Source organism: Carya illinoinensis, chromosome 11 (genome assembly GCF_018687715.1).
Source record: "Carya illinoinensis cultivar Pawnee chromosome 11, C.illinoinensisPawnee_v1, whole genome shotgun sequence".
Taxonomy (NCBI): domain Eukaryota; kingdom Viridiplantae; phylum Streptophyta; class Magnoliopsida; order Fagales; family Juglandaceae; genus Carya; species Carya illinoinensis.
Window position 1 is genome coordinate 27,066,462 of NC_056762.1, and position 72,089 is coordinate 27,138,550.

The 72,089-nt window shown below is 35.3% G+C and overlaps 4 protein-coding genes across 4 annotated transcripts; 1 reads left to right on the forward strand and 3 right to left on the reverse strand.

The window, feature by feature from the left end:
- Positions 1 to 9,453: 9,453 nt before the first annotated feature.
- LOC122282339 (ethylene-responsive transcription factor 5-like) lies at positions 9,454 to 10,346 on the reverse strand. The gene has a single exon (XM_043094299.1). It carries the CDS (start codon positions 10,344 to 10,346, stop codon positions 9,576 to 9,578), a length of 771 nt encoding a protein of 256 aa, XP_042950233.1. The 3' UTR covers positions 9,454 to 9,575.
- Positions 10,347 to 33,343: 22,997 nt separating this feature from the next.
- On the reverse strand, positions 33,344 to 34,515 carry LOC122282697 (ethylene-responsive transcription factor 5-like). Its single transcript, XM_043094679.1, has one exon. It carries the CDS (start codon positions 34,371 to 34,373, stop codon positions 33,435 to 33,437), a length of 939 nt encoding a protein of 312 aa, XP_042950613.1. The 5' UTR covers positions 34,374 to 34,515; the 3' UTR covers positions 33,344 to 33,434.
- LOC122282698 lies at positions 34,510 to 39,463 on the forward strand. The gene is made up of 2 exons (XM_043094680.1): positions 34,510 to 34,643; positions 38,849 to 39,463. Exons 1-2 carry the CDS (start codon positions 34,527 to 34,529, stop codon positions 39,386 to 39,388), a joined length of 657 nt encoding a protein of 218 aa, XP_042950614.1. The 5' UTR covers positions 34,510 to 34,526; the 3' UTR covers positions 39,389 to 39,463.
- A 16,445-nt stretch (positions 39,464 to 55,908) lies between these two features.
- On the reverse strand, positions 55,909 to 56,316 carry LOC122282340 (pentatricopeptide repeat-containing protein At1g43980, mitochondrial-like). Its single transcript, XM_043094300.1, has one exon. The coding sequence runs from the start codon at positions 56,314 to 56,316 to the stop codon at positions 55,909 to 55,911; it is 408 nt and encodes a 135-aa protein (XP_042950234.1).
- Between the last annotated feature and the right edge of the window lie 15,773 nt (positions 56,317 to 72,089).

Below are 72,089 nucleotides of genomic sequence, written 5' to 3' on the forward strand. Positions count from 1 at the left end.
TAGGAAACCATTCAGGGTAGGAAATCACGCTAGGAAAGAAAGACGTGCATGTGCAAGCGCTACGTGGGTTGGTTATTGTACTTAGGCTTATAATTAATTTCTTGGGCCTAATTCTGATAAAAATAAGTCCATTTGGTCCATAAATATTAATTGGACTTTTAGCCCAAGTATTGAGTCCAATAAAAATTATCTAATCCACCATAATAAATTTTGGGCACATGATTATTTAAAAATTACAATTGGGCTTTTCTATATGGCCCATCAAAATAATTTAAGCCCAATAAAATTATCCTTAGAATATTGGGCCAAGTCATTACTGCAACAGATAAGGCTGAAGGAGTTATTGGCATTGGAATCGTTATGAGAAATAGTGCAGCTTCAATATTAGTAACATAAAGAATGACCAGAACTTTTAAGCATGATCCTTTTTGTTTGGAATTAGGTCTGCAGGATATATCATCTTGGAAGAAGACTCACTACAAGTCATAAAAGACATCTTAAAGGATAGTGATAACCTCTCCAGTTATGAAATGGTGCTTAGTGATATTAAGTCAAAGCTTTTGAGGTTCTCTAGTTTGTCTACAAATCATGTGAAGAGGAAAGCTCATTGTTTAGCTCAATCTCTAGCTAGATTAGCTTTATTTGTTACTAATCTAACAGTGAATAAGAAGGTCTGTCCTCTATGTATTGTTTCCCTACTTTTAAGGATTTTGATTATGGGTGTAACATGTCCAGTTTGGTTTGATTTTGTACAAATTTTTTAAACCAAACCGGTTACACAGGTTTTACATTTTCAAGAACCGATTATGCACTGATTACCCTTATAAACCGGTACTTTTGGTTTCATCGATTCCGGTTCGGGTTTTCAATTTTAGTATAATATTATTATTATTAGTTATAGTGATTTAATATAATATTAGTATTACTATGTAAAAGTGATTTAATATAGTACTAATATTAATATTAAATCACTAAGTACTAGTATAGTATTAATATTAATAATTTATAGTGATTTAATATAATATTTGTAAAACTTAGACCCAGGGCCCAGACTTGAGGAAACCTAGCCCATAAAGAGTCAGGCCAGTGACACCTAGAAACAATGTCGTTTCAGGTAAGGCCTAAAGCCTTCTATTTTTTCTCTCTTCCTCCCCCGACGGTTTTTTCCCTTTCCCTCTTTGATTTTCAATTTTTGGCTTGTTCCACACTTCACTCTCCTATCTCCACATCTTCTCAATTGCATCTCTTATCCCTGACTCTCAAAAATTTTCACTCTCATCAGACTCTCTCCCTATCTTGCACCCTTCGTTTCTCTTGTGTTTCTTGCTCCGATTTTGGAGGTGTCCAAATCTGGTAGCCGAAGTCGACATTGATTGTAGTCGAGCACTATAGAACGTAGACACATTTGCCTATCCCTTTATCACATCGTTCTCTTTGCCTGGTATTTTTGGGTGGTTGTGGGTGGTGGCAGATTTTCAGTTTTGGGGTTGCCGAGACCCTCACATCAGTAAGCCCTCACCCACTTTTTCCTTTGCTCATTCAACACTCACTTCAGTTTCTCACTCATAAATTTACTCATCACAGACCGTAACTGCTCTCTATATTACTCATCACGCCATATATTTCCATATTCAAGACATCGTAGACTCAGTTCACACGGGTAGTGATGACTTGCAAAAATTTCATATTGCAGATTTTACAAGTTCGCTCGAGTGGAGGCTTTTGGCCGCTCAAGCGAATTCAGGCAGATTCAAACGCTCGACTGCCGCTCGACAGGGAGCTCGAGCGGGTTGCTGAAAAACAAAGATCGCTCGAGCGGAGACATTGGCCGCTCGAGCGAAATCAGGCAAAGTCGAATGCTTGACGTGCGCTCGATAGGATGCTTGAGCGAAATCAGACAGAGTCGGACGCTCGACGCGCGCTCGACACCCCGCTCGAGCGAACATCGTATTTTGACAGATTTTAGGTTTTCCGCCGTAAGACCATATAAAAGCAATTTTTCACTCTAGGGCCGCGAGTCTTGACTGGAGAACACTTCTTGGGAGAGAAAAACACAGTTAGAGGGATTGAATTCATCTGTTTTTGGAGACGGAATTCCAATTATTGCACGTACATTGGAATCATACATGAGCACGGATGAGAGAAAAGTGTTGAATCGTTCCCTTGAGCTTTTGACGACGAGTTGAGGCTGCAAGGAGGATTTTTCAGTGTTTATTTTCTTCTTCCCATCTTCTCAGAACAATTATGGTGAATTCATTTATGTTGAATTCCATTTCTAGCATGAGCTAAATTTTCTTCATTCTAGGAAAACGATGTAACCTATTTCCGAACTATGCTTGATTGTCTATGCTAATTTAATGCAATTCTCTTTGTGTTTATCTGATTTATTCTGAATTTATTGCTTCTAATTAACTGGCCATTGATGAAATGATAAGTAATCTTGTGATTTGCTATCGAAAGAGGGAATCATAGGGTAGATCTTGGATATTTCAGCATAGGTAAGTATAGAGATCGAAAGACTTGTATGAACCTATGTAGTCATTAAATTATTGATCTTATTGTGTTCTTGATTATTGAATTTGCATATTCTTGTGTAAATTGATAACCAAGAGTCAATCCCAATTGACTATCGAAAGAGGATTTTGGGTGAATTAGAGATTTGCTAATAGACAAAAGAGGTTTAAGTTAAATTAGCTGGATGAGAAAAGCATAGTGAAGAATTAGGTGAAATCGATTTCCTAGAAGTTTTCTTCCCCATTGAATTTGATCTTTGAACGTCAGTTTTATTTTCTTTGCTTATTTCTCTTTGAGTTGATCTAGTTTTATTTGCAACTACAAAAACCTTAGCGATTCCTCTAGATAAAATTGAGATTAGTATAATTTTGGTATTTGGCAAGAGTAAGGTACCAATCCCTGAAGACGATACTCTTCTTATTACTTTACTATAAAACTACGATACTGTGCAGGTAGGACCCTCACTCAGTTCACATTTTTCTTATTAATTACTTATTGTGAATTGTACGATATTTTTTTTATTAATTGAAAATACTACAGATTGTGTTGGGTTTTGAGAGTGGAAATTATGGTAATTTCTTGGTTGGATGGAAACATGGTTAGAGTGTGGTTGATGTGGTGGTTGCATGGAATTTTTGTAAGCAAACACCTTGTGTTGGACTGTTCTTGAGTTTTGGACTAATTCGGTTTGACGAGCAGTGAACCAAATGGATACTCGGGGTTTGAATAGTGGCTATTTTTGTACTGTTTGGGGTTACATCTGACCGTTGGATTGGAGGTTAAATTATTTGAGGGTATATAATTGTTGTTTTGGGTTGATATTGGTTAGGGAATATGTAGGTAGCATTGTGGTTGTCCAACTTTGCTCGTTCGTTGTTATTGGGTTTTTGTTGTTGGTCATTAACGCTTAGTATATATTTTATGAAGAGGTGGCAAGACTAATATAGGTCGGACTCAAGAATTTGACAATACACTACGAGAGTCGGGTAAGTGGGATTCCTATACTAGATTTTACACGGATTATTAAGACTGAGGTTGACTTTCTGAAAAGTTTGCATGTTTTGTTATGAAATGAGAACTTGGGAAAAACAACCTCGGTCGTTCATTTGCATTACTCATGAAATATGTATGAAAAAGGAAGAATGTTTTTTGACATGCATTGTCTAGACATGAGCTTCATTTTGTCTTACTGTCTCTGAGTTGTGAATAGAGCGATATTGAAAATTTAAAAATTTGTGCATTGCTTAGTATAATGCTCTGACTTTTGTTTTCAGTATTTGAGAATGATCTGAACATATTTCGATACTGTGTTTTGTTTTGGTATGGCATCTGAAAATCTTGGCATGGTGTACTGATTTTGTATTTGACTCTGTCTCTACCTCTACTCTGTTTGGGTTGGTACCAACTTTTTTATCTCTGAGTGCACACACTTTGGAACCAGTGTGTTTATTATGTATGTGAGACTTCAGATTCTAGATAGAATTTAAGAACTCATTCTCATATTTGTTGTGATAGTGGAGCAGACTATAAGGAATAATATTGTTCGTATTGGAGGTTTTGGAATTTGCAGACTTTAAGAATGATTTTGATGTGTAGGATTATACAAGTTTATGAGCTGAATTGATGTTGATTGAGGTTTGTTTTGATTCTGGAGACTTTATATAAAAATTTGATAGGGTAAAAGGTTAAGACTTTGGAGATAGATCAATACTACTATTGCGTGATCTTTTTCTCTTTATTATAGGTACCTTTATAACTCTAAAGTATTACATATATATGTTTGCTTTACGAGTACCGCTATTTTATCTATATTTATATGAACTCTATATCTTTGAAACAATTATTAAAGGTCCAAGTTTTTCAGGATGCCACCTCATTGTCGGGAATGAAGTATCTTGGATTTGAACGCGACCAGTAATGAAAAGGGAGCAAATCCGAGTGCTTCTGAAGTACTTAGAGCAGTGGCACATCAATTAATAGATAATCTCGTGCAGAATCCCCTGGGTAACCAACACAACAATAATGAAGGAAGCTATATAGTGGAACAATTCAATCGGTTGCACCCCCCCTTCATTTGATGGGAGGGGTGAGCCAACTCTGGTGGAAGATTGGATTCAGGATATTGCGGAGATACTGTAGGTCCTAACCTGCACAGGTGAATAGAAAGTGGCCTACACCACCTTCAAGCTGACCAGGGAGGCGAAAAGATAGTGGATTTCTGAAAGAACTTTCAGAAAAGCTAAAGGGAAATAAATAATCAGTTGGCTACATTTCAAGCAGATTTTTCAGGAGCGCTTCTTCCCAAGCTCGATCAGAGATGAAAAGGCTTTGGAAGTTGCCACTTTGGTGTACGGAGCTATGACGGTACACCAATATGCAGTCGGATTTACCGAGTTGTCATGTTTTACTATGTACCTAATCCCTGATGAAGAGAAGAAGGCGCATAAGTTTGAACAAGGGCTAAACGAAAAACTTTATGAACGAGTGGTAGGCTTTTAGATTTAAAACTTTTTAGAGTTGCTAAATAAAGCCATAGTATTTGAACAAAGCCTTCAGAGAAACGCTGCTCTGCATGATCAGGGGAAGAGGACTACTCCATCTGGGTACCATTCTGGCATGGACCAGGGACTTGGGAAAAAGAGGAATGAAGGTAGTAGATCGGGTAAGAGGCTGGTTCAGGGTAACCAACAGCCTTATCAGTGTAGAACATGCAACCAAGTGCATTCTGGGAAGTGCAGAAAAGGGGTAGGATTATATTTCCGTTAAGGCAAACCAGGACACTACATCAAGGATTGCCCTTTGCAATCGGACAGCAACCAGGCGATCATACCGCCACTTCAGAGAAACGAAGTTATAGCACGAGGCAACAACCAATGCCCTACTAAGCCTGCATGGGTTTTTGCATTAATGCTTGGAGAGGCTAAGGATAGAGGAATGATGTGATCACTAGTAAGACTTCTTTGATTTGCTTTAAGTTATTAATTTGTTGGTTGTTGTTAAGACTTTGGACATTTTAGTTCATGGATAATGTTGACCATGATCACAGGTACCCTTTGTTTGTTTTCTAATAACGCTACTGTGTTATTTGACTTGGGAACAACACATTCTTTTGTTTCCATGGCTTACTCTTTGATTTTACACTTTAGAAACCGAAAATTTGAAGCACAAGTTAGTGGTCTCAACCCCAATAGGGAATTCGGTAGTTTGTGATGAGATCCTTGTGTTGTGTTCTTTATCTATCGAGGGAAGACTAATGCTAGTTGATTTAATAGTGTTTCACATGATTGGTTTTCTTGTGATCTTGGGTATGGACTAGTTGGCTTCCTACCACGCCAGTATTGATTATTTTAAAAAAGTAGTGTTTAGACCCCCCAAAGAAAGTGAATTTCGGTTTGTAGGGTCAAGTTTGAATGGACAACAAAGTGTGAGGAAAGTTACCAAGATTTGAAATAGAGATTAATGATAGCTCCAGTGTTAATAGTCCCCACTGCTAGAGGAGGATTTGTAGTTTATAGCGATGCATCAAGGCTTGGATTGTGGTGTGTATTGATGCTATATGGGAAGATTATAGCATACGCCTCATGCCAACTAAAGTTATATGAGCAAAATTATCCCACGCGTGATTTGAAACCTGTTGCTGTCATTTTTTCACTTAAGATTTGGAGGCAGTATCTGTATGCGGAAAAGTGAAAAATTTATATGGATCACAAAGTTTTTAATATTTCTTCACCCAGAAGAAATTAAATATAAGGCAAAGGAGATGGCTTGAGTTGATCAAGGATTATGATTGCACCCTCAATTATCACCCAGGCAAAGCCAATGTTGTAGCCAACGCCTTAAGCAGGAAGACAATGGAACCAGCAGTTGCTGCCCTTACCACTCAACAACAGTTGTTAATAGACCTAGAAAGAGTTGATATTGAGGTCATCACTAGTGAAGCAAGTACTTTCATGGCTAGTTTGATAGTTCAACCATCCTTGGTAGATAGAATCAAAGCTGCTCAGAAGGTGGATTCAGGGTAGGTGAAACTAGTAGAAGAAGTTGGGAACGGGGACAAATATGACTTTATTGTTTCCAAGGATGGAGTCTTGAGGTTTAGAGGTAGATTGTGCATGCCAACTAATGACAAATTGAAAAGGATAATTCTCGAGGAAGCACGCCATTTTTTTGTACATAGTTCACCCGGGAAGTACCAAGATGTATCTAGACTTGAGAGAGTCTTTTTGGTGGAGTATCATGAAAAGGAAAATTGCCAAATTTGTGGAACAGTACCTAACTTGCCAATAGGTAAAGGCGGAGCATCAAAGACCAACAAGATTGTTACAGCCACTTCAGATTCCAGAGTGGAAGTGGGAGCATATCTCCATAGACTTTGTGATAGGCCTACCAAGGACATTGTGTGGACAAGATGTTATACGGGTGATCATAGATTGCTTAACAAAGACTACTCGCTTTGTGCCCATTAAAGTTTCTTATAAGCTAGAGAAACTAGCTGAGCTGTATGTGTAAGAGATAGTGAGGTTGTATGGGGTACCGATATCCATTGTATTGGATAGAGACCTTCATTTCACTTCCAAGTTCTAGTGAAGCTTACAAGAGGCAATGGGTAATAAGTTAAGATTCGATACTACTTTTCACCTTTAGACAGATGGGTAGTCAGAAAGGGCTATTCAAATCTTAGAAGATATGTTGAGGGCATGTGTGATGGATTTTAAGGGAACTTGGATGCGACATTTACCATTGGTCGAGTTTGCTTATAATAACAATCATATTAATTAGTTATTGTGAGTTGTATGGTATTTTTTTCATTTAATTTAAAATATTGTAGATTGTGTTGGGTTTTGAGAGTGGAAATTATGGTAATTTCTTGGTGGATGGATGGTTAGCATGTGGTTGATATGGTGGTTGCATGGAATTTTTGTAAGCAAACACCTTTTGTTGGACTAATCTTGAGTTTTGGAATAATTGGATTTGACGGGCAGTTTTTGTACTTGGATACTCGGGGTTTGAATAGTGGCTTTTTTATACTATTTGGGGTTATATATCGACCGTTGGATTGGAGGTTAAATTATTTGGGGGTATATAATTACTATTTTGGGTTGATATTGGTTAGGGAATATGTAGCATTGTGGCTCTCCAGCTTTGCTCTTTAGTTGTTATTGGGTTTTTATTGTTGGTAATTAACGCTTAGTATATATTTTATGAATAGGTGGCAAGACTAATATAGGTTAGACTCAAGAATTCGACAATACACTACAAGAGTCAAGTAAGCGGTATTCCTAGGCTGGGTTTTACACAGATTATTGAGATTGAGGTTGATTTTTTGAAAACTTTGCATGTTTTGTTATGAAATGAGAACTTAAAAAAACAACATTAGTTGTTCATTTGCATTACTCATTAAATATGTATGAGAAAGGAAAAAATTTTTCTGACATGCATTATATAGACATGAGCTTCATTTTGTCATGTTGTCTCTAAATTATAAAAAGGAGCGATATTGAAAATCTGAAAAAAATTTCATTGATTAGAAAGATGCTCTGATTTTTGTTTTCAGTATATGAGAATGATCTGAATATATTTCAATACTCTGTTTTGTTTTGATATGGCATCTGAAAGCTTTTAGCATGGTGTACTCATTTTGTATATGACTCTGTCTCTGTTGTTTGGGTTGGAACCAACTTCTCTATCTCTGAGTGCACCCAATTTGGAAAGAAAGTGGCTATTATGTTGTCTTTCCTATGTGCACACTCAGGGCACTGAGAATAATAAAGGAAAAATTTCACCTCTGTCTCTGCTTGGTTTGGTTGCCGGGGTTAGCAACTTAGCATAACCCTACCACGGGAGTTAAAAATGGTCTACTTTGTGAGATTCTCTGTTTTGATGTGATGATGATGCTCATGTTATATTATGCCAAAGTACCTTGGGTTTTATATGTCTTAAAAACATCGCTCTGTTATGTTTGAAAACATGTTTGTTTTGCATGATAACTCTAGAAAATATTTAGTTTTGCATACTATACTCTGTAAATGCTCATGTTTACACGTTAGTATATGTCTTCTGCTTACTGAGTTGTTGATAACTCACCACTTATCTTCATAATAATTTTCAGATGATATTAATGACCTAGCTAAGGTTCAGGAATAGAAATTGAAATTTGGTTAGCTATGGAATAGGTGGTCGAGTACCTAATATTACCAATGTTATAAGAAGAGTTTGAATTGAGTATTTGGAGTCCTTTTTTATTTTTTATTTGAGACTTATTAAATTATTAGTCTATTGTTTTAAGGTTACTGGAAGATTGTGGAGATAAGGATTTATTTATACTAATTGATTCTTTTTGCTTTGATGTCTTTATGGTATGAAGTTGATAAAGATGAATATATGATTGTTTGAAATCATTGGAAATTTATTTGTATTGGGAGACCTGAATATAGGTAACAATTATTAATTATCTGACCATCTCAGTACAGGGCGTTATGGTATTATTATCACTAATACTATAGTGATTTAATATAGTATTAGCATTAATATACATTAATATACTAATGTATACCAATTAAATAAAGTAAAATGTAATTACTATACTAATATATATTAGTATTAATAATGTATTATATATTTATCAAAATGATTCAAAGGATTATGTTGAGAATTTATTAAGCTTAAAAATATAATTAATTTATATATTTTATATTAATAACATTTGATCAAAACTATATATAATATTTTATATAATATTAAAAATTAATTATGCATATATATATATATATATGAACCAATCCAATCTTAAAATCGAAATCGAGAAATCATAAAATCGGTTTTAAATCGAATCAGACCAACCGATTCAATCCAGACCGATTTTCTAATTTCTTTCCAATTAAACTTTCGTCAATGGTTCTGATGAATAAAAATTTTCCTTCAAAAAAAAAAAATGTCTTATCCTTCTTTGTTTTCTTTTGAAACAATCCTTCTCGGTAAACTTCGTCATATGTACATCGCATTAATAAATAAATAATAAGATAATCAATACGGCGACGTGTGGGAGTTCAAAGTCCAAACATTCATATGACCGTAAGCTGCGGATAACCTAAGGATGGGTGAGGAGATAACGGTGACAATGGCGGAATACTGAAAATCCCTTGAAGATCACCGTCCCATACCGCCTTCCAACTAGACGGCGTTAATGGGACATCCGTGGAAGAAGTACCGGTAGTATTCTTCGATTCCGTCGACCTCTCTTTCTTGACGACCACTACCTTCACTTCCTCCTCCTCACGATGTCGTTTTCTCTCGCCAGACTCCGGGGTTGTATCTGAGTTCCCGACCTCGAGTGGGAAGTTGAGGATCGCTTTCGAACCACGGAGCTTGAATGCGGCTCGGTCGTAGGCCTTGGCGGCTTCTATTGCCGTGTCGAAGGTCCCTAGCCATAGACGCGAGCCGCGCCGGTTAGGGTCTCGGATCTCCGCCACGTACTTTCCCCAAGGCCTTTGTCTGACCCCTCTGTAGTGCTTTTTGGCTTCGAGACTCGCATTTTGCTCTACGGAGGAGAGCGATGATGCATCCGGCTGGTGATTGGGATTGCCCAATTGGATCCACTTGGCGTTGCTTTTGCTCGGAAGCGAGATCTCCAGCGAGGGTTTCGTCCGATTTGTTTGCGGTTTCGATTCTAATGCATAGTAATCACGGGTTGATTGGGAACAGAGAGATTGAGAGGACGAAACCTCAGTGTCTGAATTAGATAAGCAGGGCAGAGCAACAGGGGATACCTCACCAAGTAGGTGAAGCTTGATTAGATAGAGAGCAGAAGAAACATCTTCGTTAGAGGTCTCCATGGATAGAACTATAAATCTTTTGAAGGCACAGCCGCACAAGAATTGCTTAAAACAGAGGAGGAGCTTTGAGAGAGAACGAGAAGGGAGAGAAGAGTTTAAATTTCGGAAAGCCAGAGAATTGAGACTTGAGAGTGGAATGGGCAGTGGAAAGGATAAGTATATATAGTGGAAGGATATCCCGAAAAGGAAAGAGGACCTTGCTTTCACACAGCTTCCTCGCTCCATGTAGGAACCATCGTCTAGATGGATCCTTCCTGTTACCCGACATAGGGGTGACGTGCTCCTCACTTTTACAACCGTTGGATCACCTTTCAGAGTCAAACAACACCCAAGTATGACCTCTCGATGCAGGTACTGTTTGTTTTTATCGCCAGACTGCTTTTCTCTTTTCCAAGAAGGTTCTGAAAAATGCACCTACGAATAAAATAATTGCAATAATAATAACTATAATAAATCATAATAATAATAATAATAAATTATACGGGAGGGAAAATCGTGGGGTTTGTGAATATACGGAATTAAATAGTGTCTGACATCAAATAAAATATCGTAAATTGTTAATGTAACTCATTTATATCACTCACTATAATCACGTGATAAAAAGAATATAAAATGATAAAAAAAGTTTAAGATTCTGGTCTTTATTTTTTTATATTTTCAGGACGTATTTTGTTTTGAATATATATTTTTAAATTTTTTTCAATAAGCTAAATACCACGTCAAGAGATAAAGTAAATGGTATAAATTAGGAGATATAGTAGTATTACCCTAAAAAAATTAAGAGCCAATAAATGAAATAGATTAAAAACAAAAGGTAGAGGTATTATATTAAGTCATCATTTTACTAACATAGTACATCACTCGTAATATCTAGTCTTTGCTTTAGATTATTTGATCTCACAAGGTTAAAGGTCCTAAATCCCTTATGAGTTTGTAACTTGAAGGGAATTCATGACCTCATGTCCTAAAATATATTCATATTTATATCGAGTCAAAACAAAATAATCGCTCGGACTATGAATCATAAAATAACAAATAAGAATACAAACAATCTACTTTAGACACTCGAGTCAACTCAAGTAGACTTGTTTGCTTTCCTAGACATGTTCTGGGAGATCAAATTATTCGTGACCCTAAAAAAACATGCTAAAATATATCAAGTTTTCATCTCATGACATTATTTTATATTCAAATGCATATTAATATATCATTTATTGATCCATTAGGACTCAAATAGTGATAGAGTAGGGACCCATCCAATCCCCTCTCATATGGTCGTTTATAACACATACAATATGAATATATGTTACGGCGGAACTTCCATTTAATTGGGCTTGTTACATTCAAATGTCATAGGAATCTTAGTCTAGTTGCTAGGTGCCCTAACTTGACTTTCTTAGCAGTCACTCATCTAGCGCCTACATAAAATCTCACATTCTACTTTAATCAAGCTTTATGAAGTTGTGCAAATATTTTATATACAACTCTTATAAGTCTTATTTTAGCTAAGTGAAGGCGATATTATTTAAATTTATCTTAAATGTTTCTAAAGCATCAAGATGTTTACTTGCTCGCTTTCCAAACACCAAAGTAATTAATTTATCACATCTTGTTCGCTATTCAAGCGCCAAGGTGATCATCCATGTGAGTAGACTGATTTTTGCTTGTGACATCTTTATAATATATATTTTTCACTTGGTGTCAATTAACTTATAATATAAGATAAACATAATAATCTCACCAATGCAATAGATATTAACAGTGTCAAATGTACAATAAATTTTAAGATATCCTTAATACAATAGATATACAATCTGATAAAACCTCAAACTCCTAATGTGAGTTTGGAAAACACTTCTACTAATAGCCTTAGTAAGAGGATCAATTACAATCTTGTTAGTAGAGATATGTTGTAGGATCATCCCATTTCACGCAACAATATCTTGAATGTAGTGAAAATGAATATCTATGTATATGGTTCTATCATAGTTGGAATCTTTGGCATATATCTTAATGCCTTCATCTACAGAGCTGTAAGTTCTAGACTCTAAAAAAATTCTTCAACCAAACAGCCTCTTATACAACTGGTAAACAAGCAGCGTACTCTGACTCCATCATGGATAAAAAGCAATGCATGATTGTTTTTGCTATACTTAGAAACAACTCTCCCACTAAGCATAAAGTTGTAACCTCTCCCCCCCCCCCCTAACCTAGCATAAGATCGTAACCTGTCATGGATTTACTCTAATATTTATCACTAACCCAATTAGTATCACTAGAACCCTCCAGTCTCATATCTCCACCCTAATAGGAAAGAACAAGGTCTACTGTCCCACAAATGTATCGAAAAATCTTATTAATTGCTTGCCAATAAACAAATCCTAGGTTACTTTGATAATGATTAACCAATTTAACTGAAAAGCAAATGTTAGATCGTGTAGACAATATAGCATACATCAAACTTCCAATTTTGCTTGCATAAAGAAATCTAGTCATCTTTTTATTTTCCTCATCATTCTAAGGGCAATGATCTGGGTTTAATGTGTATCCCTTCTCAATTGGAGTGTTTATGGGTTTGGGGTTATGTATACGAGATCATTTTAGAATTTCTTAATCTCTTTAGATAACCAAAAAGCTTTCTAGGTCAGTTCTTTAGATTTTAATTCATGGCACATAATTTGCTTCAACCATGTCATTTATCTCACAAGTAGAGGACAACTACTCTTTTGTGGTGACTATTATCTTCATATTATTTCTAGATAATAATATGCTGCCATCCACGCACAAAGATAAAATTAGAAAACTCTTCCTTGTACCTTTGACATACATATAATGGTGTTTTTCTAGAATCTCAAAGCTAATTGAAGTAACAACATCATAAAATCTAAAGTAACATTGTTTAGATGATTGTTTAAGGCCACAAATAGAACGTTTCAGCTGGCATACTTTGTTTTCTTGTCATTCGATGTCAAAACCAACAGGTTGATTTATATAGATCTCATCGTCTAATTCTCTATTGAAAAATTCAGTTTTTACATCTATTTCAAAAATTTCTAAATCTAAATGTGCAACTATAACTATAATGAGGCGAATGGAAGCAAATATCACCATAGGGGAGAATATTTATTCATAATTTGTACCCTCTCTTTGGGTAAGAAAGGTTATAGCCATTCTCTATGAATCATACCTTATACTTGTTAATTGATCCATTTGTCTTGTGTTTAATTTTTAAAACACATTTGTTTCCAACAAATTTGTGCCCAAGTGGAAGATCAACTAACTCCCAAACTTGATTATTTGTCATAGAACTCAGCTAATCTCTAATAGCAGCCTACCATTTATTTGAAACAGTTGAATTTAGTACTTCATCATAAGAGCATACATGAAAGATTCCCCTTCAATTTCAAAATGACGATGAGGAATAGTTCCATGTTCGCTTTTATATAATTGCGACTCTTGTGAGTCACTTTTTCTAGTACACTCCTACTGTCTTTTGTGATTCAAGGATGTAATAATTCTCCACCATCACCAAAAGATGGTTCTTGCTACTCAAAAAGCTTATTCCTTCATTAGGATTTTCACCATGCATTATATAGCCCTTTGAGCTCTTTAGATATCTTATGAAAATATATTTCTTTGCTCTAGGTGCAAGTGTCTCATATATTGAGGAAGTGGTGTGAACCTAACTTGTATAACTTCAAGGCCACAACTGTTTCAAATTTGATTTTGCATCATTCCATAATTCATATTGGATTGAAGGAATAGACTTAGAATGCACATGGTTCAAAATATAGGCATCAACTAGAAGAACATCTTCCAAGATGATAGCTTAGCTTGCACCATAATTTATCAAACCATTTCCAATAAGGTATGATTCCTCCTTTTCACAACACCATTATATTGTGGTGTACGAGGAATTGTTAATTATTTGTGTATCCCTTTTTACTCACATAGTCCTTCAAACTCTTTAGATAAGTACTCACAACTCTGATCAGTTTGTAAAATTTTTTAATTCCTTATTATTCTCAAACTCAGCTACAAAACGCTTGAAGCTATCCAATACTTCAAAATGATAGAAGATCACATGATATAACTTAAACGTGAGTAGTCGTCTATAAAGGTGAGAAAAATAAGAGGTACCTTAGCATGCCTTCACATTTATAGGTTCACAAATATCATAATGGTCTAGTTCTAAAGAATAAGATGCCCTATGAGCCTTTCCATAATACATCAGATAGACATTTCCAGCTAAAAAAAGCTCACATATACGTAGACTTACATTAGCAAGAGACCTCAATAGGCTTTCTCTAGCTAGTCTAACTACTCTATCTTTTCCTATGTGGCATAATCTAGCATGTCATTTTATTGGATCAGAAACAACATAATCATCATTTGAAGTCATAAAAGAAAATAAGAAATTATCTAAATCCAATATAAAGAAATCATTCAAAAGAAAACCACGTTCAAACAAAACCCTATCCAAATAAAAGTCCTGCTAAGGGCCATCAAAGTGAAAAGTAAAACCACATTTCAACATATAAATAAATGAAAATAAATCACATTGAACACCTGATGCATAAAGCAAATTATGAAAAAGTAACAAGCGTCATCTTGGGTTGGGAGGTGCCAACTCCAAGCACTTCCTCCTGAGTTCCGTTAACTAATATAACGTACTATTTACCAGCGAGTATTCTTCTATAATCTATGAACCCAACTTGACCTCGAGCTACATGTTTGGTAACTCTTGTGTTTAGAATATATTTAGGGATTTAATGAGTAACAAAAATATGTGAATAAACATATGTAAGAGTTGTGTTTAATGGATACATTTTTTGCCTTAGTGCACTCACGAGCAAAATGTCTCACTTTTTCATACTAATAGCATTTCAATTTGGACTTGTCCTTACCAACACGCTTGCCTCTGCAGCACTTTGCTACCTTTCCATCCTTTAGCCCAAGATTATTTGCAGCTCTAGTAGATCTCCTATGTTGCTTGCGCTTAAGCCTAAATGTCTTGTGCTTCACAACTTGGGCAATAAAAAGAGTACTATGATGTGCATCTATGCATTCTGTCTCTAACTCCAAATAATGAGATATATTAGCCAAAATCATAATATTCTCATTGTGTGTCAAAGAGCTTTATTTGCCCCCATGTTGACTCGAGCAAAGATCATATTATAATGATAACTTTCTGTTTATCAGTTAGATAATTTTTAGCAGTCTTTAGATAACAAATTAAGTCGAACATGACCTCAAATGCTCAATCATGATATATTTATGGTCTATAACATATTGCTCAAACTTTAAAGTGAGAGCATGTAGCCTAGTAGCAAATGTCTCTCATAGGTAATTTTCATTTACTTCTACATATATTAGGCAATTGGGCAGTTCTTAACATCTCCAATAAGATCATTGTGCATGCTGCTAAGTATGGCAAATTGTGTGCACAAATATTTCTTTATCCAAGTCTAGGGCTGAGCACAGACTAAGTTGGAGTCAAAGGACCCAACCTCTGACTCCAACTTTGTCAAAGGTCGAATTCGACCTTCTACTTGCTCATCCTCCACTCTGACTCAAACTTCGAATTGTTAGAGCAGAGTCAATTTTTGGACTTTTTTTTTGTTGTTTTTAACTTTATATTTGGCCCACTCTTTTAAAAAAAAAAAAAATGCATGGGCTTTCAAATTTCAATTTTAAAAAAAATTACAATCTAAACTAAATAATTTACTTTTGATTATGACAAAAAATACTACTAACTAAAAACAAGTAACACGCTAACATGCTTTAAAAAGTTAAAAAATAAAAATAAAAAGAAAGTTATATTGTTACAAGTACTCCCATCATCTATTATCCACATCCAACTAATCACTACAATAAACATCCACACCCATCATAATAATATTTATTTACCACTACTACAACAATTATTTTCTAAGTTCCTATTCTGACAACAAAAGAAATCCAACATTTTCTAAATGCTAAACAAATTAAATGTTCCTAACAACAACAAACTACAAACTTTTAAATGTACCAAAATATATTAAATTACAAACTTCTAAATGACCAACAAATGAACCAAAATAAATTAAATGTTACAAACTTCCAAATGTTTCAACTTTCATGTTGTGCCTTAAAAAATTATAATAACTTAAGTTTAACTAACTATATAACTTTATAAGATATAGTTATATAAAATTTATATCATCAATACTTTAGTTATTTACATTAAAATTACATGTAATTATGAATTTATATATTAGTTAGTGTTACATGTTATTATACATTAGTATTACAATGTTATATGTTGTTATGCATTTTAGTATTTATAAATTAGTATTACATGTTACACATATTTATACATTAGTAATTAGTGTTACATGATAGTAATATTGAAATAGGATGATGTTTACATATATTAAACTATTATTAGTCAATTTAGTCTATATATATATATTATAGTATAAATATATTATTTTATAATAATTATAACTCATGCTAGTATATTATTGAGTTTAACTAATTATATAAGATATATTTATATAAAATCTATATCATCAATACTTTAGTTATTATACATTAGTATTACAATGTTATATGTTATTATGTATTTTAGTGTTTATACATTAGTATTACATATTATTATAAATTTATATATTAGTATTTATCCATTAGTATTATATGTCATTATACATTAATATTACAATATTACCTGTTATTATGCATTTTAGTATTTATACATTATTATTATATGTTATTATATTTATATGATTAATATATAGAAAAATACATACATTTTTATAAAATATTTAGAATATCTTAGTAGAGTCGGAGTTGGAGTTGAAGTCGGAATTTGATGGCCGAGTCGAAGTTAGAGTCTTTGAGTCAGAGCAGAGCGAAGTTGGAGTCGGTTGACCTCCGCCTCCAACTCTAACTCCGACTTCCTAGGGAAACAAAACTCTGACTCCTTGTCGGAGTTGGCGTGGAGTCGAGGTCGGAGTCGGATTTTTGAATTTCTACTCGGCCCTACCCAAGTCTGATAAGCTTCCATATCACAATAATGTTGGAAAATATTCTCTTCTTCATGTTATCTCTTAAGGTGAGACAACTTTTCTAAGATCTCATCTTCATTAAGCAGATATTGGATTTTCTTATACAATATTTTATAGTTGGTCACATCCAGTTTCTCTCCTTTAGTAAGGTCACCAACTATATTCTTTGTAGTTATTATCACTACATTCATTGCATGAGATTGATATTAGTTTATATTTAATTTTTTTTCAAAATCTAACTAGACCATGAAATTCCTTCCTATGTAGTGAGATAAAAAATTTTGCAAAAAATTAGTAATCATCTCCCACTATATAAGTTAAAATACCACATCTAATTAATTTTGAATAAAATTTATAGAGGAGTTTAAAAAAACTCAAAACTCATGCACATATAATTCATTCTTCAAGTATGAAAAATTCACAAGTATTGCACTTTACACATTGTGCATAGGTTCTACCCAAAGCCTCATTGATAATTTAGTGCATCATGTTAAAGTGACTTTAAAGTATATTAATAGACGTTTTTTGTTGAACAAATCCTTTTACATGACTTTAATAATAAAATTAAATTCCTAATATTACATTTCCAAAGAAAATTCAACTACAAATCTTTTAGAAAAACAATAAATAAATAGTGATGTCACGTCACCAATATATTTATAAGCTACACCTTATTCATTTATATGAAAATAAATATATCCATTACTTATGAGCACAACAAATTACCCATGTGAACTCTATTCATTTTAATAAAAAAATAATGAACTCAAACATCCAATCATAATGGTATGTATGATAATTCAATGGATAAAGAACCCATATTCTCAACTAATGAGTAGAGTTTAATAGGTCATCAAATTTAGATATACATATTCAATATGGACATGTATTTAACAATAACAATTCAATACATGCATCCACAAATAATCTATACAGATGTTCATATAACATAGAAAAATTGGATTGGAGGAAGTATGACAAGTGTCACAAAAATAGTTTTTATTATCATCCATTTTTTTAAAGCATTTTACTAAGAATGATTTAAAAAAAAAAAAATCTTTTTCAGCTCTCAATTTTAATTAGGGGGAGTTTAGTCTGATCCTAAAAGGTTTCATGGACCGGATTAGACTAATTCTGTCCAGGGTTTTCCCACCTTGGACCAGACCGAACTTACTAAGGATGAGGCCGGTCTAATCCGGTCAGTCCACCTTGGACCTTTTTTTAATTAATAATAGTTATTAACTTATTTACTATAACTAATAATATACTAGTGCTAATACTATAACTAATAACTATATGTAATAATAATAATAATATTATTATTATATGCAATATACTAGTATTACTATATTTCTTCAAATTCCACACATTTATTAATACTTTATTTAATTCTATATTTAATAATAGTAATACTCTTATCACTAATGCTCTATGTAGTTATATCAAATTGTTGCCCAGATGACTAACACAAGAGGGGTGAATTGAGTTATATTTAAAAAAATAACAATTATAAATCAAATATACAATATAAAATATAAACAAAATGCGAAACAATAATAAATATAAAGAGTAAGGGTAAGAGAGAAGCAAACTCAGTATGTTAACGAGGTTCGGCCCCACTGCCTACGTCCTTGCCTTAAGCTACCCCTTGAGGATCTCCAAATTCACTATTCAACCTCCTTCAGGAGGAGATAGAAACCTATTACACCTTTGAACAACACCGCTACAAAGGATCCGTGTAAAACACCCTCTACACTTGTAATCACCTTACAAGTGGTGATTCAACTATTCCTCGTATAGAATACTTTCTACACGCACAAGGGTTATACATACCCTTTTTCTGATACAAAAGCTGATAGTGGATAGGTTATCAGAAAACACTACTCAATGAGTAAAATAAGAACAATACAGCGCAAACTATATCTCTCAAAATGAACAAGGATTAAGGCTCAATGCTTAGAGAAGAGAGAATGAAAGTTTTGAATGAATGTTGTATGCTCTGGATGTTGTAAATGTGAAGCTCTCAAATGATCTATTTATAAGCATATGAGACTTCATATTCAAATTTAAAAAGATTCACATGTCAAAGACAATCTCATTCACTTTTTCAAAAAATTCAAATAAAAGGTTCTTCTTTTTCAATTTGTCAAAGACAACATCATTCACTTTTTTTAAAAAAATCAAACCTAATATTTTATTTTTAGCATATGAAAAAATGAGCACACTTTCCTTTTCAAAAAATTCAAACCTAATCTTTTACTTTTTGCATATGACAAAAGGAGCACACTTTCCTTTTCAAAAAATTCAAACCTAATCTTTTACTTTTTGTATATGACAAAATGAGCACATTTTACTTTTCAAATTTTTCAAAAAAAATCATCTACCTTTTGTATAAGTCTAAAAAAGCATCAATCACTTTTGAAAATATTCAAAGAAAACATGCACATGTGAAAGATGACAATTAATCATCTTTAATATTTTCAAAGTTCAACCCTTTAATCAAGGCATGCACATGTAAAAGATGACAATCAATCATCTTTAATATTTTCAAAATTCAACCCTTTAATCAAGGCATGCACATGTAAAAGATGACAATCAATCATCTTTCAAAATTTTCAAATTTAATTTTCAAAAATATTCATGCATATGTGGAAAATATATTTTAATGCTTTATGATAAAATATTAATTTTAAACATTAATCCTAATTTCGAATTTTAAGAGATTTACAACATTACTCTATGACTTTAATGTGAACTTATTTCCTTCTTGCTCATGCTTGGTTCTTTGATGTGCTTGACTCCATTGTGTGGACAACTTGAGCTTGAAACTCCTTTATTCTTTGAATTCATTTGTTATCATCAAAATCCATGTGTAGATTTATAATCACATGAAACTTGAAACCTTAGATTCAACAATCTCCTCCTTTTTGATGATGACAAATACTTGATAGAACTTGAAACCTGTATTAATACTTAAGCTCCCCCTGAAAATATGCGTTAGTTTTTCAAGCAAAAGTATAAATATAATTCCAAGCATATATAACAAGTTTAGCAATTTAAACAATGTTAATGTTCTAGTCTAAAACTTCTACCCCTTTTGGCATCATTAAAAAGGATCGGCAGCAAGTAAATGGATTGAAGAAAACGATGCGTTTAATAGTCACTGTAGATAGATGAAAAAGGAGTCGTCCGTGACCCGACAAATGCTGCAAAGTCTCGAGGCCTAACTCTGTGAATTTAGTGCGGCTGGAGATTTAAACAATCGCCTGATGTTGTTGACAAACGTGATTGAAGGTTCTGAATTGCTATAAAAAAATGATCATTTTCATCTATCGGATGCCAAAAAAATAATCGCTTCTTGACTTGAGTTCTGTTTTTCCACAATGATAGAATGGCTGAGCAATTCTCTTCCACTAATGTTCCAGACTTGAATCAGGAACCCTTGACGCATCAATCATCAATCTTCTCTCCTGAGGTCGTCAATACCATGATAAGAGCAAACAACCGTTTTTCTAGTAAGGCTGATTCTGAGATTATTGCAGAATCAAGAATGCTCAGTAGTCAATATGCTGCCTCTGTTACGATCATGTCTCGGAGGTTAATGGCGAGGGTGAGTGAGATTGATTATCTTAACATGCAAATATCTGAGTTACGACAGAAGCTTGCTAATAAGGATAGTGAGAATAAAAGACTAAAGCAAGAAAACCAAGAGTTGAAAAAATTTACAAATTGGTATGCTCATGATCTGCAACCACGAATAGAGGAGCTGGAACGAGAAAGGGTTTAGATACAAGGTCAACATCGGTAGATAACAACAGAGGTTCATCATTTACAAGAAAAATAGGGACAATCTACTGTTAATCTTGCTGGTTTAGTAAGAAAACTTTTGACAATTTGTGTCCAGCATATCTTGTATTTCTTTTGAGTAAATAAGATTTGAAGAGACAATAGTTTGTCTTATTCTTTATGCTATCTCTATAAAATCAGTCCTGAAGTTCATCCAATCCGCATCAAGTTTTCTTCTCATCTCTATAACTCATCTGCATTCCTTCAACATTCTTGTTTTAAGCCTTCTATTCTTTTCTCAATGGCTCATTCTTCTAACATTTCTCTAGATCCATCCATGAGGCATTCTACATCTCAATCTCATGTCCTTTCTACAGCTGCCATTGGTGCCATGTTGCAGCAGGAAAATAATAATCTGACTAATAAGTCAGATTCTGATGCTATTTATGACTTGGTGAGTTTTGAGACTCGCTACTCTTCCTCTATTGTTACTTTTTCTCAGCGGCTACAATCCAAAAATCATGAAGTTGAAAAGCTCAAAGAACAAATTGTTGTACTTCAACGAATTGTTCAAGAATCTCACACAAGGGAAGGAATCATTCGACAGAAGAATAAACAGTTGAAATCTTTATTAGATTCTTCATTCCGCTTGCCGATTCCCATGGATAAGAATGACATGATATTGTATGAAGAGAATGAGCGTCTCAAACATGAGGCTAAGAATCTCAAGTTTATGTAAAAGTATTTAAAAAATCTATCTCTATTTTTATTGACTCTAGTCTATCTTTTAAGAGATATTCATAGCATGCATCATACCTATTTCTCTTCTGATCATACATAATCTATCTTCTGATAAAGGCTTTGTGAACATATCTGCTAACTGATCGTGTGTGTTTGTGAATTCTAGTACTATATCGCCTTTCTGCACATGATCTCGAAGAAAATGATATCTTATTTCAATATGCTTAGTTCTAGAATGTTGTATTGGGTTCTTTGAAAGGTTTATAGCACTTGTATTATCACATTTGATTGGAATGTGATTATACTTGAGTTTAAAATTTTCAAGTTGTTGCTTCATGTAAAGAACTTGAGCACAACAACTACCCGCAGCAACATATTCTGCCTCAGTAGTAGATAGTGCAACAGAATTTTGTTTTTTACTAAACCAGGAAACTAATGCATGACCTAAGAAATGGCATGTTCCACTAGTGGTTTTTCGATCTATTTTACAGCCAGCATAATCTGCATCTGTATGGCTGATTAGATCGAAAGATGTATGCTTAGGATACCATAACTCTAGGTTAATTGTATCACTAAAATATCTAAGAATGCGCTTAACTGCAATTAAATGTAATTCTTTTGGAGATGATTGAAAGCGTGCACATAAGCACACACTAAACATAATATCTAGTCTACTAGCTGTTAAATATAATAAGCTACCAATCATACCTCGATATATTTTCGAGTCAACTGGCTTACCGGATTTATCTTTATCAAGTTTAGTTGATGGGTTCATTGGTGTTCCAATTTCCTTAGGATTTTCCATCCCAAACTTCTTCAGTAATTCCTTAATATATTTTGATTGATTGATGAATGTCCCACTTTTTACTTGCTTAATTTGCAATCCGAAAAAGAATGTAAGTTCTCCCATCATGCTCATCTCAAATTCTTCTTGCATAGTCTTAGCAAAAACTTGACACATATTTTCATTAGTAGCACCGAATATTATATCATCAACATAAATCTGAATAAAAAAAATATCATCATTTTCATATTTAATGAAAAGAGTTGTGTCAATTTTTCTTCTTGAAAAACCTTTTTCAATCAAGAAACCATTGAGTCTCTCGTACCAAATTCTAGGAGCTTGTTTAAATCCATATAGTGCTTTTGTGAGTTTGAAAATATGATTTGGGGAAATATAATTTTCAAAACCTGGAGGTTGCTCAACATATACCTCTTCATTTATAAAACCATTTAAGAAAGCACTTTTAATATCCATTTGAAAAAGTTTACAATCTTTATAACAAGCATATGCAAGTAGCATTAGAATAGTTTCTAATCTTGCGATTGGTGCATATGTCCCATCATAATCGATTCCTTCTTCTTGATTAAAACCTTGGGCTACAAGTCGAGCCTTATTTCTAGTAATGACTCCGGACTCATATTTCTTATTTCTAAAAACCCATTTTGTTCCAATAATAGTATGATTTTTGGGTCTAGGAACAAGTGTCCAAACATAATTTCTTTCAAATTGATTCAACTCCTCTTGCATAGTTAGAATCCAAGATTCATTAAGAAGTGCGTCATCAATATTTTTGGGTTCAATTTGAGATAGAAAAGCAGTATGATTGCAAATATTTCTAAGAGCTGATCGAGTACTTACACCTTGTGAAGGTTCTCCCAAAATTTGTTCCACTGGATGATCTTTCACAAATTTCCACTGTTGCATCTTGTATTAAATTTTGATGATCTTTCCTGATGGCTCCATGTTGAACTTCCTCTATTGTTTTCTCTTTGTTGAGATTGAGACTTTCCGTGTTATTTATACCTCCTGTTTCTTCATTAATAGATTTCTTGGAGAGTGGAGAATTAGATTCATCAAATACTATATGCATAGATTCTTGTACAGTCAAAGTCTTTTTATTGAATACTCTATAAGCTTTACTATTAGTAGAATACCTGAGAAAGATACATTCATCAGATTTTGTATCAAACTTGCCTAAATTATCCCTGTCATTCAAAATAAAACATTTGCATCCAAATACATGAAAGTAACCAATGTTGGGCTTTTTCTCATTCCAAAGCTCATAGGGGGTTTTATCTAACTTAGACCTTAGCATAACTCTATTTATAACATAACATGCAGTACTTACCGCTTCGGCCCAAAAATAACTAGGCAAGTTGTTCTCATTGAGCATTGTTCTTGCCATCTCTTGAAAAGATCTATTTTTCCTCTCTACTACTCCATTTTGTTGAGGAGTTCGAGGAGCAGAAAAATTATGCACAAAACTATTTTCATCACAAAATGTTTCAATATTTTTATTAACAAACTCTTTTCCCCTATCACTTCGGATACTTGAAATAGTATAGCCCTTTTCATTTTGAATTATCTTGCATAACTTAGTAAAGGCATTATATGCCTCATCTTTATGAACAAGAAAGATGACCCAAGTATATATAGAGAAATCATCAACAATAACAAATGCATAATATTTTCTTCCTAGACTTGCAATTGTATTTGGTCCAAAAAGATCCATGTGTATCAGTTGCAATGGTCTAGTAGTGGAAATATATTTCTTAGTTTTAAAAGAAGTTTTTGTTTGTTTACCAAATTGACATGCATCACAAATTTTGTCTTTAAGAAAATATGTTTTTGGTAAACCTCTCACAAGATCATTTTTTGAAAGTTTGGAAATAAGTTCCATGTTGGCATGAACTAGTCTTCTATGCCATAACCAACTAGTTTCATTTTGAGCTGAAAAACAAATTGCATCTTGTGGGGTAATTTCTTCAAAATCGATTGTATAAACATTGTTACTTCTAAAAGCAATAAAACAAATATTACAATCATGATCATTCAAAATAATGCATTTATCCATTTTGAAAGTAACTGTAAATCTTTTATCACATAATTGACTTATACTTAAAAGATTATGTTTTAGACTTTTAACAAGTAGAACATCTTCAATTATGAGAGAAGATTCATTACCAATTTTACATATTCTCACGATCTTCCCTTTCGAGTTGTCTCCAAATGTCACGTGTCCTTCTTCTTTAGATCTAAGATCAAAGAACTTAGTCTTGTCTCCCGTCATGTGTCTTGAACATCCACTATCTAAAAACCATTTGTTTTTACTTGTGGAAGACTTCATGCATACCTATAAAAATAATTAAAATGATTTTTCTTGGTACCCAAGTTCTTTGGGTCCTTTATTTATTAGTATTAGAAAAAACAAGATTTTTAGGTACCCATATGGCTCTAATAGTCATTGTATGATTTCTTGTAATAGGACAAGTATGATAATTATGACCATTTCTATTACAAAAATTGCAAATAGCATGTGACATATATGAAAAACTTGAATGATTATAATAATATCTTTTTTTGACAAAATTATTTTTATGAAAAGAATTTTGAATATTAGTCTTTGATGTAGAATGATTATCAAAGAAATTTTTATAAGGTTTGTATTTTTGTTTTGGCATATATCCCAAACCTGCCTTGTCAAAAACACATCTTTGACTACCAAGAAGTTTTTCAAAATTTCTTTTTCCATTCGTAAAGTTTTCAACAATATTTTCTAAATCGGTTTTCTTCTTATTCAATTCAAGATTTTCATCTTTCAAAATGATACTTTCTTTTCTTAAAATTTCAATTTCGTTTGTTAAAGAAGAATTTTTCTTTCTCGAAGCAGTATACTTGATACCAAATTTTTCAAATTCCTCATATACCTCTTCTAAAATATTTTGCAATTCTTCATATGAAAGATCTTCAATATTATCAAGATTTGTTACCTCAATGTCATCTTTAGGCATAAGACAAATATTTGCTGATTCTCCATTGCTTGCTTCACTATCTGAACTACTTGAATCATCATCCCATGTAGCTTTCATTGCTTTCTTGCCCTTGTTTCGATCTTTCTTTAGCAGAAGACAATCTGATTTGATATGACCAGGTTTATTGCATTTATAACAAATTAAAGTGTTATTTTTACCTGAATCTTTCTTGGAAAACTTTTTGAAAGATTTCCTTGGAGGAGTTCTATTTTTCTTCAAGAACCTCTGAATTCTTCTTATTATCATCGCAACTTCTTCATCTTTATCTTCATTTTCCTCATCTTCATCACTTTCACTTTCATGAGGAACAGCTTTAAGTGCTAAGCTCTTCTTTGGCTTTCCTTCTTCTTCTCCTCTTTTCAATGTGTACTCATGGGTGATAAGTGACCCGATGAGTTCATTGACTTCGAGCTTCTTGAGGTCTCTAGCTTCAAGAATCGCTGTAACTTTTGATTCTCAACGTTTTGGTAAAGAGTTGAGAATTTTTCTTACTATCTCCACCTTAAAATAAACTTTTCCAAGAGCTGTTAAGCTGTTTATGATATTAGTAAAACGAGTGTGCATACTAGAAATAGATTCATCATCATTCATCTTAAACATTTCATATTTATGAGTAAGAATATAAATTTTTGATTCCTTGACTTGCGAAGTTCCTTCATAAGTTACTTCCAAGTTATCCCAAATTTTCATTGCTGTAGCGCAATTCATTATTCTATTAAACTCATTTCCATTAAGAGCATTATATAATAAATTCATAGCAGTTAAATTTAAAGTATAAAGTTTATCATCTTCACGATCAAACTCTTCTTCTTCCTTTTTGACCTTTACTCCATCAACCACTTTTGTTGGAATATAAGGTCCATTTACAATACATTTCCAAATTTCTCTACCTTGAGCCTGAAGAAATATTCTCATTCTAACTTTCCAAAATGAGTAATTATCTCCACAAAAGAGTGGAGGCCGACTGCTAGATTGACTTTCACCAAATGAACCTGCAATGTTAGCCATACGATTTTAACTCAAAAGATAGTTAATCTTATAATAGAACTCTTAGCTCTGATACCAATTGTTACTGATCATAGGCCGCACCTATGTCACCTAACAATTATACCTACCAGACTAACCGATCACCGTCTCTACCGGTGCACCGTCACTCATGGTCGGAGAGTCTTGCTTCGGTGACACAGTCACAACTGAGAGTTCCCATGAGTGATTTGCCTGTATGAACAGTACATGTCAACTAGCTCTGATACCAATTGTTGCCTAGATGACTAACACAAGAGGGGAGTGAATTGAGTTATATTTAAAAAAATAACAATTATAAATCAAATATACAATATAAAATATAAAAAAAATGCAAAACAGTAATAAATATAAAGAGTAAGGGTAAGAGAGAAGCAAACTCAGTATATTAACGAGGTTCGGCCCCATTGCCTACATCTTCGCCTCAAGCTACCCCTTGAGGATCCCCAAATTCACTATTCAACCTTCTTTAGGTGGAGATAGAAACCTATTACACCTTTGAACAACACCGCTACAAAGGATCCGTGTAAAATACCCTCTACACTTGTAATCACCTTACAAGTGGTGATTCAACTATTCCCCGTATAGAATACTTTCTACACGCACAAGGGTTATACACACTCTTTTTCTGATACAAAAGCTGATAGTGGACAGGTTATCAGAAAATACTCCTCAATGAGTAAAATAAGAACAATACAGCGCAAACTATATCTCTCAAAATGAACAAGGATTAAGGCTCAATACTTAGAGAAGAGAGAATGAAAGCTTTGAATGAATGTTGAATGCTCTGGATGTTGTAAATGTGAAGCTCTCAAATGATCTATTTATAAGCATATGAGACTTCATATTCAAATTTAAAAAGATTCACATGTCAAAGACAACATCATTCACTTTTTTTTTTTAAAAAATCAAACCTAATCTTTTACTTTTGGCATATGACAAAATAAGCACACTTTCCTTTTCAAAAAATTCAAACCTAATCTTTTACTTTTTGCATGTGACAAAAGGAGCACACTTTCATTTTCAAAAAATTCAAACCTAATCTTTTACTTTTTGTATATGACAAAATGAGCACACTTTACTTTTCAAATTTTTCAAACAAAATCATCTACCTTTTGTATAAATCTAAAAAAACATCAAGCACTTTTGAACATATTCAAATAAAACATGCACATGTGAAAGATGACAATCAATCATCTTTAATATTTTCAAAGTTCAACCCTTTAATCAAGGCATGCACATGTAAAAGATGACAATTAATCATCTTTCAAAATTTTCAAATTTAATTTTCAAAAATATTCATGCACATGTGGAAAATGTATTTTAATGTTTTATGATAAAATATTAATTTTGAGCATTAATCCTAATTTCGAATTTTAAGAGATTTACAACATTACTCTATGACTTTAATGTGAACTTGTTTCCTTCTTGCTCATGCTTGGTTCTTTGATGTGCTTGACTCCATTGTGTGGACAACTTAAGCTTGAAACTCCTTTATTCTTTGAATTCATTTGTTATCATCAAAATCCATGTGTAGATTTATAATCACATGAAACTTGAAACCTTGGATTCAACACAAATACTATATTACTAATACTATATGTAGTTATAATAATTTAATACTAACATATTACATATTAAGTTAACTATACTAATACTATTATAAATTTATACATATATGATATATGATAATTTATACTATAACTCTTATAATATGTTAATATATTAATATATACTAGTATTATATATTATAATTAATAGTTATACATTAAAGAATATAATAATATATTGATACTAAATATATATAGTTATATATTTATAATGATTTAGTTATTTTGAATTTATGATTAGTGCAACTATATAATAGTATTAGTATTAGACTATTAGTACTTTAGTATAGCTATATTATATTATTAATATTAGTTATGTTGAATCAGTCAGTTAGTATCACTATATTTTACATTATTAGCATTAATATAAATATTAGTATTAGTTATAGCTATATAACCTATATTAGAATTGAGAGTCTTAGACTATATAATAGATTAATAGTATTAGTACAACTGTATGAGTATATCTATAGCTATATATTAGTATTAATTATAGTGATTGGTATAACTATATAATATTAGACTAATAGTATGGCTATATATTAGTATTAGTTATACTGTTATAATGATTCAGTATTTTATAATGTCTATATTATAATTTATACAATAACTCTTATAATATGTTAATTTATTAATATATACTAGTACTATATATTATAGTTATACATTAAAAAATATAATAATACATTCATATTAAATGTATATATTTATACTTATATTGATTTAGTTATTAACTTTTTATGATTAGTATAATTATATAAATTATAATTATAATAGTATTAGACTATTAATATAGCTCTATATTAGTAATATTAGTTATGGTGAATCAGTGATTTAATATTAATTATAATGATTAGTATAACTATATAAATTAGAGTATAGTAATAATTAAATTATATTAATTATAGTGATAAGTATACTATATAGCTATAAATAGTATTAATTATAGCGATTTAGTATAACTATATTAATATAAGTATAACAAAAGTCTATATTAGACTATTAGTATTTTTTAAACATATATAATTATATAATTAATTATATACAACTGTTATATAAATAATATATATATATAATATATTTTTTTTAAATTTCCTTTTGGTCTAGTTTGGTCTAAAAATGACTGGTCCGATCAGTTTCTCCTGTCTGGACTGACTGATTCTCAATCCTAATTGTAATAAAAAAAAATATATATATATCTATGAATTAACTTTATAGACCAACACAAGAGTACACGTGTCACACGTGATCCAAAATGAACACCAAAAGCCACCACAAGCACCCCCACGCCTCCTATATGTGTGGGTCTAGTTTTGGCTCAAGAGGATATCTTTCCTCTGCTTCACTCACCGTGGCGGAGAGTGCCTATCACCTTTGCGGTTTCCAATGTTTTTGGATGTCAAAACCCATACTTTATTCATCTTAATGTTTATGTGTGTCTATAATTTGAGCAAAAATAAACCTGAAATACCAGAGTGGATCACACTCTTCATGGTTGAGAGTGGGACAAGTAAAACTTTTATTGAACATCTTCGTTGACCCATTTTTTTGGTTTTTTATTTTTAAATTTCGACCACCCATTTTCAATTGGTCATAACTTACTCATATTAAGTCCGAATCCAATGTATCATATGTCAAATTAAAACCCTGAATTTCTAGCAATATAAGATTTGTTTGGAAAATAACATTTGGTTGGTTAAAAGTTAGCTCAAAATCACAATCCAAGCACCAGCTTTAAAATTAAGGTTTTCAATTTCTCCTTTTATATGTAACGAAATTTCATCAAATTTAAAGAACATATTTATGACATTATAAGGAATGTTTTGATATAGATAATTTGACCTTAAGCATGTCATGGCGTTGCCTTTAATGAAAAATTTGAACTTAAACAATCATCACATATCATCAATTAGATGCTTTTAAACTCATTTTATAGTATCAAACATGTAATCATATTTATATAGGCAAAAACAAGCAAATAGGCTCTGATATTGACGTTAAATAATGTTAATTCAAATTACCTTAAGCGAAGCAAGTTCCCATTAGTTTGGATCTTTGCTCATCTTAGAGTTCAAGTAAAATTATTGTGATTGCACATTTACGTAGTTTAAGATGTTATTAAAGTCTCTTAAAATAATTTCACGTTTTAAAATCAAGAGGTCAAGATGATTGTTTTAGGAAATTTGAGAGAGAGAGAGATAGAGAGGAGATCCCTTTTTTGTACGTTCACTTCTTCCACACTCTTATAATTAGCATAAGTAAAATTCTATTTTACAGAGTTTTCTAGTGGGGTGGTTAATTAACTCTCATGAAATTAACTGCTAATAATGAAGAGTTAATTAAATCCTAGGCTAGTTGAATTTTCAATAGGCTAGTTGATTCTCTTCAATAGGCTAGTTGAATTTTCAAACTTACGTAGGCCCCAAGTCCTTGTGAAGTTGACTCCTTGGTGCTTTGAATGAAAACATTGTTGACCTTAATTTATGTGGAAATTAAAGTCTCTCAACTGGTTGTCTGCCTGTGGCACCCCACCTTAAAACCTTCTGTGCATGCACATCCGCTCTACATACACTGCCACCAGGGAAGAGATCCAACCAATATTAATGCATCAAGACCACGCTATTAGCATTACATTATTGCGATAATTCTTTGTTTAATTTAGTGAAATTATGTACACTTGAGTCATTTTCATTATTAAATAGTCAAGTTGCCGCAAAGTTGACCACATCAAAGCATAAAATCAAAGAAAGAGAATTTCAACATTACTGTACCTGCCATGGCATTTATGAGTTTTGGACGATGCATGATAGTTATGCACACAAGTGGCTTCACGTGACCTGTTCTATCGTTGAAACTTGGACATTTTTCATTTAATGAAATCAGTACATCATCTAATTGGTTCCTTCATTTTCTTCTCTACTTTTACTTGAATGATCTCGTCAACAAGGGATGTTTAGTGAGATCAACAGAGACTGCTGGATTCTGATTAGAGGCATTCTCCCTCTCATTTATAATTTCCGGATATCATTTCCAACGTATGTTTCTTGAAATCATTATAATCACTATATACCTTCTCATAATTATAAACTTAGAACATTATAGGCACACTCAAATGTTCTAGATCGAGTTTCAATGCACTCAACCTCGATCAACCACCCATATTCAATACTCTACGCATACACGATACTATTCTTGGCGTCTCTTAAAACTATTCTTGCACGTAATGTTGAAGGTAAGAAAAAGTCAAGCTTCAAAACTGTACTTGGTGGTTTATGGCTTCGAACTTTTCTGAAATTATATATGCATGCAATAACTTGACCCCGTTGAACGTCCATCCAACGTCCACCGATTCCAACAACAGTTAAAAACATGCACACAGACATCAATTTCTCCTTGGTTTTGTTTTTTTAATGCAACCACTGAACTTCATACTAGCATAGTGAAACTCGAATGAGAATCGATATCATTAGGTTATTAACTGAGGCCCCGACGTCGTTCTTGGCCGTGGCATGGTATGGGCAAAGCTAACCATTCGGGGATGCTTTTAATAAGAGTTGTTCTGTCTTTTTTAGCTGAGTTTTGCTCTGTTGAAAGACTATCACAAGGCCTGGGTTCGTGTCCTTATCCATATCATTTCACCCAGCTGGGCGGAGAGTCATTCTCTGTGGGAAATGGAGTTTTCGGATATGTATGGCCGGCGTCCCTGACCGTGTGGTGTTGGTCTTCTGAGGGGATGGCAGAGAGGGTTCATGGTGTGGCTCGGTTTGTTTGCTGTTCTGGAGATGGATTTTTGCTTACTGTTTTTGGGTGCTTCTCCTTGGGGTTGTATACTCTGTTTTAACCATGGAAAACAAGGGTTTTTTGGGAGATGCATGCCGAGCGATATGGAAGGGATAAAGCATCTTTGGGGTGGAATCTGGCCGGAGTTCACGGTGGATGTTTTTGGGGATGATGGTCAGAGCTTTTTTGAATCAAAGTCAGTCGATTTTGTTGATTTCTTCTTTTTTATTTTTTGTGTTAAATCTGGTTAGTCTAGTTTGTTTTGTGTGTATGGAATAAAGCTCTCGGTGGCTCTATGCATGGGGTCTGAACGAAGAGGAGGAGGTTGTTTTGCCTCTGGGCTTCGGTGCTTAAACGAAGTTGAAGATGTGCATGTGCATGTGAGAGGAGACAGCGACGGGGCTGGTTTTTTCCTGGGCATGGGCAGCAACGGGCATGGGCACGGAGACAAGCACATGCAACAAATGACTATTCTGTTAGTGGAGAGCACGCCGCAGTTAGTGGGTTAGAGTAGCACAGGGTATATGGTGCAGTTAGTGGGGTTGGATAGTGATGTACTAGGCTACTTTGTTTTACTTTTCAGTTACGGTTGTTAGTGAGTTTTATTAGGGTAATGAAAATAAATTGAAATAGATTATTCCCTTTCCTCTTTTGGAGGAGTAGGGTAGTGAGTCCCTTTCCTCTTTTAGAGGAGTATGGTAGTGAGTCCATTTTCTCTTTTGGAGGAGTAGAGTAGTGAGTCATTTCCCTCTTTTAGAGGGTGGGAGTGGTATGGATTGGTGTCTCATAGACAAATCGAGATGGACATCTTTGTTTATACAGAGTCTTACATCTCAAAAGGGCTGTGTCTTCAGAGAGTTTCTAAAGTGTTTTTAGACAGTGTCCGATGCTTATTGTGTGCGGGGGAACTTAAAACAGATGAGTAGTTGGCTTGTAATCAGGGTTGGTACCCGAACTTATTGGTCACAGCTATAACTTTCTTCATTTAGAAATTGAATTGAAATCTATTTTAAAAAAAAAAAATATTAACTGAGGCCCGAGGGAGAAATAGGCATGATAGCCTTGGATCTTCTAATTGCAACTTTTTCTGAATTAGTGAAATGCAGGTAACTTAATTTGACATCTTATCATCAATTAATTATATATATTGCTGGAGGAGTAACTTAATTTGAAGATCAATCAGCAAATTATGTTGTCCATCAAATAATTATCAATCTTCTCCTTTTCAAAAACCTTAGCATATATACATTATACACAGAATTCTGTAATCAAATAAGTACTGATCATATGACCATAAGCTGTGAATAACCGAATGGTGGGTGAGGGGATAACGGCGACAGCGGCGGAACGTTAAAAATCCCTTCAAGATCACCGTCCAATACCGCCGTCCAATTTGACGGCGTCAATGGGATATGCCTCGAGCAAGAAGTACTGGCAGTGTCCTCCGTTTCCATCGACCTCTCCTTCTTAAGGACAACTACCTCCTCCTCCTCCTCCTCCACCTCGCGATATCGTTTTCTCCCGTCGACCTTTTTAATTGTCTCCGACTTCCCAGCTTCGAGTGGGAAGTTGAGTATGGCTTTCGAGCCGCGGAGTTTGAACGCAGCTTGGTCGTAGGCCTTTGCGGCTTCTATACCCGTGTCGAAGGTCCCGAGCCATACACGAGAGCCGCGCCGGTTAGGGTCTCGGATCTCGGCTGCGTACTTGCCCCAAGGCCTTTGTCGGACTCCTCTGTAGTGCTTTTTCCCTTCGAAACTCGCGTTTTGCTCTACAGACGGGACTGATGATGGATCCGGCTGGTGATTGTGATCGCCGAATTGGAGCAACTTGGTGGTGCTTTTGCTCGGGAGCGAGATCGTCAGAGCAGGTTTCGTCCTGTTCATTTGCGGTCTCGGTTCGAATGCGAAGCAATTGCCGATTGATTGGGAGTAGGAGGTCGAAGTTTGGGAATTGGGCTTGGATTCGAATTCGAAGAAATCATTGTTCGAATCGAGGGATATAGGCGCAGTGAGGTCCATAATTTTCGGAAACTCGAAGAGGTCGTTGTAGCTGGAAAAGTCGGAGACTGGAATGGAACCCGAAGTTTGAGAACAAGATTCAAGGGACGAAATCTCAATGTCTGAATTAGATAGGCAGGGCAGAGGCACAGGGGATACCTCACCAAGCAAGTGAAGCTTGATGAACTGAAGAGCAGAAGAAACATCTTCGTAAGAGATCGCCATGGATAGAGCTACAGATCTTCTGGAAGAACAAGAATCGCTTAAAACAGAGAAAGCTAGGGAAGAGCTTTGAGGAAAGTGTTTTAATTTTGGAAAGATTTGAGAGTTGAGAGTGGAAGAGGCAGTGTAAGGGATATATATAGAAAGAGGAGAGGAATGGGGGAATGTACAAACGAAGGAACTAGGAAGAGTGACTTCGGTTTCACACAGCTTCCTGGTGGCAACCTGGAACCATCCTCTACATGGAATCCTTTTCTTTCTAAGAACTCACGAGTATGTGCTCCTCACTTTTATGCTTTTACACCGTCGGATGACATTTGTTCAGAGCCATCAATGCCCAATCGATCACATTTTAAAAGGCGTCGCCCACACATGTTAAAAAAAAAAAAAAGTGATTTATATAAAAAATTAATTTTTTAATAATATACTTTACAGATTTTTAAAAGAAGTGAATGTACAATGATTACACAATTCATGATTATATTTAATATTATTTATTTATAAACTGATGTGATTTTATATGATCTCTTAGACTTATATAATCCCAAGTTATACTTTCAGCATTAAATTGTTATTTTTTTTTTAATGGAATGCAAACTACATATATATGGGAAATGCTTAGGCCACCACTGGGAGCTACCGTTGGCCTTTTTTTTGGTTGGCGGGTGGGGGCTTTTGATTAATAATTAAGTAGGTGTTTTTTTGAATACTATTGTGATTTTTTTAAAAAATATTTAAAAACATTAAAAAAATACATGTAAAAAAAAAAAGGCCAAAAATAAAAACATATACTATACTAGCCATAGCTACCAGCGGTAGCCGTAGTGCTATCCATATACATATATATATATATATATATATATATATATATGTGTGTGTACACTTTGCACCTACTTTATCATCATCACTTTTAATTGTACTCTGCATCATCAATTAATCATTATCCTTTCGGTTTAAGGCTGGTTTGGTTATACAAAATTAAATTGTCTTATCTCATCTTATATAATTATTATAATTTTTTTAAATTTTTACATAAAATATAATAAATAATTCGGTTTTTTCAAATCTCAAAACAAAACTAATATTAAAAAATTATATTATAACAATATTTTATTCAATTTTTAACAAAATATCTCATCTTATCTTATCTGAATTGTATAACCAAACGAGGATATTTCAACAACTAATAAGTTTTACTTTGCATCATAGATAAAGATATTATCATTAATCTTTTTAATTAAAGATGCATTAAATTAAAACTAGAGATACAAGAGGAATGGATGGGATGTCCAATTACAAAAACTTGATTACGATAATGTAGTACTCATAGAGAGAGGGGATGAAATAAATAGAATCAGAAAATCAACCATAGACCCATGTTCCTTGGTGAGTAATATGTAACGGATTGTAGTAGAAAGATGGAATGGAAGTAGTAGATAGAACAGTGATAATTGTATTTTCTCTGATAAAAGTAACCACACTTTCTTCGAGAGAAAGCACCTCCACAAGAAAAATAACAGAATAATATTCCAAATGATTAAGGCATTACTCCCATATAGGCTAATATACTAGAAAGTAGTAAATTACTAGAAAGTCCTTACTCTAAATGGACCCATGGTCCTTACAATTATGACTATAATAAAAAAAGTAAATAACATAGTTGGGCTGGTACTAATTAGCCCATGATTGGCTTCTCAAAGCACTCTTCATCCCTCTTCTTCTGTAGCCCATCACCAAGCCCATGAACATCAGCCCACGATCACCACTTAACCCTAACTCTCCTTCACGACATCTTAGCAGTTCAGTTCCCTTCGGTTTCTCTTCTCCTAGGTGCCATATCACAACTCTCTCCCCTTTCAGAAAACCTTGCCTATAGAGTGTAGAAAATCTTCACATAGAAGGTGGTGTAGCTCCCATGAAGCCTTCTCTGCCTTCTGTTCCTGCCACCTAATCAACATCTCAACTATAGGTCTGTTCTTGACTTTTGTTAATCTTCTCTGCAATACTTATTCGGGTTCAACCTTAATGACCCATTTACTGTCAATAGGGGGCAGCGTTGTTAGTGGTAAAACACCTTGGCTGAGCTTAGGCTTGAGCTGCGAAACATGGAACCCATTGTGGATCTGTGCTGCAGCTGGAAGTTTCAGGAGATACGCCACCTCACCGATCCTTTGCTCCACTTGGTAAGGCTCGTGGTACCAGGGTGAAAGCTTGAGACTTTGGCACCTGCTGATTGATGATTGTCGGTAGGGTTGCAACTTGAGAAATACCCAATCCTCGATCTAGTAACTTCGTTCTTTTCTCTTGTTGTTGGCATACTTTCTCATCCTTTCTTGGGCCTTAACTATGCTCTTCTTCAACAGACTCCACAATTGCTCACGGCTTCTCAAGGTAATCTCTACTTCTTCCAACCTTGCTATGCCTGAGATATAATTGCTTAGTTTAGGTAGGTTGTACCCGTATAATGCCTCAAATAGGGTTATCTTTACGGATGCATGCATACTTGAATTATGACACTACTCTGCCAATTCTATCCACTGAGCCCAATCCTTTGGCCTTTCACCCACATAACACTGATTGAGCTGAAATATTGCATATTTTAGCTATTTAAAACCAATGTATTTTAAATTCATCAAGACATTATTATTGGTTTTAAATGGAAAAATGGTTAAAATGAATAAATCAAAGTTGTGATTTTAATTGATTAAAAGCATGAATTTCTGCTTGAATTCTACCAACTATTGATTACTGTGCATTCTAGTCCATAATTTTTCTTGCTTTCTATTATCATTTGTGTTTGTACCATTGTTCTCCTTGTTCTTCATGTTCATAAGGTTTTTTGAGTTATCTTTTCATCTTCAAAAGATAGAAGCACTTCTTGCCAACCCATAACCATAGGGCATCCTCGACATTAAATTCTTGGCTACAAATTGTGTCTTATTTCTTTTTATTTTTCTCCCCAAAACAGATCAGATTCATCCAGCACCGTTCCAACTTCCACCAACAAGAACAGTTCAACATGCTCTTGTTTGCCGGTTTCCTCGTATTCAATCTCATTCCAACCTCTTCTATTCGATTTGTTTCCATTAGTTTACTGCATTAAAGAATCTAAGAGCCAGTTAATATTTGAAGCTGTCAACGAGTTCATACCAGTTGGTGCCTGCAAGATTTGTGTGCAATATTTGTCTGTTAATCTCATTTGCATTCGGACAGCACACAGCAACCAACTCACACGGACACCATGCATGGGACCAACTTACACATGCAGACAGCAGATCATTCGGACATAGCACGTTGCAGACGTTGTACAGCAGCAAAACAAACTCATTCGGACCACATGGACAGCAACCTAAACGTGCAGCAGCAGAGTTATTTTTTTCTTTCTTTTTCGTTCGGTTAGCTGGAGCAGCTGGACGTGCAGCAACCTGGACGGGAAGCACATAACCTGGACGTTGCAAACAAACACAGCAGCAAAGACACTCACACACGTTGGACAAACTCACACATACAGCAAAAGAAAGAAGACCCTTCGGACATCACTCACACATGCATGCACACATGTACACAACAGAAAGCATACAGCACGTTACAGCAGACCAGCCTCATTCGGACATCACACAGCTGGACCCACAGCAGCTCACACATGCAGACCTTTGGACAGCTGAAGCAGAAAACTCACATGTGCAGCAGCTACTACAGCAAGAGAAGAAGACTCACACATGCAGAAAAGTGCAAAACCAGCAAAGCACTCGGACAGCACTCATGCAGAACACAATGCACATGCAGACCAACATGCACACATGCACATATGCAGCACCGAGGGCAGAAACAGCAGAGTTATTTTTTTTCCTTTCTTTCTTTTTCATTCGGTTAGCTGGAGCAGCTGGAGATCAGCTATTTATTAGCTAGTAGCAGCAGCAGCAGAAGGAAGTTGTGTTTGGAATTATTTTCTTTTCATTTAGAAGACTAGCGGCAGTAGCAGAACCTAGCTAAGCTTGGAACCATTAGTTTGTTCTTTCATTTTTGCTTTTTTTTTTTTTTTTTTTGTTTAAGCTGGAAAACAGCAGAGTGGTGTTCGGCAGTTTGCTTTAATTTTAAACATAGTGGTGTTCGGCAGTTTTTGTTTTTGCCTATAATGCTTTGTTGTCTTAAGAATTTTTATTAAGTATTAAGAATTGTTTTAGAATTTTATCTCATTAATTGTAATACCTTAATTTCTTTCAAGTGTGCTAGTTGGTTTCATGCAACAAGAGAATTGTTTTAGAAGTTTTTAATCAAGTATGCTAGTTTAATTTATTGCAAGAAGGGTTTGGTAGAGAACTTTTGTTTTAGTTTTAGTTGGGTAATTTATTTGTTGTTTACTTATTTCATGTTATTTATTTTTATTGTTTCATTAAGTTTTCATTTTAATAGTGATTACAATTGCTATGGTTTAATTTGAGTTTTCATTGATGGAGCATGCTTTTACTTTATACCAGGAACATAAAGCAACAATAGAGGCCACGAAGATCAAGCAAAGGTATAGGTGTCAATGGCAGCCTCCTCCAGAAGGTGTCTTGAAGTTAAACATTGATGGTGCTCTTTTTAGTGATCAATGTAAAGCTGGTATAGGGGCTGTGTTGCGTGACAAGGAAGGGAAGGTTATATTTGCAGCAAGCAAATCTGAACCTGCTATAGCTGATCCTATGGAAATTGAACTTCTTGCTATGCTAAGGGGTTTGCAATTATGTGTGTCCCTTGGCATTACATCTCTTCAAGTGGAATCAGACTCTTTGTTAACAGTTCAAGAGCTGGAGAAGGAAGGGTATTCTACTACCTTATGGGGTGGATTGATTCAGGAGGTTAAATCTTTGCTTCAAAGGTATCCAAATTGGTCTATTCAACATAAGGGAAGAGAAGCTAATGGAGTGGCTCATTGTTTGGCTCGGTTTGCATGGAATTTAGATGACATTTGTATTTGGTGGAATTCAGTTCCAGACTGTATTTCCCAAGCCATTTGGGTTGATTCATCGTTGTAATGATTGAGTTTGATGAATAGAAGTTATACTTTCCTATCAAAAAAAATTTGAGAATTTGTGATGAACCCTAGATTATTGATTTTGAGGCTTTTCAATTTTCAATACATGTTTTGTCAATTACTTTCTAATTTTGTTTAATTTTTGATTTAGTTTAATTAAATTTCTGAGTTTAATCTATTAGTACTTTACATTTTAATCCGACAATCAAAATCTAAAAACATGAATCTAGTCCATGACTGGTAACCTCTTTCATCCATTGCACATATCATCCTCTTATTTTCTCTTTGTGAAGTTTTTCACATTCTTCAACGAGTTTAATTTTAAGTAACTTTCCCTGAGGAGACGATCTAGGAATTTATTCCTAATTATTACACGACATCCTCTTGCACTTGGGATAGCATTAGTGCTACTCATTTTTGAGTGAGTCAAGTTTTTGGCGCCGTTGCCGGGGAAAGTAGTTTAACTTAAATTTAAACTTGTTATTTTTTTTTTTATTTTTCTCTACCATATTATCTCCGGTTACTCATCTCATTTGCATCAACCACTCATCTCTACCATATTAGATTGATGTTTCATGTCATGGGTGAGAGACACTTCAAATAGGTTGCTTAGAGTCACATCGAGTGTTGAGAGTCGTATACACAGCTTGGAGATAGATAGCTCGTCTGTCTTTTATTCGAGTGAGCCAGGTGACGAAATTGAAATTGAATCAGAAAACATGGCTGCACCTGCACCACGCACTCTTAAGGACTATTTGCAACCCACTCGTACCACTACACCTTCATGCATTGTTTTACCAGAAAATGCACCTAATTTCTCTATCAAGCATGGCATGATGTCAGTGATACCTCAGTTCCACGGGATGGATTCTGAGAGTCCTTACCAGTACTTGATAGATTTTGAGTTGACTTGTGCTACTTTTATCACTAGGGCTGTTACTGATGAATTCATTAGACTTCGTTTATTTCCTTTCTCTTTAAAGGATAAAACGAAGATTTGGTTTAACTCTTTGAGACCTAATTCCATTTCTAGTTGGTCTGACATGCAGCGTGAATTCTTACAGAAATTTTTTCCTTTTCAGAGAACTCAGTTTTTGCAAGAGCAAATCAGCCAGTTCAATCAGAGACCTGATGAGACCTTTCAGGCCAGTTGGGAAAAATTTAAGGATTTGGTGAACATTTGTCCACATCATGGTTTTGAATCTTGGAGGCTAGTGAGCTATTTTTACACTGGTCTCACTCCGGAATGCAAGCAGTTTGTTCAGACAATGTGTAATGGGGAGTTCTTCAGCAAGGAACCTGATGAAGCATTATCATTTTTTGACTACCTTGCTGAGAGTGCACAATAGTGGAACACTCGTACTAATCGAGTTCCATTAGCAGCACAGCCACTGAGGGTTATTTCTGGAGGGGGCAGATATGAGCTTAAAGAAGATACTGATGTTCAAGCCCAAATAGCTGCATTGACTAGAAGATTAGAGGTCATGGAAATAGAAAAAGTGAAGGCTGCAAAAGTAGTAGAGGCGTGTTCTATATGTGCTGATTCAAACCATAAGACCCAAGACTGCCCGATTATGCCAGTATTTCAAGAAGGTGGGTCTGAGCCAATGCAATCAGCTAACTGGGTTAATAGAGCACAAAATCAGCCTTTCTCCAACACATATAATCCGGGGTGGAGGAATCACCCAAATTTCTCATGGAGAAATGATCAGCCTGGTCAGTCCCCACCACCTCAGCAGCAGCCATTTAATCAGGGTGCTCCTCAGCACCAGTATCCGCCATATCAGAATCCTCAGAGCTATCCTTATGTAACTCCTCCTGGATTTCAGCCTCATGTAGCTGCACAAAGTTCTCAGCCTTCATCATCTGCAAAGAAAACTCTAGATGACAGTATGGCTCAGATGGCCAATACACTTCAGCAATTCATGCAGATTCAGGCCACCACAAATAATCAGAACACTCAGGCCATAAATGAGTTGTGTGGCACTATTAATAAGATGAGCACAACCTTGAGCACCCTAGAGAAAGGGAAATTTCCAGCACAGCCTCAACCTAATCCTCAAGTATACAGACAACAACAACATCAAGTGCATAATGTCTCAGGAGACGTTACTGAGACAACAAAAGCTGTTCTTACCTTGAGAAGTGGGAAGGAAGTTCCCCGACTTGAGATGACCATAGACACAGAGGTAGTTGCTCCAACGCCTAAAGATGCAGCAGAGACGGATGAAGTTGAAAAAGAACCAGAGGTAGTGAGACCAGAACTGAAAAAGCCTGTGAGCGCAGATGTTGAGACTAGTAAGGGATACCAACTTGTGGTTCCCTATCCTCAGAGATTGGCAGCTGGCCAAAAGAACAAGTATCACACGGAGATTCAAGAGATTTTCAAGCAAGTGAAGATCAATATTCCACTCTTGGATGCCATACAACAAGTGCCTTCATATGCAAAGTTTTTGAAGGACTTGTGCACGGTGAAGAGGAAGCTGAATGTGAAGAAGAAAGCTTTCCTAACGGAGCACGTTAGTGCATTGATATTGAGCGAGACTTCTCAGAAGTTTGGAGATCCCGGCTCTCCGAACATTTCCATTATGATTGGTGAATCACGCATTGGGAGAGCTTTACTTGATTTGGGGAGTAGTGTGAACTTGCTACCGTTCTTAGTATATGAGTAGTTGGGATTGGGTGAGCTAAAAAAGACCTCCATCATGCTACAGTTGGCTGACAGATCAGTTAAGGTACCGAGGGGTATTGTAGAGGACGTGTTGGTCCATGTGGACAAATTCTACTACCCAGTGGATTTTGTGGTTCTTGACTTGCAGCAGCCGGTCTCCATTATTTACCAAGCTCCTGTCATCCTAGGAAGACCATTTCTAGCTACATCAAATGCATTGATCAATTGCAGAAGTGGAGTTTTGAAGCTTACCTTTGGGAACATGGCACTGGAGTTGAACGTTTTCAACGCTTGCAAGATGCCAGCACATTTTGATGACACAAGCGATTTGAATGCTGTGGAGAGTTTGACACCAACAGATTTTATTTGCTCAACTTCTCCCTTCTCTGATGATGACTATATTTTTCAGACACCTGGATTTTTACTTGATGAGAAAATTGATCATATCAATGAAGATGACTTTGATTTTTTTGATTGTTTTGCAGATTCTTCATTACCACTTGAAGTACAGTTTGCGGGAGCAAGATGGAAATCCCAGTTTGAAGCTCTACCACCACCAGACATGCTTAAATCTTCAGAGGAAGAAGTTCCCCAGTTGGAGCTGAAACCACTTCCTCAAGATTTAAAGTATGTGTTCCTTGGTCCTGAAGAAGGCACTTTTCCGGTGGTGATTTCCTCAAAGCTAAATCAGAAGGATGAAGCCCAGTTGATTGAAGTATTAAGGAAGCATCGAGGCGCAATTGGTTGGACAATAGCTGACATCAAAGGCATTGATGCTGCTGTATGTACCCACAGAATCCATCTTGAAGACGATGCTAGACTGGTTCGTGATGCTCAACGTAGGCTCAATCCTACCATGAAGGAAGTTGTGAAAGAGGAGGTGCTTAAGCTACTCGCAGTGGGTATCATTTATCCCATCTCAGACAGTAAGTGGGTAAGTCCAACTCAAGTGGTACCAAAGAAATCTGGTTTGACTGTCATAAAAAATGATAAAAATGAGTTGATTCCAACTAGAATGGTTACTGGCTGGAGAATGTGCATTGACTATAGAAAACTTAACTCAGCCAGTAGGAAGGATCATTTTCCTTTAACATTCTTGGATCAAATTTTGGAAAGAGTAGTTGGTAATGCATATTATTGTTTCTTGGATGGCTATTCTGGTTATTATCAAATTGCTGTAGCACCTGAGGATCAGGAGAAAACCACTTTCACCTGTCCTTTTGGCACTTTTGCTTTTACTAGAATGCCTTTTGGTTTGTGTAATACTCCAGCTACTTTTCAGAGATGCATGATGAGTATTTTTTCTGATATGATTGATGACATTTGTGAAATATTCATGGATGATTTCTCTGTTTTTGGAAAATCCTTTGAGAGTTGTTTGCATAATTTGGCACGTATTCTCCAGAGATGTGAGGAAAAAAATCTTTTACTTAATTGGGAGAAATGCCAATTTATGGTTACTCAGGGCATTGTATTGGAGCATATTGTTTCTTCTGAGGGTATAAAAGTTGACAAGGCAAAGATTGAATTAATAACTAAACTTCTTATCCCTAGGACAGTTAGGGATATTCGTTCTTTTCTTGGTCATGATGGCTTTTATAGGTGGTTTATTCAAGGGTTTAGTTCTATTGCAAAACCTTTGTGCACTCTTTTACAAAATGATATTGAATTTGTTTGGATTGATGAGTGCCAAAAAGCTTTTGATACCTTGAAAAAGTCGCTTACCACTACCCCTATTGTGCAACCCCCGCAGTGGGACCTTCCCTTTGAGATTATGACAGATGCTAGTGACTATGCCTTAGGAGCTGTTTTGGGGCAGCGAATGGATAAAAGACATTTTGTGATTTATTATGCCAGTAGAACCTTGAATGATGCCCAGAAAAATTATACCACTACTGAAAAAGAATTGCTTGCAGTAGTTTTTGCACTTGATAAATTCCGGGCTTATATTCTTGGTTCTCCTGTTACTATTTTCATTGACCACTCTGCTCTAAAGTATTTGTTGGCTAAGAAAGATGCAAAACCACGCTTGATTCGCTGGATTCTATTTCTTCAAGAGTTCAACATCAACATTAAGGATAAGAAAGGAGTTGAAAATGTGGTAGCTGACCACCTCTCTAGATTGTCATCATCTCCTTCTTCAAATGTTAGTCTTCCTCTTGATGATAGTTTCCCGGATGAGCAACTGTTTGAGGTTGATAGAGCTCCCTGGTATGCTGACATAGTCAATTATCTGGTGACTGAGCGAATGCCTTCTGAATGGTCAACCCAAGATAAGCGTCGGTTTCTATCTAAGGTAAAACATTTCTACTTTGATGACCCTTATCTTTTCAAATATTGTTCGGACCAATTGATTTGGAAATGCATTCCTGATGATGAGTTTTCTTCAGTATTGAGATTTTGTCATATGGGTGCATGTGGTGGTCATTTTTCAGCAAATAAAACAGTGGCAAAAATTTTGCAAAGCGGTTTTTATTGGCCTTCCATGTTTAAGGACGCTTACAATTTTTGTAAAGCATGTGAGCCTTGTCAAAAGTTGGGAGCCATTAGCAAAAGAAACATGATGCCCCTTTCCCCCATTCTTACTTTAGACATCTTTGATTGTTGGGGAATAGACTTCATGGGACCTTTTCCGGTTTCCTTTGGAAACACATATATTTTATTGGCTGTGGACTATGTTTCAAAGTGGGTTGAGGCCATCGCTTGCAAAACCAATGACCATCATGTTGTACTAAAATTTTTACAATCTTTGTTTGCTCGATTTGGCATGCCCAAGGTTATCATTAGTGACGGGGGTTCTCATTTTTGCAATAAACCATTTTCTACACTTATGAAGAAATATGGTATCACACACAGAGTTTCTACCCCTTATCACCCTCAAACAAATGGGCAAGCTGAATTGGCAAACAGAGAGATAAAAATCATTCTGGAGAAAACAGTAAATCCTAATAGGAAAGATTGGTCGATTAAGCTTATTGATGCTTTGTGGGCTTATAGGACAGCTTTTAAAATAAATCTAGGGATGTCTCCCTATCGATTAGTTTATGGTAAAGCTTGTCATTTACCTGTTGACATTCAGCATCGAGCTCTTTGGGCCATAAAACATGTTAACATGTCACTTGATGAAACTTTAGGGTTGAGAAAATTGCAGATCAATGAATTGGATGAAGCTCGTCGGAATGCTTATGACAACGCGCAACTGGCAAAGGAATGTATGAAAATTTTGCATGATCAGAAAATTCATCCAAAGCATTTCACACTTGGCCAGGAAGTTCTTCTTTACAACTCTCGCTTGCATATTTTTCCTGGAAAGTTGAAATCCCGATGGAGTGGGCCGTACATTGTAAAAATCGTTCATCGTCATGGCGCGGTAGACATTGTCAATCCGAAGAATGGTAATAGCTTCACTGTCAACGGACAACGTCTAAAGTCATTTCTAAAGGTCTTTGATCCACATGAAGAGATCTTGCTTGTGCAAGACCCCAGGGAAGTGCTTTAGATTGTTTTTCCTTCTTTACAGTTTTCTTTACTTGCTTTGTTTTTATTTGTTCTTTTGCTTTGATTTTATATTTCATGTTGATTGTTTGTTTTGCTTGCTTAGTTCTGTGCACTTTATTTTCTTTCGTTCGATTCATTGATGACTATGTATCTCACTAGTTGGGGGGTAGCATGTGTGCACATATAAAAAAAAAATTTTGAAATTTAAGATTTGTGAAATTTGAGCATCTTGGTGGAGTAGTTGAGCGGGATCATTTGTGAAAATTTATTTTCAAGCTTAAACATAGAGCATGATTTTTGATGCATCATATTTTGTTGATATGTGGCTTGAAACACCAGGATGTTATGCTTATTGAGATGAAACTTGATAAAATTTTTGTAGAACGAAAGGCAAATTTTGAAGGACATTTTGCACATGCTTACGCTTGTAGTGTTCCTTATTTACCATTCATTGATTTAACATTGGAGAAGTAAACTGCAGGACTACCGAGCCATGCCAAAAAAAAGAAATGAAAAGATTAGAATGAAAAGAAAAGAAAAAAAAAAGAGAGAAAAGGAATAAAGGCAACTTAGTGAACTTTCCTAAGTAAAAAGGGCTAGAAACAGTTACCCAAGACTTTGGGGGTTGAGTGTCCAACCTTTAAAAATTAGAGCTGGCGTGAAAACTGCTAGTCCCTTGGGCTTTGAGGTAGTTAGAATCAGCAACGATTAATCTTAAGGTTGAAAAATCCTATGACAAATCATGGCTATAAGGAACGCACAGCCAGTTTAGCTCCACACACACATTTGAGTTATGAGAAATTTGCCTCAATTCTACGTGAAAGATTGTTGAGATAGTCTTGATGGGTATAGCCCATGGTGGTTTAGTGGTAACATGTCACTTTTGTGAGAATTCAGAATTATGTTTGATTGCTTTTGTTTGAATTTCGAGTTTTATGCAATGTTCATCTCAATTAATTTTCACTATTTTGCTCAAGGATTAGCAAAAAGCTAGTTGGGGGGTGTGATTGAGCTGAAATATTGCATAGTTTAGCTATTTAAAACCAATGTATTTGAAATTCATCATGACATTATTATTGGTTTTAAATGGAAAAATGGTTAAAATGAATAAATCAAAGTTATGATTTTAATTAATTAAAAGCATCAATTTCTGCTTGAATTCTACCAACTACTGATTACTGTGCATTCTAGTCCATAATTTTTCTTGCTTTCTATTATCATTTGTGTTTGTACCATTGTTCTCCTTGTTCTTCATGTTCATAAGGTTTCTTGAGCTATCTTTCCATCTTCAAAAGATAGAAGCACTTCTTGCCAACCCATAACCATAGGGCATCCTCGGCATTAAATTCTTGGCTACAAATTGTGTCTTATTTCTTTTTATTTTTCTCCCCAAAACAGATCAGATTCATCTAGCACCGTTCCAACTTCCACCAACAAGAACAGTTCAACATGCTCTTGTTTGCCCGTTTCCTCGTATTCAATCTCATTCCAACCTCTTCTATTCGATTTGTTTCCATTAGTTTACTCCATTAAAGAATCTAAGGGCCAGTTAATATTTGAAGCTGTCAACGAGTTCATACCAGTTGGTGCCTGCAAGATTTGTGTGCAATATTTGTCTGTTAATCTCTTTTGCATTCGGACAGCACACAGCAACCAACTCACACGGACACCATGCATGGGACCAACTTACACATGCAGACAGCAGATCATTCGGACATAGCACGTTGCAGACGTTGTACAGCAGCAAAACAAACTCATTCGGACCACATGGACAGCAACCTGAACGTGCAGCAGCAGAGTTATTTTTTTCTTTCTTTTTCGTTCGGTTAGCTGGAGTAGCTGGACGTGCAGCAACCTGGACGGGAAGCACATAACCTGGACGTTGCAGACAAACACAGCAGCAAAGACACTCACACACGCTGGACAAACTCACACATACAGCAAAAGAAAGAAGACCCTTCGGACAACACTCACACATGCATGCACACATGTGCACAACAGAAAGCATACAGCACGTTACAGCAGACCAGCCTCATTCGGACAGCACACAGCTAGACCCATAGCAGCTCACACATGCAGACCTTTGGACAGCTGAAGCAGAAAACTCACATGTGCAGCAGCTACTACAGCAAGAGAAGAAGACTCACACATGCAGAAAAGTGCAAAACCAGCAAAGCACTCGGACAGCACTCATGCAGAACACAATGCACATGCAGACCAACATGCACACATGCACATATGCAGCACCGAGGGCAGAAACAGCAGAGTTATTTTTTTTTCCTTTCTTTCTTTTTCATTCGGTTAGCTGGAGCAGCTAGAGATCAGCTATTTATTAGCTGGTAGCAGCAGCAGCAGAAGGAAGTTTTGTTTGGAATTATTTTCTTTTCATTTAGAAGACTAGCGGCAGCAGCAGAACCTAGCTAAGCTTGGAACCATTAGTTTGTTCTTTCATTTTTGCTTTCTCTTTTTTTGTTTAAGCTGGAAAGCAGCAGAGTGGTGTTCGGCAGTTTGCTTTAATTTTAAACATAGTGGTGTTCGACAGTTTTTGTTTTTGCCTATAATGCTTTGTTGTCTTAAGAATTTTTATTAAGTATTAAGAATTGTTTTAGAATTTTATCTCATTAATTGTAATACCTTAATTTCTTTCAAGTGTGCTAGTTGGTTTCATGCAACAAGAGAATTGTTTTAGAAGTTTTTAATTAAGTATGCTAGTTTAATTTATTGCAAGAAGGGTTTGGTAGAGAACTTTTGTTTTAGTTTTAGTTGGGTAATTTATTTGTTGTTTACTTATTTCATGTTATTTATTTTTATTGTTTCATTAAGTTTTCATTTTAATAGTGATTACAATTACTATGGTTTAATTTGAGAATTTGTGATGAACCCTAGATTATTGATTTTGAGGCTTTTCAATTTTCAGTACATGTTTTGTCAATTACTTTCTAATTTTGTTTAATTTTTGATTTAGTTTAATTAAATTTCTGGGTTTAATCTATTAGTCCTTTACATTCCAACCCGACAATCAAAATCTAAAAACATGAATCTAGTCCATGACTAGTAACCTCTTCCATCCATTGCACATATCATCCTCTTATTTTCTCTTTGTGAAGTTTTTCACATTCTTCAACGAGTTTAATTTTAAGTAACTTTCCCTGAGGAGATGATCTAGGAATTTATTCCTAATTATTACACGACATCCTCCTGCGCTTGGGATAGCATTAGTGCTACTCATTTTTGAGTGAGTCAAACACCTTAGGTAATTTTCTACCCACTTATTGACTGCCTTTATTTGCCCATTTGTTTGGGGGTGGTAAGCAGTACTAAAGGCCACTTGAACCCTTGTGAGGAAAATAACTCATTCCAAAACCTGCTTGTGAAAGTGGGGTCTTGGTTAGAAATAATGGAATGTGGCATTCCATGTAATTTAAACACATGTTTCATAAAGAGCTGAGCCACCATCTTAGCAGTGTAGGGATGACAAATAGGTACAAAGTGGGCATATTTCGTAAGGCTGTCCACTACCACCCATAAAAGCATTAAATTTCCCATAGCTAGGCAACACTTCAACAAAATCCATCATGATGAGGGAATGGGCAAGGGTTGTAAAAGCCCACTGGGGAGAGAGTTGTCTACTTTCACCACTTGACAAGTGTCACACTCCCTTAGAAAAGCCTTCATATTAGCTTTTTGGTCAAGCTAATAGAAATCCCTTTTAAGCCTATGTAGGGTTTTGCCAAAACCCATATGTCCACCCATAGGACTGCAATGAAATAACTCCAATATCTTCTGAATTAGGCCCTGATTAGCTGGGATATACATTCTGTTTTGTAGAGAAGTAGTCCATCCTTCACTGTATAGGGGCTATTTAAGTTACTAGAGTGATACTTCTTCCATAATTCCTGCACTATTGGGTCCCCATCATACAAAGCCTTAATTTTATTAACCCAGTCCCAACTAGGTAACAATATCACATATAAGGTTGCTGTATTAAGTTCCCTCTACCTAGACAAGGCATTTGCTACAACATTCTCCCTTCTCCTTTTAAACTCGACCACAAAATCGTATCCCAACAATTTAGAAATCCACTTTTGTTGCATAGTGGTTCCTATCCTCTAATCCAACAAAAATTTGAGGCTTTGGTGGTTGGTTTTGATCACAAAAGCCTGGCCCAACAAATAAGGTTGCCACTTTTGCACTGTTGAAACTAGCCAGTACAAAAAGTTCCTTTTCATAAGTCGATATATTCATAGTCCGACCCTTTAAAGCCTTGCTGAAAAAGGCTAACGGCTTCCTTTCTTGCATCGAAACAACACCAATGGCCTCCCCCGAGGCATTACATTCAATTACAAATGGTGAGTTAAAATCTGGTAACGTCAAGACAGGGGGTTGGGTTATGGCAGTTTTCAAGCTGTCAAAGGTAGCTTGTGCTTCACTAGTCAACATAAAGCCCATTCTTTCCTTAAGAAATCTATCAACCTGGCAGTAATAGCCTTGTACCCTTGTATAAATCTTTGATAGTACCTAGTGAGGCCTAAAAACCATCTCAAATCCTTCATTGACCGTGGGTTAGGCCAATCTAACATCGCCTTCAGTTTCTCAGGATTAGCTCATACACCCTTTCTAGAAATGAGGTGGCCCAAGTACAACACCTCCTCCGAGCCCAAGCAACATTTGCTCATTTTGGCAAACAATTGGTGCTGCCTCAAAGTATCAAATGTAATCCTTAAATGGTTCAAATGAGTTGTTGCATCTGGATTATAAACTAAAATATCATAAAAAAAAAACTAAAATGAACTTTTTGAGATATGGTTTAAAAACCTGATTTATCAAGCTTTGGAAGGTTAAGGGAGCGTTAGTTAGGTCAAATAGAATAACTAAAAACTCATAATGCCCTTCATGTGTCTACAAGGTAGTCTTTGGGATGTCCTCGGGTTTCACCCGTATATGATGGTAGCTCGACCTCAAGTCAAACTTTGAAAACACCTTAGCACCTTGTAGTTCATCCAGAGACTCCTCCACTACCGGTATAGGATATTTATTCTTAATCATGGCACTGTTTAGTGCCCTATAATGGACACATAAATACCACGTTCCATCTGCCTTCTTTACCAACAAAACAGGTGAGGAATAAGGACTTTGACTGGACCTAATAACCCTAGGATCTAGCGACTCCATAACAACCCTCTCAATCTCATCCTTTTGAAAATGAGGATATCGGTAGGGATGGACATAAATGGTGTTGATTCAAGGCTGTAAATTGATGGCATGGTCATGAGAACAGGTTGAGGGTAAGCCTTTTGGGGGGGGGGGGGGGGGGGGAAATATCAGGGTAGTTGTTGAGGATTTTCTAGACATCTTCTAGAATCGGGTTGGGTTGGTGTTTGGCTGTATTTTCAATGAAATGCAAGAGTACACCCTTTTGCTTATCATTTGGCTACATTTGTGAATGGGCCCTTCTTCAATCCAAGTGTTACCAGTAAGCCCTTTTAGCTTAACAGCAGCTTGCTAAGAAGTAAATTGCATGGTTAATTCTTTACAGTTCCATAAGATTGGTCCAAACCCCTGCAACCAATGAACTCGAAGCACCACATCACATCTAGCTAACAAAAGAACATACATATCCACTAAAAACCATGATTCTTGAATGGAAATATTCACTCCAGTCACTTTGCCCTCACTGTCCACCATCTCCTCATTGGCTACTTTGACCCTAATTTTATCCTCTTCCACTAGAGGAATGTGAACCCGAGACAATACTGCTAGATCCAGGAAGTTATGTGTGCTTCCTGAATTAAGGATTACAACCCATTGATTACCAATCTTGCCCTTTACTCTCATAGTCTTAAGGTTCATAGAGCCAATGATGGCATGTAGAGAAATTTCAAGGGTCTTTTGTAAGGCCTTTTCCTCTTTACATGTGTCTTTTCCCTCTAACTGATCAACAAACTAGCCAGTATCTTCCAATGATGCCTCACGAGACTCTTCCACTTCCACAATTAAATATAACTTAGGGCTATTACACCGATGGTCAGCGGGCCATTTAGAATCACAATGATAACACAAGCCTTTTCCCTTCCTAGTTTCATTTGGTTTTGACTGATTTTATGGATGGGTACTACAACCTTGTTGTAGGAATGGTTTGTGTAACAGCCCGCTAGAAATTTAATTGTGGAATTTCTATTGACTTTAGGAAACTCGTGGAGACTCTATAAGCTTTCACGAATCCATTAATTATATAGGTTTTTGTCTAACTACATAGTTAGTGTTATTATTTACTATGGTATCAGAAGTGTGTTTTTGATTATTGGAGATAGTTAGAAGTGTCAAAATGTATTATGGTTTGTGCCATTAGACTCGGAGGGTTATTTAAGGTCTTATGGCGCAATAACACTTTTTCATAATTTCGGGTGAAACGTCTGTTCAAAACTGTAGATATTATTGGATAAAAATATCTTAAGCTAATTTTGTGTATATTATTGGATAAAAATATTTTAAACTAATTTCATGGATATTATTGGGTAAAAATATATTGAGTTGATTTTTGTAGATATTATTAGGTAAGAGAGTCCTACACTCCACTCTCATTCCGGGTAAGAGAGTCCTACACTTAACTCTCACTTTGGGTAAGAGAGTCCTACACTTAACTCTCACTCCAGCCTCATCTCTTCCATATCTCATCCATAAGTATCTCTAGCCACCCCTCCCCACGAAATTATCTTCATTTACACTTTCCATTAAAAGAATATCAAACACTCTCTCTGACAGCTTTTAGGAGTTCTTTTGCACGCCCATTTTGAAACTTTTGTAAGTGGTTTATCATAAAGTCTCCTTCATATAAGTTGTTCCTTTTTGAGTCTAGTTTACATGGATATCTTATTTGTCCCATTAGAGGATCATTTGGTCAGTCAAATATTATGTAAACTATAAAAAGGTCATTCTGAGAGATAAACTGGAGAATATGTTATAGTTTGGAGTTTTTGACCAAGCTAATGGATAGATATGGGTCTGAAATTTTTATAGAGTATTGTTAACATGTGTATATGATTATTGGTTGAGAATTTTTGCATGATTAAAGGTTTTGATGAAAGATTTTCTTAGATTTAGAAACTTAGAAACTGGAAGAGGAAAAATAGTTTCTGTTTTGAGAAAGTTTAACTCTTTGGTGGTCTAAACCTATTCCAATGACTTTGATAATTTTATTGAAGGATTCTAAACATCTTATATACATGTTATATTATTATTTTGAAGATATTTGATGTTAGTTTCAAAGATATGAAATTTTATGCAAAGAGATATTCAAATAAGCCAAGTGTGGATGTTCTTGGCTAAATTTATGTTTTGGTTAATTTTTAACCATGTGATCTTGAATTAGAAGCTTATATATGTTTTAGGACATCTTTTTAAACCATGTGATGGTTTGCTTTGAAGATCACATATTTATAAGTCATAGATCAAAAGGTTGATCAAAACAAGTTGGAAACAAAAAAATCAATGGAAATAGCATATGAGAATTTCGGCCCTATGGAGTTTTAATAGTTGTGATTAGTTTTAAATTTTTCTAAATTGATATTTGAGTTGAGGATAAAATTTACATGAGGCATGTAAATTTTGGTGACTTTTGGAGTTAGTATGCAAAATCCTTAAGTTATGGGTAAAACGGTCATTTTCCTACATGTAGAGAGTAAAATGGAAATTTTACTCTTTAAGTTAGTATTTTTCATATTTCAAGTTATTAGTGATTTAGTGTTAACTTTTAGAATCACTAATTACAGTTCCTCGTGATCGCTCTTGAGGTTTTATAAGAAACGTGGAAATCAAGGTAAGTTAGTTTTTAACTTACTAGCAGTTTACTGTGTATGTGTGCTAAGTAAAGGAACTACAGTGTATGTACGTGTGTTATCATATATGTCTTGCCATGCCAAGTTATCACGTAATTGTCTGTTATACAGAATTTATTCTATCATCAGATTTTATCTGTTACGTAATATATTCTGTCATGTATTGTTGTACATTACAAGTACGTCATGCTAAGTATGCCATCTATTACATGTATGTCAAGTCATGTAATATTCACTGTTGCAAGTATGTCATGTTAAATATGTTGTCTATTATATGTTATGCCATGTTACGAAATGTTTCTATCTCAAGTTGGTCATGTATTTCAAGTTATGTTCAAGTCACGTTATGTTACGTTAGGGCTTCAGTCCTTTCATATTCCAGTCACATTTCATCTTGAGTACATTCAGTTTCGTGGGGTCCACAACATCTGTGGCACACGAAGTATAGGGTCACAACAATTGTGACGCATACACTACGTGAGACACAGCAATTGTGACGTGTAGAATACATGGGGCCACAACAACTGTGGAGTATGTATTAACTGCATTGTGATGTGTAGAATATATGGGGCCACAACAACTGTAGAGTATGTATTTTTCATGTTAAGTCAAGTTTGTGTAGAATACATGGGGCCACAACAACTGAGTATGTATTTACACGTAGAATACATGGGGCCACAACAACTGTGGAGTATGTATTTTTCATGTTAAGTCAAGTTTGTGTAGAATACATGGGGCCACAATAACTGTGGAGTATGTATTTACACGTAGAATACATAGGGCCACAACAACTGTGGAGTATGTATTTTTCATGTTAAGTCAAACTTCAGAACAAGTTCATGATAAGTCAAGTTTCATATCACGTTCATGTTAAGTCAAGTTTCAGAACAAGTTCATGATAAGTTAAGTTTCATATCATGTTCATTCAAATTTCAGAGCAGGTTCATGCTAAGTCAAGTTTTAGATCAAATTTATGTCAAGTCAAGTTCAGTTCATGTTTCAATTTAAGTTATGTCAATTATGCTATGTTGTACGCCAAGTTATGCTTTAATTACTTATGAATTTGATTATGCATTTATGCTTTTACTGTCATCCATGCATCATTAGCTTGTGTGGAAGTTTTTTTGTTAACTTATTGAGATTTGTAATCAAATCTCACTTTGATAGTCCCAACTGCCATTCCCCCCGAATGGTAGATCTTGTTACAGGACCTGAAGGAGAATCAGGAGCTGATCAACTAGACACAGTTGACTAAGCGACGGTGCGACATCAATGTTAATATAGTAATTAACGTAAATTACTACTTGTACGATTGAGTTGCATCTCTAGTACTTTTTGGATCATAACCATTTTGGACTAGTGTTGTGATCTTAGTTGTTCAATGGGTTTTTATGTATGAAGTATGTTTTAAGTATTTGGGATATTTTTAATTTGGTGCATAGTATTGCTAAAGAAAAAATTTATCCGCTGCGAATATTGCACATTGTTAGATGCATGTTAGGAACATTGCATCTTATATGTCATGAACGGGGGCAGGTAACCTTGTGTTGCATGTCTCGACGTTTCAAATGTCCGTCCGATCCCAAACGAAATTTGGGGGGCGTCACAGGGTGGTATCAGAGCAATACGTCTTTGAGCAGTAAATCCACATGTCCTTAGGAAATGCACCAAACATTAGGTTTGAAATTTTAGTCGTCAGTAGGCTTGAATTTCTTAAGGTATGAAAGGTAGTATGTGGTTTTAATACATATACTCGTGTGTTTTAAGAAAGGAAACATGACTCGTGATAGAATACCTCGGAATCCTAAGGGAGATAACAATCAAGAGGATCAGAATTTCCTGATGGATGAAGGATTAGTTGAGGTGTTAAGATTGCTGACCAACGTGTTTAGACATCCACAACTACGGAAAGTACACATACCCATTAGAGTATATGCTGTCACTCAGAGAGACGTAGATGCTAGCGCCCCAGGAACTGCAGGAGCTGGTATCGTCACTGGTATTTTACTAGGACCTATATGTGGTTAAACATAGTTAACGTTGATCTGATTGCAATTGATGATAGTATTGCATTATTGTTATTTTGGAGTAGGTCAAGTTATTGGGGTTGGTAAATTGTACATTGTTTGATTCAAACGAGTCATTGATCCAGGTTTTTACAACCCGAAAATCCGGGTTCCGGCCAATACCCGGGGTTTTTTTTTTTTTTTAACAAAGCCTGATTATTAAATTTTTTTCAGCAAAAAAATATTGTGGCACTCTTTTTTCTTTTTCAGATCTGTTCTCTTTTCACCCAACAATGATGTTCATTGCATGAGTAAACAAATATGCTGGCCCAGATTTTGCCATCTCTTAGCAAATTTATGTACAAAGTCATATCTACAGAACAACATCTTTCTGGCAAAAAGAAGTAGTCCAAATAAATCTAGCTACAAAAATAGTTAATTGAATAAGATGAACTTGAGAATGGATAAGTTTATGCTTGCTAGTGTAATCAGTGCGTGTGCTAGCAGGATATCAAAAAATGTCAAGGGTCTCGTGTACTCTACCATTGTTAGTCAAACCCAAAATCATGGTGTTCCAGGATATCAAATCCCGTACACCCAAATCAGCAAAGATCTTCATGGCATAATTAACTGACCCAAATTTAGCATACATTTCCATGAGTGAATTAGCAACAACTGGATCTGACTCAAAACCCGATTTAACAACCAAAGCATGAATTTGACCACCCTGCTCTGCTGGGGGGAGTGTACAAATAGAACTTAGAACAATACTGAGCGTGAACTCAGTTGGCCTGAAATTCTTCCTCAAGCTCCACACAAAGAGTTGCAAAGCATCCTCCACACAACCATGTGCTGCATAGCCTGAATCCCCTGATCTAGTTCTTCGAACAACTGGACTGAATCCCCCAATCAATTGCATTTAGAAAACAGATCAATAACAGCACTTGCTACAATGCTATTTGAATTAAATGGTTAAATATATAAACAACAGCACATAATTATATTCTGTGCATGCAAAAGGATTACCAAATGTATAATGCATGCATGGTTTAGGCATATAATTATATTCTTTCCAGTCAAAGATGAATGAGAATGGTCCTTCTAAACTAACTTATTGACCCATATCTTGCATAAATAAACATCCCATATCTATTTAAAAACCCCATATCTTGCATAAATAAACACCCCATATCTATTTAAACACCCCATATCTTGCATAAATAAACACTATCTATTTATTTTAACTGAAACAGAAAGATCAATATCCGCTTGAAAAGAAAAAACAAATGTCCCTAATGTCCATTCTCTCCAGAAAAAAGCAAACACAAGCCAGAATGAAAAATAATGTGTCCCTCCTGGACCACACTCAAATCATTCAACACTAATTAATATGTCCCTCCTGGACCACACTCAAATCATTCAACACTTCTTTTTCTGAATAAACTAGAATGAAAAATACAATTCAGTCACTAGTCAGCCAAAGTAAGTCACATTTCAGTGATTTCACCAGGTGTTGCTTCCAGAGACGCCCCACTGCACATGCAGAAAATGTGAAAAAAATGGCATCATGTTGCTAGTACATACAAATTATTGTATTCTCTTCAGATGAATTATGCCCATAGAGGTACATGATGTATAAACGCTCTCAACCGGCAAGCAGTAGTGCCAATCCATTCCTATTGATGGAGATTTTATGAACTACAAAGTTGAGTTCCGTATCTGCTTGCAATACCTATTAATCGATGATATTATTAGCAAAGCACTTCAAGCTAAAAAATGAAACAGAACTGAATGTAGCATTCGAGCATGAGGAGGAGAAGAGGTTCAAAATAAAAATAAAAGAGGCAAACTTTCAAAGCCTTTATGCTTGCTTAGCTCATGTGATAATACTAAGCCGTCCAATTTTAAAACCAAAATGATTATTCTCAACTCAACTCTTCAAGAATTTATCCCAACTTCCCAGACACTCAAGGTGGGCTACAATACTACAGAAAAAAAACATATAGAACTAAAAGAAGATCAAATTTTAAACCACATTGAGTTATACCTTTCATTTACCAGTAAATCGGGGGAAAAGAGCGTAAAAATTGTAAATTAGAGGGAGAGGAGAGGGAGAGAGAGAACCTTAGAGGGTGAAGCAGCAAGAACAGAAGTGGGTTCGGGCTCGCCCAGGCGAATAGAGATGCGATGGAGACAATTGTTGTGGGAGTCCCAGAAGTAGAGTCGGGAGGCACCGTCCCATGCCACCAGGTTCCCAGGAAACGAAGCGATAGATGCATGGGCTGACGGCGACGACGGGATGAGTGGATGACGGCGATGGGATGATTTGTAGGGTTTCGGGAAGATTCTTTGAGAGAGAGAGAGAGAGAGAGAGAGAGAGAGAGAGAGAGAGAGAGAGAGAGAGAGAGAGAGAGAGAGAGAGAGAGAGAGAGAGAGAGAGAGAGAGAGAGAGTCAGATTTGGGGGGGGGAATCGAGATGCCGACGGAAGGGATATAACCCAGTGCCAAAACGACATCGTTTTGTCACTGGGTTTTGATTTTAAAAAAACCCGGATACCGGATTTAAAATCCGGGTACCGGGTTTTAAATCCGGTACTCGGCCCGGGTGCACCCGGGTTTTAGAAACCGGGCACCGGCCCGGGTGTTTTCCGGGCTGGTGCCCATAACCGGAACCCGGTTATCCGGGTTCCGGACCGGGCCGGAAAAAAATCCGGCCCGCTTGCCCAGCCCTACATGCACTATTCATCTATGTAATTTTTTTTCCTAATCTTTCCTTATATTTCTCACATATGTAGTTTTATTTATAAAACATGAAAAATTTATAATATTCTCAGAACATTTTATTTTAATAAAAATAAAAATAGTCATGTTAAAATTTTTTCAAAACATGATAAAAGGATAAAAAGTTCAAAAAAAAAAAAAAGGATGAGTGAGTTTTTTCTTTTCATATTTATTTTCTTTTTAATTTTTTATTGGGTTATTGATGTCATTTTAGCAACATATAGATATTGTGTTCACTTTAATATCTGAGAAATATTGAAAGATCCGAAAATATTAAAAATTTAGGGTTGTTAGAAAAGTATTTAAATTGAATAAAGAAAAATAAAGAAAGAATATTTAATTGATATAGAGAAAAAATAGATGAGCTTGTGTATGGTATATTGTAAAAGTCGTTAGCTAAAATAGAAAAATTAGAGTTTGATGATTTATTTTAAAGAACAAGATACAAAAACCATTGAGATTGCTCTTAGAATGAATGAAAACTAGCTTGTAGTATAAGTTTATAATAATTATATTTGAATGCCTTTATAAGTTTAGAATAATTCTATTTGAAGACCTTTATAACACACACACTATACGTGACATAATTTGATTTGAAAAATAATTTTAAAATTTAAATCTTACAAATTAAAATATGTGATCATGCAGATAGTGTGTGGTGTAAAGGCCTTCAATAATATTACTCATAATTTTAAAGTACCACACACACTATACGTGGTATAATTTGATTTGAAAAATAATTTTAAAATTTGAATCTTATAAATTAAATTATGTCATGCATATAGTGTGTAGTGTAAAAGGCCTTTAAATAATATTACTCATAATTTTCAAGATGTGCTAGATCTAGAAAGAAATATCATCAAAATAAACTAACAAACTAACGTAGCTTAATGTAGCACACTAAATCTACTCTAAAATAATAAAAAAATTATAATATAACGAACTACATTAAACTATATTAGTTTATTAGTTTATGAATTTACTTTTATAAAATCTATAATAGATAGAACATTTCTCTTAATTTTAAGAGTTATATTTTAATGAGGATACAAATTGAACAAACGGTGAGAATATGGGGGTGATGATAATACTGCTTGCCGTTTAAAAAAAAAAAAAATAGTTACGTACATAAATAATTACCAATTAAATCTTTCATTTAATTTTCAAGTTTTCGATAATTTGCACCAAAAGTCCAAAACAAGCGATAACTCAAAATAAATGCCGTTGCACAAGGCTATACCATAGCTCGGTTTGGGTACAATAAATATTTTATTTCATCTTATTTTATTATTAATTTTTTTTAAATTTTTATATAAAATATAATAAATAATTTAGTTTTTTCAAATCTTAAAATAATAATAATATTAAAAAATAATATTTTAAAATATTTTATTCAACTTTTAACCTTATCTTATCTCAACTAAGTATCCAAACCGCACCTAAATGACACAAATTCCCATGAAAAGTAGTTTGTAAAAGTAATTTTTTTTTTTTATGAAAATTGATCTTACACATGTAATAGTAAAGGTTACAAAATATTGAGATTGGAACACATACAACAAAGAACAAAAATATACGGAAATTGCCTAAATTACCAATGAAGGGTAGAAATGGGTCTCGGGTGAAAAAGAATGAAGAGTATAAAAGAAAATCTTGAAGTAGCAAAGACGACCCAAGACGATGCTAAAGCTGGAATCCTTAAGTATTCTCAGCATTTTGCAAACGAGCAACAATCTCAACATTAACTTTACTTTGGAGCCAAGGTCCTTTGGACCAATTGACAACAACTTGGTTTCACACTAAGAGAACCAAGGATTGCCCCCCTCCCCATTGTATTAAAAAAAAAAAACCTAAAGTTAATGATGTTGGATTCAAGCTTAGAAGTAACAAAGTGAATGAGCCAAAATTAAACACTTTACTGTTCGTCTAGACTTGAATTGTTAGAGTACTAAGTATGATCTAATACGACAGGATAAACAAGAAAAAAAATAACAATGCCAAAGAAAAAGAAGTTAAGTTTAGGTAAAGAGCAGGACAGTGTTTTCGGGAAGCCTAGATGGGTGCAATAAGGATATGACAAAGCAAGGCATGTTTTGACCCAATCCAACACCTGAACTATATAAAAGATGGGAAATGAAGAAGTCAGTGGTTGCAGTTGTGGTGTTTAATTTCTAGTAGTCTTTGGTCTTCTCCGGTCTCAACCACTCTCTTCTTTCTTCTTTATCAATTTATTTTATTTTATTTTTAGAAAAATTCTTCCAGCAGGGTAGCAGGTGAAGTATAAAGGCTCAAAACTAAGTCCAAGAGTTTACCAAGTCTTAAACAGTGATAAATGGGTCATTGTTGGTACTACCGTTATCGCTTCACTTCAGAAGGGAATGGCTTTTACCAGGACGTTCTGAATCATGCCAATACCACTTTCTCATTTTCAACCTCTGTTCACTGATGTTGAGATTTCCAGTGAATGCTTCAATTGTAGTGTGCATAGTTAATCTATTGGACCCGTTGCAATTTTGTAGAATTTTATGTAAGAGAAATGAACAACAGTGCAATTTTGTTGAATGATAAAAGGTTACAAACTATTTATACACTAATTCGAGATATTTCGTTGCTAAATTACAAATGAACTTCCAATCTGTTGATCTTTGTATTAAGTTACTAACCAAGTTTTTCTAAATTGATAACAATATAATAAATTGAGTATTACCCGTTGTCAAGACCATAGGATCGTGTAAAGTGGGATTACCTGGAGGCTTTGATGGGGAAGTTAGGCTTCAATCAGAAATGGATTAAATTAGTAATGAACTTTGTAAGAACAATGAGTTACTCAATAATTGTCAATGGAAATCCAGGTGAAATTGATGTGAAAATATTTGCAAGTGAACAAAATCACAAAAAGTAGTAAAGTTTAAAAAAAAAAAAAAGTGTGGAACCCCACATAGACTACTAATTATGCTATTGAGTATTGAAATTCACCAAATTATTTATTATTTAGAAAAAAAAAACTGAAAATTTAAAGATTTTACCACCTAATTAAACTAATGTGCTTGGCAAAAATAAATTAAAAGAAAAGAGAATAAAAACTTAACGTTGAAGAGATAATAAAAATAAATCTAGAGCCTTTGATTTCACCTGGCTAGCTAATCCCACAAAATTTATTATTCCGCGCTATAAAATTCTAATTTTTCAAGTTGATGAAAAATAAATCCCTTAATTATTCAATGTTTTCTCTCGAATAACATTAGAAATATCTCCACCTAATAATTTATCATATCTCCATGTAAATTAAATTATTTAAAGATGCATTATGTTATTTGGATTTTTCTTAATCTAAAATCACACTAATTGCAGTAAAGTATGTCTATCTTTCGCTCAACTAATGGTATTTAATTCTAAAAGCTTCTAATAAAAAATTATCTCTCGATTTCATTATGATTCAATAGATCAAATAATAATTGGCTAGAAAATTGTAAGCACTAAGATCAAGGATAAACTATACATAAAAAAAATTAGAAATAAAATAACTTATAATTTAAATTGTGTTTTTAAATCTAGACGACATCAAAGTCCTAGAAAAATAAAATTAGTTCATACATCAATCTTGAACTTTTCAATTGTGCCCTTGTTTCCTTCTTTGAATATATCAAAATGCTTTCCTTTTGCACCAAACCTTTTCATTCCTTCAAACACAAGCTAAAATAAAAATAAAAAATAAAAATTAAAAATTAAAAAAAAAAAGAATGAAGAAAAACTAACAATTTTAATAAGCAAAAGAGTAATAAAAATTATGTAAAAATTACACTTATCAAATTCCCCCGAACTTAAAATTTGCTAGCCTTCAAGCAAAGAAAAAGAGAAAAACAACTAAAAACAAGAATTAGTTTAATTCATAAAGTTTGTTGCATCAAAGATTGCCTAAAGTTTATAATCCAAAGGAATCATTTAATATCATACAAGTCCAAAAGTTAATTCAAAACTCCATTCCAGCTCATTATCAATCCTCTCATTCATGCATACCTATCATTCTCACTTCATTATTAGCTTTTTGGATGATTTTATGCAAACAAATAAATATATATAATGGATTTCTAGTTATGAAATTGATAATTTAAACTCAATAAGCTTGCTTTTCAAATTACTCTCCACTAATGTAGAACAAAAATATGATCGAGGATCGGTAAGTCTTTATTAGGCTTGTAACGTAAGGCTAAGGTGAAGGTTACAAAGAAAAGATAGGATTCAAACTGTGGTGCCCTTCGCCCCCACTTGGGATTTGGCGGTGACTGAGACGCTAGGATATGTAATACAAAGCTACACACCTCTCGTACATCATACATAATATGCAATGCTCCTAGATATTTTAACAGTATGCAATAAATGTCTAATGGAAAATAGAAAAAAAGTAAAGAAAATCTAGGCAATGCCGTAGGCAATTGCATAATATATGTTACAGACTAAAAAAACATTTTTTTCCAACTTTGTCACATCATTGTCATTGTAAAAAAAAAGAGAGTTTTCAAAATATAATATGAGTCCGTGTCTCCCAAAACATGAGACCAAATACTTTTCAAAATATATCAATTTCCAAAAACTTTTCTGGGAAACGGGGACTCTAGGCATTTTTTTTTCATAGCGGTTCATCCTTCACTCACTTCTCCAAAACCTGATCCTTACCCATATTATTGAGGTGTTGGAACTCCTCAATAAACTGGAAGATCTCATATATCTCTTGATCTATAGCCTCTAGGTGCTCCAAAATAGTGGGCTCGGACCTTCTTATGTCCATCTTATGCAAGATCCTCTCCGAAGGAGGTGCCGTCCTCTTCCTTGTGGCCATCGGTGTCACCTTCTAGTCTTGTAACAACTTTTACGATCTCGGGAGAGGAATGATAGTAGAAAACTACAACAGTGAGATTTCAAGAAATCTTAATAAGTAATCATATTGCATACCACAATTAACAAGACCATACAAGAGGTATATCATGCAATGCGTGCATGGACATGTAAATAACTCATGACTGAAATCGAACTCTGACTCATGCCTTAATCACTTTTGAAAACTTGTAATAGAGACTTAGCATTTTTAGAAAAACATACTTTTGTCATCATTGATATCTTAGTTAATCACGTGATCCAGAACATATCATATCATATCGCATGATTCATATCATGTGATCTATATCATATCATGTAGGCGTGTTGCTTTGTTCTTATAACACATGTGGATACACGGTTCCCCTATGTACCGCGTGTTCCTACTAATTACCGCACCATCATCGGTCCATGCATCATGATAACTACGTCTTAAACATAACATAATTTATTAACTTGACAATACTTTGTCGAGTTGCATGCCTTATGCATCCACTAGCGTTAGGCGCTACCCGACTCCGGCATTCTTTAAAAAGAATCTGTTGACCCTTTTTTGTCGACTCAGGGGTTACCACTTTATTCTTAAATACTCTAAAGTGGACAAAGGAGTTCCACTAGAACATTCCCCCACCCTAGCACTTGGGGTCGTGATAAAACTTTTTAAAACATCATTTCATTTCCAAAACCCTTTTTGTCCTTGAAAACGTTTTTCTTTTAAAATCACTTTTCCCAAATGCATGTGACATGAGACCTAAGACATGCACGCTAATACTTGACATATGTAATATGAAATATCATTCATGAAATAACCAAGCATAACATGTTTAATTCATATGATGATAACATAGAGCTCATAAGATATTAAAACACAAACATGGAACTAGGTAAACTATCATTGGCCAAAACATATATGTACAAGAATATAGAAAATCATCACTTAAACATACTCCAAACTTCATCCAAAATGCTTAGAAATCATAGTACAGTAAAGCAAGACATGAAATCATAGCATTTGATTAAGGTTTGATTAACTCAAAGTAGGGTAAAGCCAAATCATCAAAGGTCTTAAATTAGCAACATCATTTTCCTTAAAACTGAGACATGCAAAGGATCTTATTACCACTTTTCATCACAAACCAATTCACATTAGTCATTCAATAATCATATTCCAAGTTTATGTAAGAGTATTCAAGCAAACAAAAAAGAATAGCAACCAAAGTACTAGAAACAAACAAAAGGTTTACACAAATGTATACTTGCATTAACTAAAAGTAAGTTGAGTGTATACTTACAAAAATCCACTTTGAGTAACAAATAATAAGCTGTAAATTGAAGTGTAACTAGTTAGAATGGGGGTTCCAAAAACCCTAATCCATGAGGCTTGAGTGTGTGATTGCTAAGGCTACCACTAGAGTTTGAACACCAATAGGCCATTCGCCTTCTAGGGTTTCGAGTCTAGAAATCTTTCCTTTTTCATGTGTTTTTCTTCATAACTCAAAGTAGGGTGAAAAGATAAGTTATTGGCTGAATACATGAATGATTTGGACTCCTTGTAATGTATTCGACCTCCTCATCATTCAGCTGTTAGACCAAACCCTAGGAAACCCTAGTTGGTTCCTCAAGAATAAGTGTGAAATCTTGAGTGCTTAGCCATTACCGAACCCATTAGGGATTCTCATCTCTTTATGGGTTGAAAGTGCATCATGTGTGGGTATGTGAATCAAGAAAGCAAAGTCTAATTGTGTCACCTCTTTGCTAAAGCCAAAATCACCTCTTGAAAGTAGTTTTCCCTTGTTTGGTTGGAAGGAAAGTATTAGAAAGTGAAAAATCCTTTGAGTGGTTGTGTGAGAGAATATGGAGTAGGTGAGAATATGAGAGGTCCAAAAATGGCAAAAGAAAAACCCTGGGGCGTGTGTTTATTCTCCCTTTATATAGAACTCTTCCACAAAACCCTATTGGTTACTTGAGACCCAATGCATGAAGGACAAGTGGCTTGCCTTTCTTCCTTCCCCTTTGGCCGTCCATGCTTCTTGAGTTTCCATCATGAGATTGCCTTTGGAATGACCAAGGCTTGTGGGTGGTGAGTGGGGTTCCTCCCTTCTTGACCAAATGCCTTGAATGCCCCTCTCATATGAGTCTAGGTGCAATGAACCTTCGAGGAACTAGGTAAAACCATCTACTAGTCTCTTCCTCTTCCAAAATGAGGTGTTGCATGGACGCCACATGGCTTAGGCATGTGGCGTCTTCTAGGTACTGCCCCTCTCTCTTTCTTCTCCCCATTAAGATATTTCCTCTTCCATGCACATTCCCTAAGTAACTCTTCCACTTCCCTATGCTTCATCAAAACCCTAATACAACATGTGGCAAGTGAATGAGAGTGGCGACCGAAACAATGAGGGTAGGTTTGTCATTTCATGTGGTTGTCTCCTCTCAAATCTTCTAGAAGGTCTTAGCATGGTTGACAAGTGTCACATTCTTCAAAAAAACCCTAGGATAGGCATGTGGGATGGAAAACCGAACCATCCTCTTTGTCCCTTGGCTTTCCCCACAAATCCTTCTTGGAATTCCTCTTGGTCTTCCCTAGGCACCATTTCCCTATGCATATCTCTCTTGGAAATTGAAAGGATGCCAAACTAGAAGGTGCTAGGCGTGTGGAAGGGCTTGGCTGAGTGCCTCTTGGTTTTCCCTAGGAGATTTTGTCACGAGATGGTTCTAGAAGTTTTCTAGCATGGGTGACAAATGGCACCTCCACTAGGGTTGGCGTGTAGGCCTTCCCCTGGGCTTCCCAACACTCTTCTCTCTCCCTTAGCCCATTATCAAGACTAGATATAGTTAGGATTTGAATGTTGGGCTAGAATCCAAATGGGCATGGGTTTTCCTTATGGACAGAATTACACTAAGGGTTTTAGGGTTAAATTTATTTTTTGGGCTCAAATTCACAATTAATCTTCTAAGGCCTCTTCTTCCCTTAAATTACTAGGGCCCTTATTTACTAAGGCTTCTAAAAATAACTATGGCTCATGCTTCACCATATTGGGTTATCACACAAACAAATCAAGAGAACTTAATTTTGAACACAAAAAACAAATAGAGCATACTCACTTCTAACACATACACTTCATCCCAATCGTTTCAATCTTCCAAAATACCTCTCTTTATGATACTTTCAAAGATCCCTTTGAATTTTTTTTATCAATTTTTTTTTTTAAAAAAATTCCCAACCCTTGTTAACTTTTCACACTCCCAAACTTATGACTTTGATAACACGGGTTGTATAAACTTTATTTGTAAACTTTCTACCTCTCACACCTTTCATGCTCTTCTGACTTTATGTAGACTTAGTTCTTTTGAAAGGTAAAGAAATCAGTGTTTAAGCTCAAAGAAATAGGGAATATGATGTGTTGCATCTAAATTTTAATTCAAATTAGTGAATTAAAAATTTAGTGCAGTTTTACCTGCAAGTAAGCATGTGTTCTAGTACCTAACATGGTTGAATCCATAGGGATTGACTTTATGATAAGGAAAATAAACTCAAATAATGAAAAGAAATTATTAAAGGAACGCGCAATCAAATAGAAGAGAAAATTACTAAGATAAAGATTTTTTAAAGTAACAAAATAAAAGTAAAATGATAAAATAAATCGATATGGAGAATGACTAAAATTTCAAGGATCTGTCTATTAATTTAGAATATTATCTCTGATCAATTTACTTTAATTAAACTAGAATAATGATTCCATTTAATTGGAAGATTTAGCATTTAAGGAAAAAAAACTAATCGCTAATGATTAAGCATGAATAATTGATGGTTAAAATATTCACAAACCTGAACATCACAGGAATTTTTCTAGCATCATGTATTCAAAAATCACAATAAATCAAAATAAATATATAAATAATCAAAATATATAATAATAAAATTATTCAATCGATCAAACTCACAATATAAACTCTAATGTTGATCTCAAAATAATGTCTAAATTATAATTAGATTTCACCTCTAGTCTTAGTACGAAAGTTTAGCTAACCATGTTCATTACAAGAGCCATGAAAATCAAATAAACATTCTTCATGATAAAATTAAATTAGAACACCAAACTCAACACTAATAAAAAAATCTAGACTACAGACAAAAAATGGAGAGAAGATAGAGCTAAAAAAAAAAAAAGAACTCCCTCAAAACGGAAGCCTGTTGTTCGCTGCGTCCCAGTGCTCCAGGAAAAACTCTCTCCTTTCCGTCTCTATGCGTAAGTTTGTCCTGATTCTTTTCATCTCCATTCATTGAAGTTCCGCCTGGAAGCCTCTCACTCGAAAAGCCCAACTTGCCCTCTTAGCTTTCCCGTACGTCCCGCTCAAGAAAAAAAAAAAAAAAAAAAATTTACCCTCTCCCTCTTTCGCGTCTCCCTTTCTTCGTCGTGTATAAGAGTACTAAGCTGTCCAGCCTTTCTTTTCTTCATCCAAAACTTTCCCCCCGTTTTTTTTCGTGTGCAGAGCCTGCTGCCTTCCATTTCTCTCTCCAAAAAGTCTGCTTTTTATTCCTTTCGCCCCAATCTGCAACGTACCGAGTCCCCTCAAAGACAATCTTTCCTTTGCGCAGTCCATCCTCAGCTTTTTAGCAGTCTAGCCTTTTTCTTTCTAGCTGCAAAAATCATTCCTTTCTTTCTTTCTTTTTTTGTCCGAGCAGCTCCTCCTGTTTTCGCTCAAGTCCGCGTGCTGTGTTTCACGTTCTCTGTGTGTGGAAAGCACATGTAGAAGTCTCACTTTTAGTGTGTAGAGCAGCTGTAAAAAAGAAATAAAAATTACAAAAATAAAAAATAAAAAATAAAAAGCAAGACTAGAGTATTAAAAATATGTTGTGCATGTGAATAATTATTACTCAATTAAATCATAGGCTATCAAATTAAGCATAAATAATGAAATTAATAAATTTAAATCACAACTCAAATTTATGTTTATTAACTATTTTTTCATCTAAAACTAATAATAATGTTATGTAATGATTAAAATATGTTAGTTCTAAATATATGAGATATGCAATATTTTAGTTCAATCATGATGTTTTATAAAAAAAAATATATAAGACCTCTCCTCTCAAGGTTGAGGTTTTTTCTCTCTAGCAGAGTTTTGTCTCTTAAGCTAGCTTTGGCTGGTTTTGAAGAGGAGAGATGGCAGAGGAAATAACAAAACAGTGGGAAGAACTAAGTCTAAGGGGGAGGTAGTATTGGTCCCTAGTTCAACAACAACAAAACAGCTACATAGTAACTATTTTCTGCTGGCTATGATCATAGCTGAAAGGCCAGTAAATAGAGAAGCTTTTAAGACAACTATGGCAAGAGTATGGAGATGCAAAAGCTGGATCCAATTCACTGAAGTTGGAAGCAATAAATACTTAGTTGAGTTCCACTTAGAGCAGGATCTACAACAGGTTATACGTGGAAGGCCTTGGTCTTTTGATAGGTGGCTAGTCTGCATTCACTTGTATGAAGGGGATAGATCAATCAATGAAGTTCCTTTCACCTTGGAAGAGTTTTGGGTTCATGCATATAACATGCCTTTGGCAAGTATGACTGAAGAGGTAGGCAGAAAAATTGGTGACACGATAGGGAAGACTCTTTCTGTACAAGTTGATGATAGGGGCATTGGATGGGGTAAGTTCTTGAGACTCAAGGTGGAGTTTGACATCTCAAAGGCTCTTCAGAGAGGTCTTTTCTTGTCTTTTGAAGGTAAGAGAACCTGGATCCCCTTTAAATATGAACGTTTGCCATCTTTTTGTTTCAAATGTGGGGTCTTAAAGCATGCACAATGAGGCTGCCCAGTAATGAATACAGACAGCAGTAAGCTCCAGTATGGGCCTTGGCTTCGAGCACCAGCAACCAGAGAAGGAGATCTCTCAAGGAAAAGGTATGGCAACTCAAGTCCATCTAGAGAAACAGAGGAGCAACCATGGGGGAGGGAGAGAGAGGTCAGGGACGACACACCAACCAAAAAGCATGACAATACACCAGTAGGTCAGAATTCTAACCTGCAGGATGGGGACAGTACAGAAACAAAAAGGGCAACTGTGAACCACCACCTTTCTATTGATCAGAAGACAGGAAGCAGTCAGGTCCTTTTTAAGGAAACAAACGTGGAGCTATTTGTGGGCAAGTCAGAAAAGGTTTCAAAAGATGCAGGACCTTGTCTGATGCAAGGCATTGAGGATGCTGTTTTGACAATCAACAAGTTAGAAACCTCCAGCAAGGACAAGGCCCAGCAAACTGTCTTGAACCTCAGGAGCAATGATCTAGTGGCCCAAGTATCTTCTATGGCCAACTTTGTCTTGGACCAAGTCCTAGCCCTGCAGAAACTCAAGAGTCAAGCCACATGGAAAAGGAAAGCAAGGAACAAAGGCAATGCAGGCCCCTTAATAGAAGTGAACAAGGAAAACATACCAACTGGATCAAAGAGAGAGGCAGGCCTTATCACTAGATTAGCATCTGTTAAGGCCCTCAAGAAACCAAAGATGGAGAAGGAACAAGGTATGGAAGCTAGCAAGAATGATATGGTGGAGGCTGGGATCCAGCCCCACCATTTAAGATGAGTTGCTTGAGCTGGAACTGCCGAGGGCTTGGGAACCCTCGGTCAGTTAATAACTTGTGCCATTTGGTGCAAACAAAGCTCCCATCCTTTGTTTTCTTAATGGAAACAAAGAGTAAAAAAGAAAAATTGGAATCAATTAGGCGCTTGATGAAGTATGAGCATAGTTTTGTGGTCAATCCCATAGGGACCAAGGGAGGTCTAGCTTTCTTTTGGAAAGAAGAAGTGGAAGCAGAAGTAATCTCCTCTATAATCTCACACATCTCTCTGGCAATTAAAGATAGGGAAGCAGGAGTCACATGGTTCCTAATGGGATTCTATGGAAACCCAATAACAGAAAAAAGACATGAGAGTTGGCAATTACTGCAAGCACTGCAACCAGTAGCAGGAGAGGGATGGCTGTGTATAGGAGACTTCAACGAGATTTTGAGCAATAGGGAGAAGAGTGGAGGCCCATTGAGACCTCTCAAACAAATGGAGATATTTAGGGACACAATCACCAAATGTGGCCTTATAGATATGGGATTTATAGGAAACAAATATACCTGGACCAATGGCAGGCAAGGGGTAGCTTTTACAAAAGAGAGGTTGGATAGGGCTCTTGGCAATGGGGTCTAGCTAGACCTGTACACAGACCCAAGTGTTCACACCCTCCCCTTTCTTACTTCAGATCATAGCCCCATCTTGATCACCATGGAATAGCACTAACATTTTGGTAATAGACACACAAAGCCATTCAGATTTGAAGCCTCTTGGACATTGAATCAAGACTGTTTTACAAAGGTGGAGGAAGCATGGAAGTCACCTAGACTGTCCAACAACAGCATGAAAAGTATCTCAGAAGGCCTGAAAAACTGTCAATAGAGACTTACACAATGGAGCAAGAAGACCTTTGGCACATCCAAGAGAGAGACTCATGCTCAACTAGAACTGCTCTCTAAACTACAGGAGGACAATACAGGTAACTTAAATGAGGAAATCAAGCAAGTCCAGAGGGCAGTTGATAACAAGCTAGAGGCTGAAAACATCAAGTGGAAACAAAGGGCCAAGATAAGGTGGTTGAAAGAGGTGGACAGAAACACTAAGTTTTTCCACCAGGCAGCTTCCCAAAGAAGGGCAACAAATAGGATAAAGACTCTGTTAGACAACAATGACAATGTGGTGCATTCGAGAGAAGGTATTAGGGACCTTTTCCAAGGCTATTTCACTAATCTTTTCACCACTTCTAGTCCTAGTCACCAAACAGAATGCCTGGCCTCTTTAGAAGCTTGAGTGACTATCTCCCAAAATGAGTTCCTCACTAGACCTTATTGCATTCAAGAGGTGGAAGAAGCAATGTTCCAAATGAATGGTCTAAGCTCCCCAGGACCAGATGGATTCCCAGCCATCTTCTATCAAAAACACTGGTCAATAGCGGGTCCTCATGTCTGTGATACAGTTCTGAAAGTGCTCAACTCGAGGGGCAAATTGGAAAGCATCAACAGCACCTTCATTGCACTCATTCCCAAGAAGAAAAAGCCAACTAGAGTGACTGAATTCAGGCCTATTTCTCTTTGTAATGTTCTCTACAAACTCATCTAAAAAATTATTGCAAATAGGCTTAAAAAAAATTCTCCCTAATCTCATATCTGAATCTCAATCAGCTTTTGTCCCAAATAGGCTTATATCAGATAACATTATTGTTGCTTTTGAGACTTTGCATACCATGAAATGTAAAATGACAGGGAAAGAGGGCTATATGGCCTTGAAATTAGACATGAGCAAAGCATATGACAGAGTGGAGTGGGGATTTCTGAGAGCAGCCTTACTCAAGCTGGGTTTCTGTAACATATGGGTGGATTTGGTGATGCACTGCATAGAAATAGTCACTTACTCCCTGCTTGTCAATGGGGAACCTCAAAAAGCTTTCTCCCCCACTCGAGGAATAAGGCAAGGGGACCCTCTATCCCCTTACCTTTTTATCTTGTGTGCAGAAGTCCTGAGCAATTTGATTAAGAAAGCTGAGGAGAATGAGATCATTCATGGTGTTCCAGTTGCACGTGGACAGATGAGGGTATCCCACCTCTTTTTTGCAGATGACAACCTCCTTTCTTGCAAAGCCAATGCCTTGGAGTGGGGAAGAATGATCAACCTTTTAAGACTCTATGAAAGAGCCTGGGGTCAGAGATTGAATGTGGAGAAAACCTCAATAGTATTTAGTAGAAATACAAGCCATTTAACCCAGCAATTCATCTTGTCTATAGCAGGAATAAGAACATCTATGCCTTATGAAAGGTACTTGGGATTACCTCCTATGGTAGGTAGAGACAGATTTAAAACTTTCAAGAATATCTTGGACAATGTCAGGATGAGACTGAACAATCATAGAGTCAAGTCACTCTCTCAGGCAGGAAAGGAAATTTTTCTGAAGGCAGTGATTCAAGCCCTTCCAACCTACACAATGAGTGTCTTTAAGCTACCACT

What these genes read in the sequence shown, in the direction of transcription:
- LOC122282698 (XM_043094680.1), top strand. Translation starts at nt 34,527, where the DNA reads ATGGGGGAATGTACAAACGAAGGAACTAGGAAGAGTGACTTCGGTTTC. An exon ending in TTCTTTCTAAGAACTCACGA is followed by an intron (nt 34,644 to 38,848) that starts GTATGTGCTCCT and finishes ACTTTATACCAG; the next exon opens with GAACATAAAGCAACAATAGA.
- LOC122282339 (XM_043094299.1), bottom strand. Translation starts at nt 10,346, where the DNA reads ATGGAGACCTCTAACGAAGATGTTTCTTCTGCTCTCTATCTAATCAAG.
- LOC122282697 (XM_043094679.1), bottom strand. Translation starts at nt 34,373, where the DNA reads ATGGCGATCTCTTACGAAGATGTTTCTTCTGCTCTTCAGTTCATCAAG.
- LOC122282340 (XM_043094300.1), bottom strand. Translation starts at nt 56,316, where the DNA reads ATGCAATTGATTGGGGGATTCAGTCCAGTTGTTCGAAGAACTAGATCA.